Genomic DNA, 72089 nt, shown 5'->3' with positions numbered 1-72089 from the left:
TGAGTGGGAACACCATTGTTTTCTATTGACATGACCAGCTGACATCTATTCATATCAAACTGTTAACTCTGTATTATACTGGAAAGTCTTAGATGGAATACAGATGGAAGGAGAGAAGATAACCATTCATCCTTTAGCATATGCATTGAGTGGTAGACAGGGAGATGAATGTATGTGGCAGCAATTCTTGTGAAATAACGGGCCTTCTTGATTCAACTACTGACATTGTGAAAGAGGGGGTAGTGGGTCACCTGATATACAGTTATCTTTTATTCTTTTTTATAGTCCACTCACAGTGTTCCCATTTGCACTGTGTTCTTAAATGAAGCCCATTTGTCAGCATGGGAGCATACATACTGGGTGTTTTCTGTAGACCCTTATTTGTATCAATGTCCAATAAAGGCTGTGCCTGACTACCACAGAAATATAGTCTACTGTCAGTAGTACCATCAGCTACTAGTAATGTTCCTTAACAGTGAGATGTGGATGTGACATTTCTTCTTGCCTATGGACACTTTCACAGTCTTCTATCAGCTGATATTAATAATGATTGAATGATCATGTGGTCATTGCCATTTTGAAGGTTGTTTTTAGCTGCTGTGCCATTTCAATCAGAACTGTGTCAGAATCACTTTTTCACTAGCCATCCTCATTTTCATACAATATCTGTTCACTTTGCAATTACACACATACTTGTGTACAAAAATTGAATAAGAAACTTGTATGTAATATCCTGCTGTTCATATGAAAATGAATTGACAAACTTACATAATACAAAAGTGATATTTTGGTTATCTTATATAAAATGTATGGGGACTGCACACCTCACCCTCTCTCTCTATCTCTCTACTCCCCCTCTCCACCCTAAAGCCATTTCCATTATTAGTAAATGTTATTAAATGATATCATTAAGTGATACAGTCATTAACTATACGTCTTTCTTTGTTCCATCGTGAAAAGTTTGAGAGGAATGAGGAAGTAACTATAGTTCTGGGCAATGAAACTTGTGATATTGATTCTGCTGTGTGCTCACTAGTGTATGTGTAAGAGAGAGCCTTAGTGCTGTGTTGCAAGAAACCAAACACTATATGCTTGTGCTTAATATAAATGAAGAAGATAAAGTACTCAAAGCTGAAGTATTCTATTGCCTTGAAAAATATTGTGTACCAGTTGACTGCTTACAATTTAGGTAAGTACTAAATATTTAAAAAATGGAACAGTTGTGTCTTTTTGTGTGATACTTGGTGTATTAGCTACCTTGCACGGCCTATTTTTCTGGCCACATTATGATGGGTCTTTTAAATGAGCATGTTTCATGAAGTGTCATGCCTTGTGGTACTGATATCTTGTTAATATGACGTTTCTCAGCTATGCATTATTGGGAAAAATCTAAATATTTCACCTAAATGCACCTGAAGATAGAAGTTACCTTCTGAAACATGTAGTGTGAGGAAAATTCAGTTCACTGGTAAAGGTCAAACATTTTGCTACTGCATACTTAACGTATGTTGGCAAAAATGTACATACAGTATTGTAATACAAGAAGATGGAGAAGTATTTTTTTATGAATAAAATTTTTTTTGGAATTAAAGTAAACTCTCGATTATCCGCAATAATTGGGTACCTGAAAACCATGGATAATCAAATTCAACAGAAAATCCACAATTAATATACACCATAATATATCAGGGTTGTGTGAAAATAAAAATTAATTACATTATCATAATTAAATTCATTAATGTTTATAATAATTTCTAATTTAATCATCGTGGTATATGTGAAAATTCGGTACTTACAATGAATACTGTACAATCCAATTTCACATTGCCTTACACTACTTTGAAACAAAATATAGTCCAGGTCTTGCAGCGTTGAAGTAGCACGTTGTTTATTACACCCTTGTAATAATGTGAGATTACCGCTCACTCACAACAACTCCTGGGTTAAAGGAAAATTTTCAGCAGCAAAATAGTGAGAGAAATAGGCCAGAATAATCTGCAAAGTGTATAATCCACCCATGGATAATTGAGGGTTTACTGTAATAGGTGTACAATTGCATAGTCAGTATTTTTGTTTTATATTCTAGTACCCACAATAATGGCAATTCACACTTGGAAAACAGAATGAAGATGATACTGTTAATGTTTGCAGCCATTTCTCCTCAGCTGTTACTTCAATTATGCTTTATGATATAGATAATAAAAAATCCAACTTTTGCAAATAAATGTTTTATTTGTGTCCCAATGTGCATATCCACTGTACACAGCACATGCTGTAGGGCATACAGCAGACTGCCACAGCATGTGAGCCATACCATGTGTAGTGTACAACACTATATGGTATAGGCAGAGGAATGTTTAAATGTGACCTGTCCATTGTAATACTTATAATATAATAATAATAATAATATTTATTTAACATCGAATAATCAAATACAATCCCTAGAAATAATACAGTTTCAGGGCATCATACAGATTATTCTTCTGAATACGTTAGTTTATAAATTACAAACTAAAAGATTTTTGTATTAATAAATTTTACATTTTGATGGATTTTACGTCTGGTAGTATACAATCACGATATTACAAATATTGTTTTTATCAACATTATATTAGTTGTAGGTTACTTAAAACTATGAGCTTGACATACTTATGAAAGACTTTTCATACAGATATAATACTCGTCTAGGGAATAGAAAGGGTTTTCAATTAGAATTCTTTTTATCTGATTTTTTAATTTGTTAGCAGGAAAGGTTGTGAAACTTTTTGGTAGGGCATTGGCTAGCTTCAGCCCAGCGTGAAGTGCATTTTTTTCATATAAAGCTGTATCATATTGGTGCAGGTCACAGTTGAAATTTGGATTAATTGTTTTCACAAGCAATATAACTTTCAATATGTACACACCTATAATGGTAAGCACACCTAATTTTGAGAACAGTTTCCGACATGATTCTCGAGGTTTGACACCACAAATAATTCTGATAACTTTTTTCTGTAGTATTAATAATGTACTTAGGTTGGCTTGAGTTGTTGCACCCCATATTTCTACAGCATAGTTTAAGTTTGATGAGAATAGGGCATGATAAGCAGTTTTTAGTACACCCATGTCCTTACAATATTTGCTAATCATATTTATAGCAAACACATTCTTCGACAGCTTACATGCTAAGGAATCAATATGCATGTCCCATTTGAGGCTGTCCTGGATTGTAATTCCCAAGAACTTTGTCCATTTTTCCTTTTTTACAATGGCATTTCCTATGGATAATTTCATGTCAAATTCTATTTGTTTCCTTGTCTTAAATTCCATCATTGCAGTCTTTGAAGCACTTACATTTAGATGGCTTTCATTAAAATACTTGACTATTTCATTAGTTACACTGTTGCACTGTACCTCCAGACTCTCATAGTCTTTGTGTTTATACACTATTGATGTGTCATCTGCATACCATATTTTTGTACAGTTAGGAGAACAATACTGTATATCATTGACATAAATCAAGAAAAGAAGGGGTCCCAAGACAGAACCTTGAGACACTCCATATTTGATGTCTGTAATTTTAGATTTGTAAGACCCACTGTTTGTTTTAAGCAAGACAAATTGTTTTCTATTGCTGATATACGATTTTATTAGCTCATAGCCAGTTCCTCTGATACCCAGGTTCCGCAGCTTGTCAAGTAATATGGTGATGTTGACACAATCAAAAGCTTTTTCTAGATCAAGGAACACTCCAGTTACATACTCCTTGTTCTCTATGGCCGTTATTATTTTGTCTATTAATTGTGCTGCTGCTACTGATGTTGACTTGTTTTTCATAAAGCCATTTTGATTTTCAAATATTAAATTGTGTTGACTCAGGAATGTTATTAGTCTAGTATAAATAACTTTCTCAACTACCTTAGAAAATGCAGGTAAGATTGAGATGGGGCGGTAGTTTTCAATTTTAGATTTATCACCTTTCTGGTGAATCGGGGTTATTTGTGCTGTCTTTAGACTATCTGGGAAACAACCTGATGCAATTACATCATTTACTGCTGTGGCCATGGCATCAGATATGTTGTCTATGCATCTTTTCAGTGTACTGATAGACAATCAATCACAGCCTGCTGATTTTGTATTTTTTAATGACATTACTATGTTTTTGACTTCCTTGTTATTGGTTGGTGCCAAGTATATGCTTTGTTTGTTTGGAATGCCCCTATATCTATGCTGAACATTCTTAAAATGGTCATTGACAGATTTTCCAACAGAAGAAAAGTACTCATTAAAAACATTTGCAATCTGACATTGACATTTCATGATATGCCCTTTATGGTTTATAGTAAAATCACTTGTTGATCTGTCCTTGCAATCCCTAAAGCTATTTATTACTTTCCAAACAGCTAAACCTGTGTTAGTAGAGTTTCTTAACATTGTGGCTAAATATTTACTTTTAGTTTCTAGCAGAAGATCTTCATAGTAATCCTGATAGTTCTTAAATTCTACCTTTAGTCTATTAATATTGTTATTATTTATTATTGTATACTGGAAAAGTCTAAGTTTCTCTCTCGCTGTTTTTACTTCATGATTTATCCAGTTATTTTTTTGTATCTTTTTGCAGTCATTTACTGTAAAAGTCATTTCTGGACATGATACATTGAAGCAATAATAAAAATCTGATGAAAATTCACTGAAAGTAATGCTGTTTTTTTTTTCACCCCATTGTAAGCTTTTTAGCAAACTGTTGAAATCTTTAACATTGCAGTCATTGGTCATTCTCAATGTCAACAAGCAGGTCATTAAGAACATCAAAGAAACTATCTAGGCTACCAGGTGGAGGTCTGTATAGACCTATAATAATTAAGTTCTCTTTCCCCCACTTATAATTAATTGCTACTAGTTCTATTACACCCTCAATGCTGAAAGCACTTACATATATTACACTATAATTACTACCACTGGCTGCAAAGATAGCTACCCCACCACTACGTTTCTCTTTTCTACTGAAGGCAGAGCAAAAGTTCATGGAAAGTGGCTTACATACACTAATTAACTCATCTGTGTACCAGTGTTCACTTATAACTAAAACATCAGGGTTATCAATTGCTGCAATGGTATCCAACTCGTTGTGCTTATTGCCAAGACTTTGAAAGTTCTGCTGAATTAATTTGAAAGTGAGTTTGGATTGTTGAACGCTTGATGGACGTGTCACCCTGCCAGAACCAATTATACATTTATCCCTAAAAAAGAAATATCAGTTGACAGAGTGGGTTTGGTAGTTTTCACTATCCATTTATTCAAGTTGGTCTGTTTCCATGTACTGGGAGCCTGGGAAGAATCAGCTTTACCTGGTGTTTTCAGCAGCCATTTGTCCAATGTCATCGGTCTATACTCATTCCTGCAGTCTTCTTGTGTTGTGGAGCACTCATTTTTCGAATGTGTGTGTTTTGAGTATTCGTTGTTCCTAGCATTTACAACGATTTCACAAATAATGGACGCTAAGTGACTTTTTCCGTGCCGATTGAGGTGAAGGCCGTGAGTGGTGTAAAGATCTCTACTAAAATGTTGCACGTTGACCATTTGTACATTTGCGTAACGGTTGCAAATTTCTGCATATTGACTGTTTGTATATGCTACTGCCCTGTTTACACACGAGAATTGAGGCAAGTCATACCTGTGTGGAATATCGAGAACAATGACATTTGAGTCATTTAGATGGTTTAGGGCAGATTTTAGTGCATTAACAGCATGCAAACCATCGTTGTGTGCGACGTCATTTGCACCACCACATATTGCAATGAAGTCTTCATTCATTGCCTTTCGAGAGATATTGTTTACAGTTGAAAGCACTTGGTCAAGACGAGCACCAGGTTTAATAAAACCTGAGGCATTTACTTCACTGTTTACGCTTTTTATTTCGTGTGCAAGGCCTCTAAGATGACTATCACCCATCAAACATATGTTTATTCTTCTTGCTGCATTTGTGGTGTTAGTTAAATTAACTGTCGTCTTGAATGTTGAATTTACCTTGCGTGTGTGTCTAGTACATACCTATAGAACAACAACAACAAATGTGCGTGCACACACACACACACACACACACACACACACACACACACACACACACACAAGCAGAGAGAGAGAGAGAGAGAGAGAGAGAGAGAGAGAGAGAGATTGACCAACTGACCAACCAACGACTGACCGACCTAGTCAGGCTAGTAGTTGAAATGCTCTTGTGACCCAGAGCTCAATATCGAGATGACTACTTCAGCAAGAATGTGAGTAACTGCATTCCAGTCTTATCCATGTTAATCTGTTCCTCCTATTGCAGTTGTTTTCCTGTTTACAAAAATGGGAAGAAAAGTGGTGATGCTTACACTTGTGGTGACTACCGTTGTTACATCTAGCGTATGGCAATTACTGTAGGTGAGAAGTAGTAAGGGACACCATCATCATCATGCCTTTGCCCCATGTAATATGCGTTGTACAAAATATTTCTTACACCATTAGCATTGTCTATCCATATGAAATTTTATGGTACTTACTGCATTTATATAACTATATTTGTTATTACTCTTAATTTACAACAAAATTTGATAAATGCAACACAAACACATACATACAGATTAGCTCAGAAATTCATCTACAATGGGTTTTTCCTGTTCATGTGCTAGCTGGGGAGTAGCCAGATACTCATAGGCACAGATGGGCAAATAGTTGACACTCTGGCAGTAAGGGTGTTGGGTCATAGCTTGTGTGACATTTCTGCACCAGCTGAGGCCCCCGTGCTGTGTTGGCCAAGTCGTTTATGTTCGCTCAGAAAGTGTGCAATAGGACCCCTCAGTGGGTAGCCTATACCAGCTGCACCTGCCGATGATTGAGCTGAGGGGTGGCTCGTGGTGCCTGTGCCCTATGGGGAAACATTGGGACAACTTGATCCATGGGATAGGAGTTGTGAAGTAATAAGGATTTAAATTTGGTCTTAAAACTTTCATCATCTGCCAGCATGCTTAATTCCCGAGAGAGGAAATAAAATATTTTTATGGTTGCATTCTTTGCAAGAGTAAGGCCCATCTCACACCAAGTATGATTTGCTGTATGTTTTTTTGCTGCCTCACATATTGGCTGTCAAGTAAGCTCTGTTGTCTGCTAGCCTGATACTTTGCAGGGAACTGTGCATGTTTTCTATGACAGACGCAGTGCTATTTTGCTTGTAAAATGCTTTGAGTGCTGCCTGCCATGGGCAATCGTGGGATGTTTCTGCTTCTGACATCACATCTTGAAACCGTGACCAGGATGCTTTTGTCGCTACTCACTTTCATCCTGTTGTCTTTCATTGTGTACACATTGTATATAAATCAATGGCACCACAGTGGACCAAGGAAGTGACCAGCACTTTGATATGTGTGTATAGGGAGGAACTATGTCTATACGTAGTACATAGAACAAAATAATATAGTAAACACTATTGCACAGAACCACTCACAAGGATTGCAAATTGTGTGTCCCTGATTCATCCAAATGCTACAAGCAAGGATTGCTACATAGAAATGCATGGTTTGTGGCGTCAGTACAGTGTTGAACACATGAAAGTGAGGTCATCAAAGATGAGTGCCAGTGAGCTGAACGATGTAAGTACAAAATCATATATTTTCTAATATGTTATTTTTCAAAATTATAGCACAGCCTTGTGATAATGTTGTGTTTAATAGTACTTTGATGCATATACAGCAAATAGGTAATATTATAGTGGATTTTCTCTTCTGATTATTTTGAAAATACATAATCTTCGGTGAACAATGGATTGAAATGTAGTTTCCCCACCAGAATTTTATTGCAGTTAATATGAACTTGCAATTTCGTAGATGTACATACTAGCACTATGATACTATGATAAATTACTCATCTTGGAAGTCCATTTTCTACCAATGCCTAGGTGGACAGTCCGTTGCAGTGAACAATGATGAAAGTAAATAGGTAAGTTATCCAACTATTTACTTAAGGCAAAAACTGTATTTTATAGGCCTTTCACACAGTGCATGTCCAATTAAAATTCTGTGACAAAAAGTATGATTTAAATCTTATAAATTGTCATAGAAACTACCCCTGATGTGGGAATTATTGCTTACATTCTTTACAAAACCTCAGTATACTTAGCTGATTTATTACAATGCTAAGCATTTCATTCAGTTATAGTACTGCAATAAATTTCAGTATGTTCTGCAATTTGCAGGCAAGCAGTGAGTCTTTGCATTCACAAAGTAGAGAAATGCAGCAGTCTCCACAGCACTTTGTGGAGGGGTGCTGTAGTCTGGATTTACATATACTGAATCCAGTGTGCATTGTTAAACAAATTGTAGAACCAGCAGACTCCTGAGTAGAAGGAGAAACAGGAAGAGGTTTCGTGATAGTTACATGGCTGCAATCAAATTGATTGCACAAAGAATATATTTGAAACAGGCACACCAACAAGCTGCTGCCGAATCTGCCATTGACAATCACGTGAATTTCATTGGCTCGATAGCCGAAGAAATTAGAACTGAAACAATAAGATTTCAATTAATGATTGCCATGGATGAAAAGACAAAAGGCATGAGGAGAACTTATAAATATATCATTTGATTTTCCTGTTTTCAGTATTGAATTAGTTCAGCAAACCATTCATTTTTGTGCAGCGGTCATTGCTTGTGGTGTGTGGACACATGAGGCACTGCATTTGCAGTCCTCATGAATGGTTCTGCATGAAAGTGTTTGTTATAATAATTTGTGATTTTTCAATGTACAGATGTGCATCCTCTGTATATGCACATATCAAAGCATCAAAGTATAATTTACAATAAATGAAATTTCCAATATTTTCCACACTATTTATGTATTTATATATTCCTTTCTTAAATAGTGTAACAAAAATACAGTCATTGCATGATAGTTTATATATAATTAATCAATATCATATCAGGTGTCTGCTGTGGAAAAGTGCACATTTTACAAGATGCAGTAATGTACCGACTATTTTTTTTTCCACACTTTGTACTAATTGAGTATTTGGTGGTTTAAGGGTCCACAGGTTCTGCAAACATGTATGTTTGTGGTTGATCAGTGATATTCAAGATAAATTTATGTTGTACCACATGATATTGGATGTACGTGGACAGAGGCTAAAGCTCAGGACATTGTGGATATTAAATAAGTTTTCATCTCCTTTTGTTTGCTAAGTATATTTCTATGTAGGAGTGTGACACACTTCTTCCACAGAAAGGGGCTAGAAAAAACAATGCTTTGGCTGTGTTGTACGTGCACTTTCTTGGGAAGTGAATAGTACTCTAATTGGTAAGAGGTACTGGATGTGATAGCCAGATCTGTGTTTATAGATTGTAAATATTTGATTCCAATAACTTAATCATGAGGAAAGAAGTTTAAGAACATTTTTAAATGTGAAGACCCGCATTTCACATAATTTGAAAACCACAACTTTCATTTACAAAGAAAGTGCTTCAGGGCCGTATTTCCGCCAATGCAAGCATCAGGTGTGCATTGGCTCTAACCATTATTTTATCTGATGCAAATCAGTTAATGGGTGAGGATTTTTCTTTTCTTTTCTTTTTTTACTAGAGTTATTCCAATTCCCAAGATATAGTGCAAATTTGTTAAGACTACCTTCTTGAGTGGGTGCTGTCTCTTGTTAAAATTTTGCAATGACATTACACTGTACATATAATATACTGGTATGTATGATGTGTTGACTGGAATACTCTCTTTCAAATTCTGAAGGTGGCAGGGGTCCAATACAGGAAGCACAAGGCTATTTACAATTTATACAGAAACCAGGTGGCTGTTACAAGAGTCGAGAGGCATGAGAGGGAAGCAGTGGTTGGGAAGGGAGTGAGACGGAGTTGTAGCCTATCCCCAATGTTATTTGATCTATATATTGAGAAAGCAGTAACGAAAACACAAGAAAAATTAGGAGTAGGAATTAAAATCCATGGAGAAGAAACAAAAACTTTGAGGTTTGCCAATGATATTGCAATTATGTCAGAGACAGCAAAGGACTTGGAAGAGCAGTTGAGTGGAATGGACTGTGTCTTGAAAGGAGGATATAAGATGAACATCAACAAAAGCAAAACACGGATAATAGAATGTAGTCTAATTAAATCAGGTGATGCTGAGAGAATTAGATTAGGAAATGAGCAAAGGAGTTCCAGTCAACAAAGGAGTTTTGCTATTTGGGGAGCAAAATAACTGATGATGGTCGAAGTAGAGAGGATATGAAATGTAGATTGGCAATGGCATGGAAAGCGCTTGTGAAGAAGAGAAATTTGTTAACATTGAGTATAGATCTAAGTGTCAGGAAGTCTTTTCTGAAAGTATTTGTATGGAGTATAGCCATGTATGGAAGTGAAACATGGATGATAAATAGTTTAGACAAGAAGAGAATAGAAGCTTTCGAAATGTGGTGCTACAGAAGAATGCTGAAGATTAGATGGGTAGATCGCGTTACTAATGAGGAGGTATTGAATAGAATTAGGGAGAACAGGAATTTGTGGCACAACTTGACTAGAACAAGGGATCGGTTGGTAGGACATGTTCTGAGGCATCAAGGGATCACCAATTTAGTATTGGAGGGCAGCATGTAGGGTAAAAATCATTGAGGGAGACCAAGAGATGAATACACTAAACAGATTCGGCAGGATGTAGGGTGCAGTAGGTACTTGGAAATGAAGAAGCTTGTATAGGATAGAGTGGAATGGAGAGCTGCATCAAACCAGTCTCTGGACTGAACACCACAACAAGAACATGTATGATGTAGGAAATTCAGCTCGTAATCACTTAAAAATTTTCACTTTAAGTGAGAGATTGCAGTACTTCATTTCATTTACATGGGTGGTGTCTTAAATCCTGTTTTAGTAGACATGTAAAATTTTAACAAATAACCAGTACGAATTAAACAACGTTAGGCTTCAGGTAATTTAATGTTGCTATTCTGTCTGACTGACTAGTTGACAGTGTAAAAATACAGGTTACTGGTGGGACTGCAGTAGGACAGCATAGGTTATCTTCAATCAGAAAGATTCCCAGCAATTTTATTAAAGTTGAAGAATTACTCATCTTAATGATGCTGATTTTTGTGAAAAGTCCAGTGCAATTAGACATTTGAAATTATTACAAGTCCTCTAAAATATTAAAGTCCTGTCACTGTGCCTCTGAGTGATGCCAACGTAGAGTTCAGAGCTGGACTATGATGCCTACGGAACCTAAGTCTCGAAGACGATGGATGAACACTGCAGCGTGTAGATTCTGTAGTAACTGGAGGTTGTACATGACTCGGGGCACTAAACACAACTGTCTGCCGTAGCTCAGTGCTCCGGTATTTAACAAGGCACTACACACGTGATGCCCATGGGTAGGCAGCTGTGGCCCCCTGGCGGACCTCGGTATGGTTTGTACTGCCAACCCGTACAGCTACTGTGTTATGAGTGTGGCTTATTGATTGTGGTGCAGTACTCTTTGGAGTTGTCACCACAGTTATTTCTTATAAGAAATAACTTCTGAGCACACTGACAACATTGAAAAATAACGCCAGGAAATATTGTTAAAGGAAAATAAAGAACTATAAGCTATGAAAATTTTTTAAAAAAAGGGAAACTTCACTGCTAGCAAATCACCTAACAGCCTAGATTAAAGTCATGAAAGTTATTAACACCAGTTTTTTGAAAGATAATTAAATGCAGTACTAGAAAGTTATCAAAGAAACCTTGGTTCACAATGGAACAGTGATATGTACAAAATAGTCAGACCAAGAACTGATCCAGAAAAATTTTCATGTCAAATATGGAATATTTTTAACATCTCGACTGCCACAAAACCACCACTGCCCACATGGCAGTCAATGTGTTAACAGGGAGACTTGAAAAGAAAGTGAAGATATTATTCAGTTTAGAGAGAATGAGAGTATTGTAAAAAAATAATCCATGTGTAACGCACATTTTTAATAATTGCCTTTTAAGAATAGTGTAGAAAATTGGCACAAATACCATATTTGCCCAAGTATATGACAACCTTGAATATAAGACGACCCCCCTTTTTTAAGGGACTCTTTGAGAAAAACTATTTTTAACGTGTTTATGACTGATCAAAACTACAGACTATCCGTGTAAAAAGTCAACATTATACCTATTACAAACTTATGCAGTTTGTTGATTGCCTATATTTTGTTAATACCAGGAGAAATAAAACAAACAAAAAGAAATGGGAGAGGTTGAAAATACCGCTTCAGTTGTAAATTTTCTTTATTTTCACACGACCGGTTTTGGACCATTATGAGCCCAACTTCATGTATCGTGGTACTGGAAAAACCAAAAGAGGGGAGATAATTTTCACACGCCGCAACACACATAAAAAACAAAAAAAATTGTACTATTGCTGCTGGTTATTAATTGGCATATTACTTTCTGAAAGTATAGACTGTAAGGTTTCCCTACTTCTCTTGTTGATCAGTAACGAGAGCTTGCAAATAGGAGCGGCACATGTACATGTTCTTTTAACTTATGGCTGTGGCGCGGTGTTCCACGGTGCCATTTATATATCCCCACTAAATTTAAAACTTGTTTGCCACTTATGTAAAAGAAAAGTTTCATTGCGCTTTACGGCATATATAATAATTTTATTTCCACCTTACACTCAATTTTACTAAAGTTCTGTACCGAAATGATCAAGACGCTCATTTACTACGCATAATGCACTTTTCACTTTTTTCGTGTATTTTTTATGTATTTTTTGTTTTTTTCTTCATTTTAAATGTAAACCACTAAATTCAAATTGTGAGCGGCCGGGCTAGTGGCCACGCGCTCTTCTCTCCGTCAATAGATGGCGCACTTTCGCCACTGTGGTTTACCAATTTGCCTCCGCATCGGCTACTCCCTCATAGGTAGCACACCGCGCCTGGAACACGCGGCGCTCGGGGACCACAGTACAGCGTAAGTGTCGTGAAAGCATTGTATATTTCCCTACCCAGGCAGTCGTCCGTAGTACTGCCTGGTGATACTTTCGCATTGACATAGGTTTCACAGCACCTAGCCCGACCGGCGGTTTCGAAATGTTTTTTGAAAGTTTATAAAAATAATGTTCTATGTTTTTTATGTGTGTTGCGGCGTGTGAAAATTATCTCCCGTCATTTGCTATTTCCAGTATGATACCGGAAGTTGGGCCCATAACAGTCCGAAACCGGTCGTGTGAAAGTAAAGAAATTTACAACTGAAGCGGTATTTTCAACCTCTGCAATAATGCTCGGTTGCGGATTTTCTCCCAACGAGATTGTTTGCAAAAAGAAATGGTTACATTGATTTTTGTCTTTGCTACCTTTTTTGCTTACTAAGCCTGCCATCTGTGGTATCATTATTTATAATAATCCTCAGCGTAATAGTGCAGTTGCGAAATTTATATCTTCGTTGTCACAAATATTTGGCTGTTTCTTAAGAATACAGTATGTTGCAAGTTTTGAGGTTGTTGTTACAGTGGGACCTGAAGACGCATCTGCGTTATCCAAATACATAGCGTATTTCACTTTTATACTGACGTGAGAATGTCAGATCTCTCACTAGCTGTGTACAACCAGCTCATGACAGAAACTGTTTCATTTCCATCATGCTTTATGGTGAGCAACGACAGCATTTCGGCATGAAATTTGTAAGTATGCTATGGCCCAATCTAGATTTTAACAGTCTTCAGCATAAATGTATACTATTGTTGAGTATTTGTCCAATTTTAGTCACTTTAATTCTGACCACAAATGGATTCAGGAAAACTGCATTTTAAACGTAGTAAATGTTCGTAAAAGCCAAAGCACAGAGCATGGATTACCATGGTTGGTAGCATGATGAAATTTGTTACCCACTCACCACTCCCCTCCCTGCACTCATCCTAGTTCTCAGCCAAGCATGTATCACTGTTCCATTTCCAACACTTTCGTAGTGCTGGGCTTGAGCAACTGTGAATCACGGACTGCAATATCTTCTAGGATTCATTTCATATATAACAGCTGCAACTAATATAAATAGAAATGTCCATTTGTTCAAAATTTTAAATCTCCCAAATTTCAACAACTGTTTTAGAATTTTGACAAAGCATTGCATTCAAATACATGTTAGTTTTTATGTACCTACTGGACCACCTTCTTATACAAACACGTATTTAATATAGAAAGGGGAAACATTGCCAGAAATCTCGAAAAGTAGGCCTACTTGTCTGATTTATGAGGGTCATTCAATAAGTAATGCCCCACATTTTAGTAAAAAGTCGTTAATATACATAGACAAATGTTCTTGTTGGTAATTCACATTTGATGTTTGTTTTGTGTGCAAGTGAAGTATCGAACCGTTCTTCAGATGGCAGAGCCATAGTATAGCGTCAAAATGGCGTCTACATGCGACTCGCATTTTAAGCAGCCTGCTGTTATTGTATTCTTGTGTGCAGAAAAAGAAATCAAGGTGACCATTCATAAATGTTTGTGTGCGGTGTATGGCGTCGCTGCAGTTGAAATGAGTGCAGTTGGGTGATGGATAAAGAAAGTTACAGCCTCAGAAAGTGCAGAAACAGAGCTCCATGATCAGCCATGCTCTGGACGTTTTGTCCCAGCCACTGCTCCAGACATGCTGAATCGTGCGGATGCCATTGTTCATGCTGGCCGGCACATCACAACTCGACAGTTGGCTTTACAGTTGTCAGTCAGCATTGGAAGTGCAGCTTCAATTATCGAGACTGTCGGATATTCAAAAAGGTGCTCACGATGGGTTCCATGAGTGCACACAGCAGACCACAAGATTCAAAGAAAGGCCATTTCATCTGAATTGTTGGTGCTTAAAGATTCTCTTTGGGGAACACACTTTGAAGATGATGAGAGTGTCAGTCATGCAGTGAAAACATGGCTATGCCTACGGGACAAGAGCGTTAACCGGCATGGAATACATGCCCTTCCACAACGTTGGTGTATTGCCATAGAAGTGATGGAGACGACATAGAAAAATAGGACATGGACAAGACCTGTTGATGCATATTATCACCAGATTCTGACTCTTAACAATAAATATGTTCTGAGAAAGAAAAATGTGGGGCATTACTCATTGAACGACCCTTGTAATTCAGATTTTTACTTGACACTCTATTGAACGTTTGGTCATACATTCCAGCTACCTCTCTAAATAATTGCCGCCCTGATGTAGACATTTGTTGTGGCGTTGGATGAACTTTCCAGGAACCTCTTCACAGAAAGCAGCTACTTGTCTTTTCCACCAATTCTCTAAGCTGGTCTGCCTTTTGTTGTTTGTGCCAAAATGTTGTCTTCGTAACCTGAGGTTCATGCGGGCAGAGATGAACATTGGAGCGAGCTAATTATGGGCTGTATTGTGGGTGATTAAAAACTTCCCATTGGAAATGCTGCAGGAGCGTCTTCATTGATGCAGAATTTGGCTGAGAATTGTCTTGAAGGAAGAAGCACATGACATTTATGTTATATGGGCAGCACAGCTTCAGGCAAAATCTTTCACCAGATCCACGTACTTTTGTGGGAGACACTATTGTTTTAGGCATTTGTAAGTGATCACTTTGTGCTCTGAACTGAAAAGAGCTATTTGAAGTGATCGGCACACACATGAAAGACACTGCCCAACTCATCTGTGTAAAACTACGTTGAATTTTTACTGTGGTTTCCATATCGCACCAAATCGTACCCTCCTTTCTGAATTCGCCTTGTAGTATACATAAAGGGAAACATTATCAACAATGTATAAAATTTCTTGACCAAATTACTTGATATTTTTACATGATACTCAAATGAACATTCAGATGGACATAGGCCGTATACTTTTTTAAACAACAAGTAACATGTTTTCTGTTAAAACCAACTAAGAGGAAGAAAATGCTGCACTTTGCTCTGCTGTGAATATCGGCGGTTTTCTTTCCTTTCTCACACTGTTTCATCTACCACAGTAGAACATTTAAACTGTTAGCATAATTGTTTCTACCATACATTTTCTTTCTCATTATACATATTTTTAAACAAAAATTGTATACACAACAGTGTGCTGTTTTGTTTTCTTCCTCGCAGGCAGTTTTCACAGAAAATAGAAAAATTGTATTTTTGGCTTATCAACTTACGTTTACAATGCTACTACAGAATCTAAATTTGCAATAACAATAAAGAAGGCTCAATATCAGAGAGGAGTAAATGAACAAAGAAGGGATGGAGGAAATGGACAGAGAAAGAGTGAGGGGAGAGGACAGAGAATGGAGGGGTGATGGACAGAAGGAGGACGAGGAGAAGGAGGAGATTATGACACATATCCCATTCCCATATATAGTTAGTAATTGCAAAGCATTGTGGATTTGCTAGTACGTAAATAAAAGAGCAGAGTCACGATTCAGTTCAATTCTCAAACTTTCACTCATCCTGTGATCTAATGACGTATGTTGGTACTATCTCCTTGATGATTCTTGCCACTGTAATTTATTCTCATGATAACAGTTACAGTCAGTTTATTGCGCTCAAATTCATTTGTTACACATTTAATTCTATATTAATTTTCTTTCTTGCTTCACCTGAACGTCACCATCTTCTAAAGTGTATTAAAAGCTAGTAACATTTTTACCGTGTATTTTGCTTTGTAGATAGTGGCCTAATTTCTCATTTGCAAACTCACTTAGTAAATCATTACAGTCTAGCATAACCAAATAAAATATTGAGTTGGGTTCACACTCGAGTAATGGTTTTTGAAGCAAACATTTTTGCCTGTGAATGTTACCTTTACTTATAAAACAGCAAACATGTTTGTATGCAGTATCCATACATGTATGAGAACTCTTATTTCAAACCCATTCAGATACAACAAGAGTTTGTAAGACAACAGTATTTAACACTGTTTCCTCCTGTGTTTCACAAAATTGTCAACATTTAAGCGGAGCAGTAGATTGTTGTAGTACTTACTTCATAGTTCCTTGCGTATCCCTTTCACATGTGATACATGTGTCAAATGTTGCTACTGTTCTAGCAAGGCCAATATTGTATTGAGCACTTCGGTGTATTGGGAAATCTCGAGCCTGTTCGAATGCAAGTATCTTTTGCCCAGCCCTACCCTTCTACCTTCTTCAAAATAAATATGCACATGACCTTTACCTGAAAATGTATGGTGTCCCCTACACTCATCTATTAAGTAATGTAAAAATGTTGACCCCAGCAGCAATAGTTTAATCTGTGATTGTAAGATGACCTCATATTTTTTGAATGATGAATTTTGGAAAGAAAAGTCCTATAATTGGGTAAAAATAGTAGTTCAGAAGAGAAAGTAAACAGTACACTGAGGAAACAGGACAGAGGACATGTAGTGACATAAAACTTGATATCTCATCCAAATCTGAAAGAAATATCATCGTGACCATATAAGTAAAGGCCCTCTAATATTGTATACATATTGCATAAAAGTTTTACTCTCTAAAATGTCATGTTCGTGGTTACTTCTGTGAAGCATTATTAAATCAGGATATTTTACCAGAAAAAAATAAAATATGCCATTGTTAAGCCTCTCTATAAGACGAGTGACTACACAGGTAACAATAACAACCATCCAGTGCCACTTTTTACATAATTTCCCAAAGTTTTGAGGAGTGTACTTCAGGGATGACACCCACAAGTGTAGGAGTGGGATATTTATCCAATCATAGTTTGGGTTGCAAAAGGGCCACTACTGAGGCAGATAATATATACATTTACCGAGCACAAAAAATCCGTAAGGGATGACATGATACTAGTTGGAATCTTCTGTGACTTATTGGTCTGTCATAATACTTCATTAGAGAAGTTAAGTTTTTATGGAATATGTAGTTCAGCACATGTATGGTTAATATTTTTTTTTTTTAGGAAATGAAACACAGGAGGTTAGTTAGGTGCTCTGACTGTGTGGAACTGTTTGAAAAACTGGATATCCTTACTGCACGAGGTGGGTACATTTATCCATCTATGGTGTGCATATCATGAAAAACAACAGGAAACAGAAAAACAATGACAGAACAAGGGCCAGCATGTATTTATGTTTACCAAGGAAAAACAGAAAACAGAATATTGGATAAAATTGTAAAAGAAATTGCCCAAAGAGATTAAAAAGATTACTAAAACACATCTATTTAAAATGGAGCTAAAATGTTCTCTATAAGTAATGCATACTACAGAAAGATTACCTAGAGGATTCAGAATTATGGTTAATAAAGGAAGGGGCTATTTACAATACTCACATTTTAAAACTGTAATGCTTTTCCAAGAAAAGCATGTGCCAAGATCTATAGTGCAGATATTGATGTCTTGTCATTCTCCTGACACCAACACCTCACTCATCATGTTGGGATACTGACTCAGGACATAGAGACAAGCTTGGGGAATAGCAGTGTGTTTACCGGTCTGGAGACAGTTGTACAAACTCATGGCAGTTAGTGCAAGGGTTATAACAATGAGTTTTTGGTTCTGGAGTCACCTGCGGGTGTGTTTGATGTCTTCAGTAATGAAGAACAAAACTGTGTTTTTATTGTAAGTTATCTGGAACAGATTGTGTGTAAATCAAAATAACATTGTACAATAGGAACCAACCATATGAGGCAGTACAGCTAGTAAGACACAGCCCCATATTCGGGTGGATGATTCGTGCCCTGTCTGGCCATTCTGGTTTAGATTTGCACTCATTTTCCTAAAACGTGGTTCCTTCATCAAGGCCACAGCTGAGTATCTGTTGTAACCTCAAGGCACACATCATATTTATGTGTATATATACTGGGTGTACAAAATCTAGGGATTGATCAATGAGAGGATACGGAACAAAAATGTCTAATGAACTTATGTCCGGAAATGCAGGCTTTCCATGCTAGAGACCATTTATTCAGTCATACATTGTTACAGAGACTGCAGTCCAATATGTGCTGTACCATGCAGACACTGTTACAGTATGTGTTGAAAGTGGTTTCCATGTACCTTAATGTGTGCTTCTACTTGCTGAAGCATGTTCTGTCTCACACATTCACATCGGCCAGGCTGCAAAGTGCCAAGGCAGCAGGAATACTCTACTCCAGTGTCTCCACATCTGGAATGGACTCTGCCTACATGGTACTTTTGAGATGGCCCCATAACCAGAAATTGCACAGGTTGAGATCCGGCGATTGAGCAGACCGTGCAACTGGACCCCCTTGCCCGATCCATCGACCAGGAAAGACACGACTGAGATGTGTCCAGATATTAAAGGCAAAGTGCAGCCACATAACCTTTCGAATCATCAATGCCACTTCTTCCAACAGGGGAGGCAATGTTACTTGCAAGAAACACCAGTAGTTCCGGCCTTATCTATTAATAAGAATGGTACAGTACCTTACTACCTATTATATGTTCAGAGCAAAATAATCTTCCCAAACTGTTAATTTGGGATACATATAAATGTTTAGTATTTATATTTTTCTGATAACTATCATAAAGACAAAAGATTATCTCATAATAGTGGCTCTCAACATCTCTCTCTCTCTCTCTCATGAGCGCGCGCGCACACACACACACACACACACACACACACACACACACACACACACACAGAGAGAGAGAGAGAGAGAGAGAGAGAGAGAAAGAGAGAGAGAGAGAGAGAGGAAAAGGGGAGGGGGGTGGTGAGTGAAATGTTCATCTCATTTGGAAATCAGAAGACAAATGAAGCTGCCAAATTAATCTCTGTCAGTGTGGTGAAGGACTGAAACTAGCAAGCAGAAAATTATGTAGCAAGGAACATACTTTTGTAATGAGCTCAGCTTTGGAAAACAGTTAGCGAGATGTTCTGCAGCAGAATTCAGAATTTGTTTGACAATATGCCAAATGCATGTTCTTGAGTGCTCTACAAATTCTGGAGTTCTTTTTTCAGGTGTCATGTCCCATTCAGGATATGGTTCCTGTACACTCCCTTTTAATGTCAAAGCATTGCCTGCCACAAACATTTAGGGACATAATGTTCACTACTTAGGAGTGAAGACTTTTTTGGCAAATTTAGTGAGCTATCCATAGCCTCTTGGAAGAGACAATCTCTGAATATTGTACCATCATACATTCTGCTATTTCTGCCAATATTCATAAACAAAAATTTATAACTATCATCTACTAACGCTAAAAGACCAATGATGCCATTGTCTTTGTAGTTTCTGAATGATGAACACTCGGTATGCATGGGCCTGAACTTGATATGTATCTCATCAAGTGCTCCAATGCGATTAGGGAATTGCCAGAGTCTGTGGAACATATCTTTAAATATCTTCCATTCAGCAGGATAATGTGGACACTATCACATTTTATTTCACTGTTGTACCATAACAAGTAGAAACTCCAAGCAAAAATGTATTAGCAGTTATCTTGGACTTACGTTTATAGCCATATCTTCTATCACACTTGTTACATCCATCAAAGTCTCTAGTGTCATCCATGAAAGTGTACTGTTTGCTATTTGTGTAGAATGAGCTAGATCTTTGTGTTTCTCATTGCTCAAAAAGCAGTGTGACAGCAGGCTTAGAGATGCTTATTAAACATGTCTCAGACTTACACTCTAATAGAACTAAATTAGATGATAAATGAAAATTAAGTTTGTATTTTGATTATGTGTGTTACCAATAATTCACTTACCTTCTTGAGAAGCATAATTGCCTGACATGTCACTATATCTTTCTTTTGAATTAGAGGCATAACCATAAGAAGCAATTCTTCAACTATTGGCAAATCCGTTTCTATAACATTTGCGAAGGATGAAGGACCTTGCACCCTATTAACATGAAATCATGTGTAACAGTCATTATTGGTATACTTTTAATGTCAAATTGTAATAAAACCATGATACTTTCCAAATTGAAATAAGGTTTATGCAAATAAGCCCCAATTCTCTATGAAGCATAGAGAGCCCACCTACTCCTATATTTCTCCTCGTAATCCAAGATTCTGCCCATTCTTTCTTTCTTTGCTCATTAGCATGGGCTTAGCACCAAAACAACTAATAACTGTAGTTTGCACTGAATAAGTGCACTTGAAGTGGACATGTTTGTTCTGTACAACCGGCAGCAAGTCACGATACAATTTGCAGCTGACCTTACACTGTGTGAGAGGTTTAGCATCGGAGGTAACTGTCACTCCTTTCTGTTAACTGGCAGCCAAGTGCGCCATCTAGCAGACTTATGGCAAATCTTAACTCCCAGTAAGATGGGCTTAAGGTAAAGTTGTTCAAAATGCAGGCTATTTCTGTTGTTGATGTTATATTTAAAATGCTGATAACATTTTCAAATAATGCTTGATTATTCACAATATACACGCTGTTGCTAGTAGGCTTAGTTTTTAAAACATTTGTCTACAGGAATTTGTTGATAGAGACCTAGTATAATCCATTTTCCAACTTTTCATCACCAAAGTCAGAAATTAGAGCAAAGAATGCTGTGTTTGCCAGCAGTGTTACCTGTCCTCGCTGACTGTGCCAGCAGTGTCACCTGCCCTCGCCTTGTGTGCCAGCAGTGTCGTTGCCTGCCCTCGCTGAGTGTGCCAGCAGTGTCGTTGCCTGCCCTCGCCGAGTGTACCAGCAGTGTTACCTGTCCTCGCTGACTGTACCAGCAGTGTCGCGTGCCCTCACCGAGTGTGCCAGCAATGTCGTCGCCTGCCCTCGCTGAGTGTGCCAGCAGTGTCGTCGCCTGCCCTTGCCGAGTGTACCAGCAGTGTCGCCTGCCCTCACCGAGTGTGCCAGCAGTGTCGTCGCCTGCCCTCGCTGAGTGTGCCAGCAGTGTCGTCGCCTGCCATCGCCGAGTGTACCAGCAGTGTAACCTGTCCTCGCTGACTGTGCCAGCAGTGTCGCCTGCCCTCGCCAAGTGTGCCAGCAGTGTCGTCGCCTGCCCTCGCCGAGTGTACCAGCAGTGTTACCTGTCCTCGCTGAGTGTGCCAGCAGTGTCGTCGTCTGCCCTCGCCGAGTGTACCAGCAGTGTTACCTGTCCTCGCTGACTGTGCCAGCAGTGTCGCCTGCCCTCACCGAGTGTGCCAGTAGTGTCGTCGCCTGCCCTCGCTGAGTGTGCCAGCAGTGTCGTCGCCTGCCCTCGCTGAGTGTGCCAGCAGTGTCGTCGCCTGCCCTCGCCGAGTGTACCAGCAGTGTAACCTGTCCTCGCTGACTCAGCCAGCAGTGTCGCCTGCCCTCGCCGAGTGTGCCAGCAGTGTCGTCGCCTGCCCTCGCCGAGTGTACCAGCAGTGTTACCTGTCCTCGCTGATTGTGCCAGCAGTGTCGTCGCCTGCCCTCGCCGAGTGTACCAGCAGTGTTACCTGTCCTCGCTGATTGTGCCAGCAGTGTCGTCGCCTGCCCTCGCCGAGTGTACCAGCAGTGTTACCTGTCCTCGCTGACTGTGCCAGCAGTGTCGCCTGCCCTCACCGAGTGTGCCAGTAGTGTCGTCGCCTGCCCTCGCTGAGTGTGCCAGCAGTGTCGTCGCCTGCCCTCGCCGAGTGTACCAGCAGTGTAACCTGTCCTCGCTGACTCAGCCAGCAGTGTCGCCTGCCCTCGCCGAGTGTGCCAGCAGTGTCGTCGCCTGCCCTCGCCGAGTGTACCAGCAGTGTTACCTGTCCTCGCTGATTGTGCCAGCAGTGTCGTCGCCTGCCCTCGCTGAGTGTACCAGCAGTGTTACCTGTCCTCGCTGATTGTGCCAGCAGTGTCGTCGTCTGCCCTCGCCGAGTGTACCAGCAGTGTTACCTGTCCTCGCTGACTGTGCCAGCAGTGTCGCCTGCCCTCACCGAGTGTGCCAGTAGTGTCGTCGCCTGCCCTCGCTGAGTGTGCCAGCAGTGTCGTCGCCTGCCCTCGCTGAGTGTGCCAGCAGTGTCGTCGCCTGCCCTTGCCGAGTGTACCAGCAGTGTAACCTGTCCTCGCTGACTCAGCCAGCAGTGTCGCCTGCCCTCGCCGAGTGTGCCAGCAGTGTCGTCGCCTGCCCTCGCCGAGTGTACCAGCAGTGTTACCTGTCCTCGCTGACTGTGCCAGCAGTGTCGCCTGCCCTCATTGAGTGTGCCAGCAATGTCGTCGCCTGCCCTCGCTGAGTGTGCCAGCAGTGTCGTCGCCTGCCCTTGCCGAGTGTACCAGCAGTGTTACCTATCCTCGCTGACTGTGCCAGCAGTGTCGCCTGCCCTCATCGAGTGTGCCAGCAATGTCGTCACCTGCCCTCGCTGAGTGTGCCAGCAGTGTCGTCGCCTGCCCTCGCTGAGTGTACCAGCAGTGTAACCTGTCCTCGCTGACTCAGCCAGCAGTGTCGCCTGCCCTCGCCGAGTGTGCCAGCAGTGTCGTCGCCTGCCCTCGCCGAGTGTACCAGCAGTGTTACCTGTCCTCGCTGATTGTGCCAGCAGTGTCGTCGCCTGCCCTTGCCGAGTGTACCAGCAGTGTCGCCTGCCCTCACCGAGTGTGCCAGCAGTGTCGTCGCCTGCCCTCGCTGAGTGTGCCAGCAGTGTCGTCACCTGCCATCGCCGAGTGTACCAGCAGTGTAACCTGTCCTCGCTGACTGTGCCAGCAGTGTCGCCTGCCCTCGCCGAGTGTGCCAGCAGTGTCGTCGCCTGCCCTCGCCGAGTGTACCAGCAGTGTTACCTGTCCTCGCTGACTGTGCCAGCAGTGTCGCCTGCCCTCACCGAGTGTGCCAGTAGTGTCGTCGCCTGCCCTCGCTGAGTGTGCCAGCAGTGTCGTCGCCTGCCCTCGCTGAGTGTGCCAGCAGTGTCGTCGCCTGCCCTCGCCGAGTGTACCAGCAGTGTAACCTGTCCTCCCTGACTCAGCCAGCAGTGTCGCCTGCCCTCGCCGAGTGTGCCAGCAGTGTCGTCGCCTGCCCTCGCCGAGTGTACCAGCAGTGTTACCTGTCCTCGCTGATTGTGCCAGCAGTGTCGTCGCCTGCCATCGCCGAGTGTACCAGCAGTGTAACCTGTCCTCGCTGACTGTGCCAGCAGTGTCGCCTGCCCTCGCCGAGTGTGCCAGCAGTGTCGTCGCCTGCCCTCGCCGAGTGTACCAGCAGTGTTACCTGTCCTCGCTGACTGTGCCAGCAGTGTCGCCTGCCCTCACCGAGTGTGCCAGCAGTGTCGTCGCCTGCCCTCGCTGAGTGTGCCAGCAGTGTCGTCGCCTGCCCTCGCCGAGTGTACCAGCAGTGTAACCTGTCCTCGCTGACTCAGCCAGCAGTGTCGCCTGCCCTCGCCGAGTGTGCCAGCAGTGTCGTCGCCTGCCCTCGCCGAGTGTACCAGCAGTGTTACCTGTCCTCGCTGACTGTGCCAGCAGTGTCGCCTGCCCTCATCGAGTGTGCCAGCAGTGTCGTCGCCTGCCCTCGCTGAGTGTGCCAGCAGTGTCGTCGCCTGCCCTCGCCGAGTGTACCAGCAGTGTTACCTGTCCTCGCTGACTCAGCCAGCAGTGTCGCCTGCCCTCGCCGAGTGTGCCAGCAGTGTCGTCGCCTGCCCTCGCCGAGTGTACCAGCAGTGTTACCTGTCCTCGCTGACTGTGCCAGCAGTGTCGCCTGCCCTCATCGAGTGTGCCATCAGTGTCGCCCGCCCCTGCTGAGTGTGCGAGCACTGTCGCCCACCCACATAGAGGGCAGCAACAGTGTTGCATGCGCGAGTACTGTCACCCGTGGAGTGCATACCAACACTGTCACCTGTACTGCATGCTACAACTTGTCTACTGGGCCCAGTGCACCAAAACTGTGTGCTAAAAATGTCATCTGCGCCGAGTGTGCCAATGCAGTCACCCACGCCAATGCAGTCACCCGTGCCAAGTGCTCTACCGCAGTCGCTTGCACCGCACTCGCCAGCACAGTCACCCGCTCCAAGCATGCCTACTGAGTTGCCCCCGCTGAGCATGCCAACAGAGTCACCCGTGCCAAGTGCTCCACCACAGTCGCTTGCACTACACTCGCCAGCACAGTCACCTGCTCCAAGCATGCCTCCTGAGTTGCCCCTGCTGAGCATGCCAACGGAGTCACCCGTGCCAAGTGCTCCACCGCAGTTGCATGCACCGCACTCGCCAGCACAGTCGCTGGCTCCAAGCATGCCTACTGAGTTGCCCCCACTGAGCATGCCAACGGAGTCACCCGTGCCAAGTGCTCCACCGCAGTCGCATGCACCGCACTCGCCAGCACAGTCGCCGGCTCCAAGCATGCCTACTGAGTTGCCCCCGCTGAGCATGCCAACGGAGTCACACGTGTCAAGTGCTCCACCACAGTCGCTTGCACCGCACTCGCCAGCACAGTCGCCCGCTCCAAGCATGCCTACTAAGTTGCCCCCACTGAGCATGCCAACGGAGTCACCCATGCCAAGTGCTCTACCACAGTCGCTTGCACCACACTCGCCAGCACAGTCACCCACTCCAAGCATGCCTACTGAGTTGCCCCTGCTGAGCGTGCAAACGGAGTCACCCATGCCAAGTGCTCCACCGCAGTCACTTGCACTGCACTCGCTAGCACAGTCGCCCGCTCCAAGCATGCCTACTGAGTTGTCCCCACTGAGCATGCAAACGGAGTCGCCCGTGCCGAGCATGCCAACAGAGTTGCCTGTGCCGACCATGCCAACAGAGTCGCCAGCGCCGAGTGTGCCGACGGAGTTGCCTGCACTGAGCATGCCAATAGAGCTGTCCACACCGAGCACGCTAACAGAGTCGCCCCCACCGAGCATGCGAACAGAGTCGCCCGCGCCAAGCATGCCAACAGAGTCGCCAGCGCCGAGCATGCCGACGGAGTTGCCCGCACCGAGCATGCCAATAGAGCTGTCCACACCGAGCACGCTAACAGAGTCGCCCCCACCAAGCATGCCAACAGATTCGCCCGCGCCAACCATGCCAACAGAGTTGCCAGCGCCGAGCATGCCGACGGAGTTGCCCGCACCGAGCATGCCAATAGAGTTGTCCACACCGAGCACGCCAACAGAGTCATCCGCACCGAGCACGCCAACGCATTCACCCGTGCCGAGCACACTGATGCTGTCATCCTTGTCAATGTTATCACCCTTGCCAAGTGTGACAAAGCTTTCTCCAGTGCCATCGCTGTCTCCAGTGCCGTCGCTGTCTCCAGAGCCATCGGTGTATCCAGAACCGTCGCTGTCTCCAGTGCCGTCGCTGTCTGCAGAGCCATCGCTGTCTCCAGAGCCGTCGCTGTCTCCAGTGCCGTCGCTGTCTACAGAGCCATCACTGTCTCCAGAGCCGTCGCTGTCTCCAGTGCCGTCACTGTCTCCAGAGCCATCGCTGTCTCCGGAGCCATCACTGTCTCCAGTGCCGTCACTGTCTTCAGAGCCATCGCTGTCTCCAGAGCCGTCACTGTCTCCAGTGCCAAGGCTGTCGCCTGCACCGTCACTTCCGTTCATGCTGAGCGCACCATCATTGTCGCCCACGCTGAGGGCCCTGCCACTGTCGCCCTCAGTGAGTGCGTCACCTCAGTCATCCACTTTAAGTGCACCGACACTGTCACCCATGGTGAGCCCACCGACCCTGTCACCTGCACTGAGCATGCCAAGACTGTCGCCCATGATGAGTGTGTCAATGCTGTCACATTCACCGAGCATGCCATCACTGTCACCCGTGCTGAGTGCACCAGCACTGTCACCCGCACTGGGACTGTCTCCCCTGCCATGTGCGCCAATGAAGTCACCTGCATTGTCCGCTAGCACTGTTGCCTGCACCGAGTACGCCAAGTGTGACAATGGTGTCACCCATGCCAATACTGTCACCCATGTGTCTCCAGTGCCAAGGCTGTTGCCTGCACCATCACTTCCGCTCATGCTGAGCGCACCGTCATTGTCGCCCATGCTGAGGGCCCTGCCACTGTCGCCCTCAGTGAGTGCATCACCTCAGTCATCCACTTTAAGTGCACCGACACTGTCACCCATGGTGAGCGCACCGACACTGTCACCTGCACTGAGCATGCCAAGACTGTCACCCGTGATGAGTGTGTCAATGCTGTCACATTCACCGAGCATGCCATCACTGTCACCCGTGCTGAGTGCACCAGCACTGTCACCCGCACTGGGACTGTCTCCCCTGCCGTGTGCGCCAATGAAGTCACCTGCATTGTCCGCTAACACTGTTGCCTGCACTGAGCACGCCAAGTGTGACAATGGTGTCACCCATGCCAATACTGTCACCCATACCGACGCTGTCGCATGTGCCGAGCGTGACAGTGCTGTCGCCTGTGCAGAGTGGGTCAACGCAATCGCCCGCAGTAGGCATATCAATGCTGTCGGCCGTGCTAAGCGTGCCGACACTGTTGTCCGCACCAAGCGCACCAAAACTGTCGCTCGCACTAAGCGCACCAACACTGTCATCCGCTCTGAGCCCGCCAGCACAGTTGCCCACGCAGAGAGCACCTGCACTGTCACTCGCGCCGAGCGTGACAGCACTGTCACTCGGGCCAAGTGCACCAACACTGTCGCCCGTGCCAGGTGGGTCAACTCTGTTGTCCGTGCTAGTTGTGTCAACAGTGTTGCCAGCGCCAAGCACACCAACAGTGTCACCCGTGCTGAGTGGATGAACATTGCCCACAGATTGTTGAATTGCAGAATGTACTACCTTCTGCTGGTCCTCCTCTGCCTTCTTGTTCTCCTTCTTTTTCTTTTCTGCAGTGGACAGTTCTGATGCTTTGTTGACCAGCATACAAACAGCATGTGGGAAGATTCCCAAGAAATGTAACCAGCCACACTTTGACTTCATGCCACAGCATTTGGATGCTGTAAGTAGTCAGGATGAGTGCTTCAGCTCATACTGAGTCCACAAAGCCACATCGTGTACAGCTCTTTATTTAAATCTAATTGTTTGTATTGGCATGCACGTAATATGTGACATTAAATTCATTTCAGTTGCATTTGCCCTTCTTGGTGCTGTGATTCTGACAGATATATGGGTATCTATCTTCAGATGTGAAGGCTGTAAATTATTAATTAGTATTTTCTGTTCTGAATTGTCCATGGAAGTATAAGATTTGGTGCTTGTTATGAACGATCTCACAGATGATTAATCATTGTACTTGTAAATGGTGTAGGATGGAGAAAACCAGTGTGTAACATGGTCGATTAGAAGTTTGATCCAAATAAGATTAATTAATTGAAATAGTTTGTTGCAGAACTTTCTGGATTTAATTGATTACCAAATTCACTTTTGTTTTTGTGTGTTTTCATTCATGCACACAGAGGGTGGTCAGAATCAGTATGAAAAGCTGGTAAGGTTGTTACAAGGTAGGTTGTTCCGAGAAGTAATTGTTAAAGTAAAAGTTCTATACCTTGTACTGTGTCTGAGTCAATTAGCATTGAAGTTTGGGAATCAGGCTGTTGCATGCATAAATTCAAGTGGCTCTCCAGTTACAATTGTATCAGTTGTCCTCGTAGTGCGGATGATTGCTTATGAGACTACCGTTCCATGTCCAATTTTTGTTTCACTCTCTTGTTCACTTTTAGGAAACCAAACAAAGAACACATTTGGTGACACCATCTGTGGCAGGCTGCACTGCATTTATAATGGCCTGATTGGCTAACTTCAGTGCTATTTAACTCAGAAATGGCACAGTTTTTCTTAATTATTATTTCCCAGCACAACCTACACCCCGTCTCTAATGACCTCGTTGTCGACGGGACGTTAAACACTAACCACCACCACCACCAACCTACACTGCAACATTTACAAGTTTTTCAGACTCTTTTTGACCAGCCTGTATAATGATTTTGTTTCATACATATATTCTTTGCATTATTTTTTTAAGAAAATCTTTAGTGTCATGATATTTACTAAACTTCATTATAAAAGAATTTTCCTGCATATTGTTACGAGTTGTCTGATAATCAGTAGTTTTAATTAAATATTTTCCATCAATAATGTTGATGTTTCATTTATCAATCATAGTTGTATGTACTTGATTACTTGTCAGTTTGTGTTTGTTCATGTGTGGCATCCAACAATGATTTTATTACCAGAGGTCAAGATATTTTTGTTCAATCTTTTCACCTCCACTTAACCTCTCATGTTGCTTGTGATTTTATGTTTGCATTCATTTTTCTGTGGTAATTTGTGCTATCATGACGTATTTTAATATACTCTTCTTCAGAGTGAACTAACGGAAAAGTCTGACCTCATGTTAAAACCTTGTTAAAATTTTTATTTATTAATTTATTTCATTTAGTTGCAGGGAAACTTTGTGTTGCCCAGGTATTTACTTACAGCTGTGTGTTTGTACCTTGAATTCTCTCATCAGTGAAGCTACACTTTTTTGTCATTATGTTACAGTGTTTTGCAAGGCAAAGCACTAGATTGGTAATTATTTTATACATAACATGTCAACATTTATGCCTTGCTCCTGCTGCTCTGGACTCAGATCATGTAAGATTTTAAATGTCAAACAGACATTCCTGCACTGAAAGTTGTTTTCAATCCAACACTGAGTTTGCAGTCTGCTTTGCCGATATGAGCTCTCAAAAACAATTACACTGGTGTCCCTAAGGTAACTAAATATTGTGATCATAAATTATGGGTCATGATAAATTATCCTTCATATCACCCAAACAAAACATTATCATCAAATATGGAAAGACCAACTAAAAACTACATAAAAAGTAAAAATGTCAATCTCTATAGGATCTTCTTGTCCTCAAGAAAAAATTAAACTTTTGAGTTAACAGTTAAATTACAAAATTAATCAGGGTCATTTCTCGTCAAGCCTTTTATTTCAACCACTAATTAAGAGATTACTGATTATGCTGCCTTTGCACATTGAAAACACTATAGCTCTTTAAAATTTTCTCTGTGAGCAGGCCAGACATCAAAATATTCTCAAGATCACATGTTTCTGATAAACATGCAGAAATCAAATTTGCCATTTCCTTTAACAAATTAACAATGACAAATACTACAAACAAAATATACTAATTTCAATATTATTACAAAAATTTAAGTCTAACACCTGGATAAAGCCAATTAAGTTTAAAAATATTTTTTCCTTAAGAAACTAGGTACCTTAGGAAACAATTAACATAACAATAATTGTGATACATTAACTGTAAATTTATTGTAAATCTACCTAAGTTGAGAAAGTAAATAAATACTAAAATTTTGATAAACTGTGAAACAAGAGGAACAATAAACCAAATCCACTTTAATAAATTTAACCTAATATTTCATAACCCACCTCCATTACAATTAAACTATAATGTGCATATACTCAGACAAAAAATTGAATAAAATTATTTCTGTTAAATAATATCCTGATTTGCACTGAAAAATTTTCAGTTCTTACAACATACACGCTTAATCTAGCATGACATAAAAAATAACTATCCATAGAAAAAAAACATATGTAAGTTAAATAAGGAAAAATTACCCAGATAGCTAAAGAAGTTATTAAAGCAAAACAGGAGAAAAATAATAAAGCAAATAATTTGACATAACTGGAATCTGCAAAATGCCACAGCAGATATAATTGCATCACAATAATGTTGAGGAATACCAACAAGACCTACCTCATTAGGATCTTTTTGAATTCTAACATAACCTAAAATCTTTTCATTGTAATAAAGTTAAAAAAGGCTACACTAATTAAAACACAAATAACTAGAAGATGATAATTCAAAATAAATATGAATAAATCATAAAGTATGAATGTGACCTGTAGATGATAAACTTTCTTGTCATTTGTTTCAGTGGTTTGCAAGGCAGAGTACTAGATCAGTTATTATTTTATGCATAGTATTCTTTCTAAATATGTAGGAAATGCACACAATAAGTACTAGAGGTGTAAAATCTCAATATTCATGCCTTGAACCTATTGAAAGAAAAACTGTAAAATATTTTGAGACACTATTCCAAACATGTACATTTTGTGCATCATTATCATGCAATTAGGCCAACATGTGACAGTATTATATATTGTGGAGTGACCTCAACTAGGCCAGAGTTAGAGGTACACTGTCCTAATAGCCATATATTTTGACAAATGTTCCACATAAAAATTAGAATTTTTAAACTTACAATAGAAAACCTGAAAGTTTACTAGTGACTGCAATGTAAAAAAGAATGTACAGAACATTTTTGTGATTTGTCAGTAATAATTTTCTCTGCCAGCGATCTGCAAAATGCCACAGCTGAAGTACATTTGTTGTACTAAATGCAATCTGAAGTGACTGTACTTTTTGCACAGTGTGAATTTAAACTGTGGCTGTAAGTGTTACAAGATTTTTATGTCATGGCCAAGAATTCCAGAAGACAGAGTGCTTTGCCCAAACTGGAAGAAAATTGTCAAGTATTAAAAGTTAACATTTTCCTTTCCCATTTTTACATATGTTGATGAATCTACCACAACATATTTCTGCACAGAACATAGACTTCTGAACACATGGTCAAATTTTTATGGCTGATTCTTAAAGCAAACCGTATCAAATAGTTAAAAATATACCACCAGACTTATCATAGAGCATGAATGTATGCAGCAGGGTTCTGAAGTTTTTTCTGAATATAATCAGGATTTTTTTTGTGAGGTCTAGATAAAACACACATAGGCATACAAATCAGAATACAGTGTAAGAATGCACTGCACTTTCCCTTATTGATAATTCTGCTTGCTTTTCAACCTCCTTAGTAGGATTTTCCCTTCTTCCCCATCAATAAAATGCCTAACTGTAGGTAAACAAATGAGTAAGTCATCTTCACCATTAATTCAGCTTCTAATGTAGCCATTGACAAACAGTTTCTCTCAGCTTGCCAAGTGTTCATCAAGAGGCTGAAAATTCTTTCTGGAGCAGCATTGAAATGAAGTACAGAAAATACAAAACAGACAGCTTCGTACAGGTTTTCACAGTTTTCATAATGATGAAAGAATTTCATCCACTTCTCAGACTTCAGCTCAGAAAAGTTCTCCCCTTCTTCTTTGAGAAAGGTGTTTAATTGCACATGTCATTAGAACATCAAATCCTCGTCTATATGAGGTTCAGATCGAGAAATCGCTTCTCTGACTTCTGAAAGTGAACACTGTGTCCCTGTTAATGAAAATGGTTTGAAACCTTTGTAAACACTCTCTTCAAAGTTAAATCATTTGACAAGACAGTGAGTACTATGCTGCAAGTAATCAGCCACTTCTCTTTTGAATGTTTTGACATGATCATCATTTGTAGACTTCAAGATGACTGAGGGTGTGACAGAGCCAAAATGATCTTCCTTTCTTTGTTTCAGAGAAGTTACAAAGTGGGTCATAGTCAGATTTGTCTGTCATAAGTGCGTCATCAGATTGAAGCTTTGCATTTAATGGTGCAAAATAACCATCAATGTTCATTGTAAAGCCCTGATATGCCAAAAATAATGTGAGGCCTGAGTTTCTCCTGGTGTATACAATGTTCAAATAACTTATGAAAATGCAGCCTTGTGACATCAACAACAACTGATGATATTTCAACAGGAGCACACCCTACCATTTTCAAGGCAAAACTTCAGCAAGTAAGTGCTATGTAAGGGAATTTAAAACCTCTGTTCTCAGAGAAACTCTGGAAAGATAACACTCACACACACTGTAAACACTAGTGGCATTACAAACCAAAGATGTCAGATTGTAAGAAAATGAAACACTTGCAGCCATCCTTAGGATGTCATTTGTTGTGTAGCTGCCAGTTTTGGCATTTTAATGCACCATCTTCAGGCCTTAGTTGATGCTGAAGGGTTTATACAGTTGATGGTTGGAGAGGTGACATTACAGTTGTAGGTAGTCTGCATAAACCAGTTACACTGGCCACTGATGCATCATATATATGGATCATGATAACCCCTTCAGCATCGACTAAGGCCTGAAGATGGCACATTGAAGTGCCGAAACTGGTAGCTACACAATAAATGGCACCTTATGGACAGCTGTATGTGTTTCATTTTCTTACAATAGCGAACGGCCGTAGTTCTCCAGACCTACACCCACAAGGATGGACATACAAGAAGATGACTGACGTCAGAAGTTATCGATAGTAAAATTAATTATGAACAGATGAGGTAGCATAAACTCTGTCTCTCTGTTTTTTGACAAGGGAGAGAGGAGGATTTCATGCAGAATTCAAACAAAACTACCATCACTATTTATAAGGTTATTTGCCAATTTAATTTCAACAGTTTCCTTAATAACAATATCCCAATAGTTGGACATGCAAGCAAGAATCTCCATGTCATTATATACCATGGGATGGCCAGTGCCAAGACAAGATGTGCCAAGACAAGATTCTACAATGACAGATTTCCTCGGCTGTTGTACACATGTGTGCTGCTTATGCTCAGTGCACCGGTCCTCCACAGTCCTGATAATGTGACTAATGTATGACACGCCACAACTGCAAGGAATATGGTAGACACTTGCCCTATGCAAACTGAAATCATCCTTTTGGAATCAAAAGGGACGCTGATCTTAGATGGTGGTTGAAAAACATACTTCACATATTTCCCCAAAATGTGACAAATAATGTTTGACATGCCTCATATCTGTGCAGGACTGGTGTACTGAGCATAAACATCACACCTGCTTACAACTGCTGAGGAAATGTGTCATTGCAGAACCTTATCTTGGCACAGGCTATCCCATGGAATATAACAAAATGGGGATTCTGGCATGCACATCCAACTACTGGGATATTGTTATTAAGGAAGCTGTTGAAATTAAATTGGCAAATAACTTTTTAATTAGAGATGGTGGTTTTGTTTAAATTCTGCATGAAGTCCTCCACTCTCCCTTGTCAAAAAACAGAGGGACAGAGTTTATGTTACCACATCTGTTTGTTATTGGGCGTGAGTCGTCTCTGGTTTGTGATGATGCTAGTTTTCACGCACACACGCACACACACACACACACACACACACACACACACACACACACACACACACACACACACAGAGAGAGAGAGAGAGAGAGAGAGAGAGAGAGTGACAGAGAGAGCCTGTCTCCCCAGATTTGCACTGAGAACTGGGATTTTAAATTCCTTTGCACAGCACTTACTTGCTGCAGTTTTGCCTTGAAAATGACAGAGTGTGTGCCTGTCGAAATATCAGCAGCTGTCGGTGACGTCACCCTGCATGGCAAAAATAATTCATCTTCAAGGAAATCTCTGAGTATCTTTAGTATGTACTCTTCCGAGAGGAAGTAAGATTTGATTGATTTAACGTTTATCATTATTCACTGTAGGGCCAGAGCGAGAGAGCCAGCTATGCTATGTGGTTTAAAATCTCCTACCATTCAATGTCCATCCAAGCAAAAAAGTCCTTTAGTTCACCAAATCCTTTAGTAGAATAGTGGAATCCATTATATATCTTAATAAGTACTTAATAAGTAATTGCTGCTTGGTTTTTGATGTTATTCAAGGGAGGACAGTTACATACCTCTGCAGTTGAGTTTGGATTTACTTTGCATAGCTTGACTTGTATACTTTTATTCTTTCCAAAATTAGCGGCTGCATTATCAGCAAAAAAACTGCTGGCATTCTTCAGTGGTTAAGATGCTTTGGTAAGCTCACTTTTTATTTCTGCTGCAACTGAGTCAGACATACAGGCATGTACTTCACAAGAAAAGTAACATACCACAAGTGCAAAGATTTTACTGTGTTATTTGTTGGATGCATCCAAAGAAACAGAATAATAAACAGAATTGTCCAACTGCTTAATTGTTTGCTCTATTGAATATGGATCCAGTACTGTCAAAAGCATTTTCATTGCTTCTGTTTCCACTTTTATATTTTTTCAGATATTTTTCAGTTTAGAAACAAATGTGGGAGAAAACTGTCGCAACAGCCCCAGAAATTGAGTGCAACACAAAGGATGCTTCTGCAGCTATTACTTTTTCTTTTTCTGTGTTTCTGGTTACCATGGGAGGTAAAAAGAGAACTTACCTTCATTTGCATTTTCAAGGCTGACTGTTGAATAGAAATTCTGTGTGTTGCAGTGTTTGCATGTTTTTACGTCATTTTCCCCTCCATGAGAAACACAGAAATATGAGGAGCACACAGTACAGTGAACATTACAATAATCTTTACCTTTTCAAAACCATGAGTAAACTTTTCACCCTGCACTAGGGAACTTAGTTTTCAATTTTTGTTTCTTTTTCAGCACTGACACTTTGCTGTCTAATGTCGAATCCGTATTTGTAAAAATGGTTCACACAGGAAACTACACAACACTACTTAGTTGTTTTTGCAGAGAATCACTAAGAACTATTATGATCATTTTCTGACTTGCTACTCAAAAATGTTGGCTGTTGAGTCAATTTTGCAAATGTAGCTCTCCGACTAAACCTAAAAGCATAATTTTAAGTTCCGGTAACTTTTACAAGATTGCATCTCAGTTTTAATCCTATGCTGAACAATTTAAAGTGGAGACCATAATATATGGATTATTGTCCATTTTTGTGTGATTGTGATTTTTTCCTTTCCTGACAAGGTTTAATCAAGAGTTTGACTGGAAACTGGAAATTCGGAATAATCCTGCGTAATCCAATATACCTGACAGCCTTTATATGCAGGGGGATGTATGTATGTATATTGAACGATTCATTCTGTACCTTATAGCCCTTGCAGGACATTGGTCTGGTGCACATTTATTTTTCAAAATTAGTCTGATGTGCTTTGTCTACATAAGATTCAGGAAAACCAGTGATCACTTTAGTTTCAATAATTTCTTTTTCAAATACTTTTCTCTGTAAATATTTTATTTTCCTAGACACAGACTTGCGTGATATCTTAAAGTGTGTTATCAGACCTGGAGAAGGTGGAGTATCTCTTGGACTTTTATTGTTCACTGCATCTAGAGCCCAGTCATACAGGACAACATCAGTAACACTAAATGATTTTTGTCTGTCTGTAGAAAAAAATGTCACGTATCTCAAATTTAGCATTGCAGCTTTGTTTTTCTCGGAACACTGTTTGCATTTACACGGCCCAAAATGAAATCGTTTTGACAAATACTGACATGTGAACATTTGTCTCCTTTGTTTAACCAATATGCAGTCATTTTTTTTTCCAACTGATAGGATATCATTAGTTTCTAACTTTTCTTTTGGATATAATTGATTGTTAGATTTAGCATATCAGTTGAAGTTCCTTCAGGAATATAATTCTCTTGTGTTGCTTTTTCATTGAAAGATTTGCACTAAGTAAGTTAAACTGTTTTCTCACTTGTTTATTAATTATTTAAAATGTCACCTAAAAGTTCAACCATTGTTTCATAGTTCAGATAATCTTTGCATGTGTTTTCTGTTGACTGCTTTAGTTAGTAATTGTTGTAGCCCTCTGCAGTATGCAGCTAAACATTTTCTGAGTTCTCCATCACCTGCACAGGGAGATTCAAAATACAAAATATTTTTAAGCTTTATCTTTTGTGGGGAATGATATATTACAGCAATTAAAAGAAAATTGCAAAAAGTGTTAGCTCCTGTTTATAACTCAGCCTTGAATAATTTTCTTTTTAATTGCCCAGTAAGACTGCAGAATATTTTCATTCATGTTCATCATGCTATCTGCGGTATTAGCTGCCTAATATCATCTAAAGCTATCATCTGCATCTACCCATTTCGTACTTTTACTTACTCCACAAGGAGTGGGGGTCGGAATTATCCCCAACCTCCTTGTGCTGGTCCTTTCTGGTATGAATTGGCAGTTAAAAATTTGGCATGCTGCTTTTTACATTATGTTAATTGCAAGAGACAAAAAAGTAGAACATGTTTGAATTTGGCACATCAGACAGTTACCTTGTTTGATTAGTGTTATTGTAGAAATTCTCCCCTTTTTACTTTTTTTCTCCTGAGTACTTATCAAGTTGTTGTTTTCTACTTACATGTCTCCAGGTCAACACTTCTATTTAGTGAGCAATGATCTTGCCTCATATACATAAATGTTTCCATATTATTCACACAAAATTTCCTAGAACGATTTTCTCCTATCAGCCATGTAGTCCTTTTGCAGAGCAAAAGAACGTTGTTCAAGTACCATTTAATATTAATTATTAATTTGAAGTAAAGTCTCTGGTTGTGAGTATCATGGCATCAGCTGTGTTAGTTATAGATATACTACGTATTAGTGAATTGTGAAAATTTGTGCCTGACTGGGACTCAAACCAGGATTTCCCACTTATCGCAAGCGGTCGCCTTAACCATGTCATCTATCATGTAGATGTATATAATGTGACGTGGAATTTTGGGCCAGTCTGGGAGGTGTGCATGGATAGTGGAAATGGTTAGGGCTACCACTCACTCTAAGTGGGAAATCTGGATGCAAGCCATGGTGCCACACAAATTTTCACCTGTCATTGATAGATAGTATATCCACACCTAACACAGCTGGTACCAAGATATATGTTGTCAGCGAATTTATTTAGAATTAATTTTGGATGGCTGCCAATTGTCATTAATGTCTGATCATCCAGACATGCAAGTATATGTTAGTTATACTTTAAAGCAGAAGGTTTTGGCAACACACTATAAAAAAGAAAAGTACCAAACTTAAGTATCAAGAAAGATCAAAAGGAAACTAATGAAAACAACAGGAAGTCATTCTTTTTATGAAAGCCTTAAATAGCATATGGAAGACAAATGTGACAGGTAATAAATCCATACTTATACTGCTCTGGGCTTGCAGCTACAGGGTGACCCAAAAGTCTTTTAACATTTCAAAATTCACTTCACAGAATAATATCGGTAGTGAGGTAAGCCAGCCGCAGTTCTAGGTGCTTCAGTCTGGAACTGAGTGACCGCTATGGTCGCAGGTTCGAATCCTGCTTCAGGCATGGATGTGTGTGATGTCCTTAGGTTACTTAGGTTGAAGTAGTTCTAAGTTCTAGGGGACTGATGACCTCAGATGTTAAGTCCCATAGTGCTCAGAGCCATTTGAACCATTTATCAGTGAGGTAAAAATTAAGATACACATAGTTGAAATGACGTGAAGTTTTACTGAAGCAAAACAAAAAAAAAATTACCCAAAATAACCAACAGACAGTGCTTCATGTGGTACAAAAGCAATAATTAGAGTAATTATTCATGTTTAGCAAAGATGATGTTCTTTATAACAAATGTTCACCATGTTGGCTGTCGGTCATCAACAGTACTGAAGTCAAGGGACAATGTTGTGAATAGCACTGTACAGCATATCGGTAGGTATAGTGAGAGATTTCAGTTGGATATTGCCTTTTAGCATCCCTAATGAAGTTGTATGTTTGCAGTAGACTTGTGATCTCAGGTAACCCCACAACTAGTAATTACACTGATTGAGGTCTCGAGAACTTGGTAGCTAAGCATGATGGATGTAGCGGCTCAGCACGCAATCCTCACCAAATGATGTGTGCAAGAGGTCTTTCACATGTGTAGCAATATTGGGTGGAGCACCATCCTGCATAAAAGTTGTGCCTTCCAGCAGGTGTTTTATCAGCCAGGCTAGGGTGTTCTGACTTCCTCTCCAACTAAAGCTCATATTATACACAATTCTCTTGCAGAATCACTGATGCGTTGTTGTCCAGCACTATCTGTTATCCAGTTTTTGCAATCTTTTTTGGTTCCAATGAAACCCACATAATTTCAGGCATGTGTGTCAATTTCTGCCTCTCTACCTAGATTATTCTATGAATTAATGCATTTGCAAATGTTGACGGACTTTTGGGTTACCCTATAAATTGAATGTGGGGTTGGAGCCTGATGAATTTACAACAAAACATTGTTCATAATTTTTGCAGATGCTTGCTATATGACAAAAGAGATTCTGGTGTTAAATGTTAACATTTTGATTCATTAAGGGCAAATCTATTCAACAGAATAACAAACAACCTAGACAAACTGACAGACTTTAGCATGAAAGGTGGCTTAAATATTCTTCCTAAAGGAAGATTTTCAAGTGAGTTGTCAAATTAAAATCAGCATACTTATTGTCCTGCTTTGTAAGTATAATTGTCAAATGCATTATTTTTTATATTACAACAGTTGTATTACATGGATTCCAGTGAGAATGGTCTCTGGGATATGGCAAGAAGTTGAGGATGTACATTTCATTTAAGTGCAATACAGTGAAATGATTTTACATTACAGTATTGCAGTGCTATTTCTAATTATACAGTAACCTAAAACATTGAATTTAAATTCTGCCTTTGAAGGTACCAATGGGGTAGGAGGACTTTCATGATAAAAAGTTCTTTAATACAATCATGAACTCTACTACAATGTCTAAATGACATTTAATGTGCTCTGGTAGGTTGCTGAATACATGTGTACACATTGCACACATGTATATGGTTCCTTTCTGTGCTAATGATAAAACTTTTTGACTTCTTTGTAGAGATTGTTTTTGGTCCTAGTGTTATGTTCACTGCATTTCACTGCTTTTTGTGACTAGAGAGATGTGGCTAATGACAGAGGAGATTAACATTTTAGAGGCGAGTGACATAGCTCCTATGTTCCACAGATTTACTCCAAAAAGATGAGCAACGCAGGACCCACACGGCCCATTTCTTACATTTGTAAATGTATCCCATTTGTTTTATGTCTCTTGTCTGTATAAGGATAGTCTATGATGCTTGTAATACCATGGAAAAAATACAGTTGGCAGCTCCTGTCACTCGTACTGGTGGGAAAGGAATGTTACTTACTTTGGAGCATTCCGATTCATCTCGTTACCAAGTGGAACACCTCACTAGGTCACACACAGAGTACAGGGTCTTGATTGTTGTCTATGTTGTCGGTTTCACACTTTGTATTTGTCTTCAAGATGGTTTTATTTAATGATGTGAGAGAGTTTTTGTTGAATGATAGTGACTCAGAGCTTGATGAACAAATTTCTTGTTTCGAAAGCAGTGATGGTAAGCTATTGATTTGTCGCATTTTTTCAATAAGTGTATTGTACACCTGAAAGCTAATTTGTATGATTTATGCTGTAGAAGAAGAAGAAGAAGGTATTTCTAATGATGAAGTGTCAGGGAGACCTCAAGATAAAACTGCTGCTGCTGATAATATATCAGACACACCTCTCTCTGAACCTGTCAGTCTGCTTCTTTCAGATGGTCAGTGGGCAGATGATGGCATTACTGCTTCACAGCTTCTAGTTCTTAGAAAATTGCATGGAATTCAAATTTAGATTGACCAGAACTCTTCTATGTTTGTTTGTTAACCTACTTTTCGGATGAACTGTTGAAGTCGCAAAAACGAGAGACAAACAGGTATGCTAGAACAATTACTGAAAACCTAAATGCTACAGGCAACCTGAAGCAGCTCTCAGTTTGGCATATGTGGAGTACTGTGACACTCAGTATAAGTTTTTGGTGTGGTTTTACATGTGTGCCTTGTTAAAAAATGGAAATTGACCAACCATTCTTCTACAAATTCTGTTCTGCAGACTTCCTTTGTAGGAAAGTATTTATCAAGAGATTGTTTTCAGCCAATTCTGTGAATTTTATGTCTCATAGATAATGGAACTTTAATTTTTAAAAATCGAGAACATTTTACTTGTAAATAGATTCTTTGGAAGACAGCTCCCTAAATTAATTCCAGCTTTGCAAAAGTAATAATGGCCTCAGATGAGATGTGAAGTTAGTGCAGAAAGAAGCAAGGCAAGATGGGGAAAAGTGGGAAGGAAAGATGTTGTTGTTGTTCTGGTCTTCAGTCGAGAGACTGGTTTGACGCAGCTCTCCATGCTACTCTACCCTGTGCAAACTTCTTCATCTCCCAGTACCTACTGCAACCTACATCCTTCTGAATCTGCTTAGTGTATTCACCTCTTGGTCTACCTCTATGATTTTTACCCTCCACGCTATCCTCCAATGCTAAATTGGTGATCCCTTGATGCCTCAGAACATGTCCTACCAACTGACCCCTTCTTCTAGTCGAGGTGTGCCACAAATTTCTCTTCTCCCTAATTCTATTCAATACCTCCTCATTATTTATGTGATAAATCCATCTAATCTTTGGCATTCTTCTGTAGCATCACATTTCGAAAGCTTCTATTCTCTTCTTGTCCTAACTATGTATCGTCCACGTTTCTCTTCCATACATGGCCACACACCATACAAATACTTTCAGAAACGACTTCCTGACACTTAAATCTATACTCAATGTTAACAAATTTCTCTTCTTCAGAAACACTTTCCTTGCCATTGCCAGTCTACATTTTATATCCTCTCTACTTCGGCCATCATCAGTTATTTTGCTCCCCAAATAGCAAAACTCATTTAGTACTTTAAGCACCACATTTCCTAATCTAATTCTTTCAGCATCACCCAATTTAATTCGACTACATTCCATTATCCTTGCTTTGCTTTTGTTGATGTTCATCTTATATCCTCCTTTCAAGACACTGTCCATTCTGTTCAGCTGCTCGTCCAGGTCCTTTCCTGTCTCTGACAGAATTACAATGTCATCAGCAAACCTCAAAGTTTTTATTTCTTCTCCATGGATTTTAATTCGTACTCCAAATTTTTCTTTTGTTTCCTTTACTGCTTGCTCAATACACAGATTGAATAACATCGGGGATAGGATACAATCCTGTCTCACTCCCTTCACAACCACTGCTTCCCTTTCATGCCCCACTCTTATAACTGCCATCTGGTTTCTGTACAAATTGTAAATAGCCTTCCGCTCCCTGTATTTTACCCCTGCCACCTTCATAATTTGAAAGAGAGTGTTCGAGTAAACATTGTCAAAAGCTTTCTCTAAGTCTACAAATACTAGAAACATAGGTTTGCCTTTCCTTAATCTATTTTCTAAGATAAGTCGTAGGGTCAGTATTGCCTCACTTGTTCCAACATTTCTACAGAATCTAATCTGATCTTCCCTGGGGTCAGCTTCTAACAGTTTTTCCATTCATCTGTAAAGAATTCATGTTAGTGTTTTGCAGCTGTGGCTTATTAAACTGATAGTTTAGTAATTTTCACATCTGTCAACACCTGCTTTCTTTGGGATTGGAATTATTATATTCTTCTTCAAGTCTGAGGGTATTTTGCCTGTCTCATACGTCTTGCTCACAGATGGTAGAGTTTTGTCTGGGCTGGCTCTCCCAAGGCTGTCAGTAGTTGTAATGGAATGTTGTCTACTCCTGGGGCCTTGTTTTGCTATGGTTGCAGGTTTGAATCCTGCCTCAGGCATGGATGAGTGTGATGTCCTTAGGTTAGTTAGGTCCAAGTAGTTCTAAGTTCTAAGGGACTGATTACTGCAGCAGTTAAGTCCCATAGTGCTGAGAGCCATTTGAGCCTTGTTTCGGCTTAGGTCTTTCAGTGCTGTGTCAAACTCTTCACACAGTATCGTATCTCCCATTTCATCCTCATCTACATCCTCTGCCATTTCCATAACATTTTCCTCAAGTACATCACCCTTGTACAGACCCTCTATATACTCCTTCCACCTTTCTGCTTTCTCTTCTTTGCTTAGAACTGGGTTTCCATCTGAGCTCTTGATATTCATACAAGCGGTTCTCTTTTCTCCAAATGCCTCTTTAATTTTCCTGTAGGCAGTATCTATCATACCCCTAGTAATATATGACTCTACATCCTTACGTTTGTCCTCTAGCCATCCTTGCTTAGCCATTTTGCACTTCCTGTCAATCTCATTTTTGAGACATTAGTATTCCTTTTTACCTGCTTCATTTACTGCATTTTTATATTTTGTCCTTTCATCAACTAAATTCAATATATCTTCTGTTACCCAAGGATTTCTACTAGCCCTCGTCTTTTTACCTACTTGATCCTCTGCTGCCTTCACTATTTCATTATTTCATCCCTCAAAGCTATCCATTCTTCTTCTACTATGTCTCTTTCCCCCATTCCTGTCAGTCGTTCCCTGATGTTCGCCCTGAAACTCTCTACAACCTCTGGTTCTCTCAGTTTATCCAGATCCCATCTCCTTAAATTCCCACCTTTTTGCAGTTTCTTCAGTTTTAATCTACAGTTCATAACCAATAGATTGTGGTCAGAGTCCACATCTGCCCCTGGAAATGTCTTACAATTTAAAACCTGGTCTGTAAACCTCTGTCTTACCATTATATAATCTATCTGAAACCTTCGAGTATCTCCAGGCCTCTTCGATGTACACAACCTTCTTTCATGCTTCTTGAACCAAGTGTTAGCTATGATTAAGTTATGCTGTGTGTAAAATTCTACCAGGCAGCTTCCTCTTTCATTTCTTACCCCCATTCCATATTCACCTACTTCATTTCCTTCTCTTCCTTTTCCTAATACCAAATTCCAATCATCCATGATTATTAAACTTTCATCTCCCTTCACTATGTGAATAATTTCTTTTATTTCATCACACATTTCATCAATTTCTTCTTCATCTGCTGAGCTAGTTGGCATATAAACTTGTACTACTGTGGTGGGTGTGGGCTTTGTGTCTATCTTGGCCACAATAATGGGTTCACTATGCTGGCTGTAGCAGCTTACCCGCACTCCTATTTTTTTATTCATTATTACACCTACTCCTGCATTGCCCCTGTTTGATTTTGTATTTATAACCCTGTATTCACCTTACCAGAAGTCTTGTTCCTCCTGCCACTGAACTTCACTAATTCCCACTATATCTAACTTTAACCTATCCATTTCCCTTTTCAAATTTTCTAATCTACCTGCCACTTTCTCCTGATAACGATGTCCTCCTGAGTAGTTCCCGCCCGAAGATCCGAATGGGGGACTATTTTACCTCCGGAATATTTTACCCAAAATGGTGCCATCATCATTTAACCATACAGTAAAGCTGCATGCCCTCGGGAAAAATTACGGCTGTAGTTTCCCCTTGCTTTCAGCCTTTCCCCCTGCTTTCAGCCGTTCGCAGTACCACCACAGAAAGGCCGTTTTGGTTAGTGTTACAAGGCCAAATCAGTCAATCATCCAGACTGCCCCTGCCACTGCAACTACTGAAAAGGCTGCTGCCCCTCTTCAGGAACCACATGTTTGTCTGGCCTCTCAACAGATACCCCTCTGTTGTGGTTGCACCTATGGTACGGCTATCTTTATTGCTGAGGCATGCGAGCCTCCCCACCAATGGCAAGGTCCATGGTTCATGGGGGGAAAGGAAAGATACAAGGTACTATTGTGAAGAGTGTTTGTTTTCCAGAATGCTTTGAAATTTTTCACACCAAAGCAAATGTAAATAAGTAGTTTTCAATAAAGAAAACCACATTTTTAAACAGTTTTAGTACCACCAAATTTTATTCTTACCCCATCCAGAAAATTAAAGAAAAACATTGTTGTGAAAAGAATGCATTTTTATTTCAATATAAAAAAATTGTTACTGATATAAGCAGCATTTCATAGAAGAAAAGTCTGTTTTTGAAGTGCAATAAATTGCTCTAAGTTCTGTACAGTAGAACCAGCTACACAACATTCAGAAAAAAACTGCGAAAATGCGCATTATCAACCTGTTAAATGACACACTAGTTACTCAGTCATCAAAGTGTCAATGAATATGTGTATGTAAAGTAGTTGTTAAATTGCCTAGTTTTTGAAAATGTCTCTGTAAGATGTTCGTGAATTAACACCAGATATAATTCTCATAAAATACTTCTGTGTTCAGAAAATACTATCCCTGTTATTTGATATCTCGAGAAAATGATTCCATAACACATTAACTACTGGAAATATACAGAATAAGCTGGTTTCTTCATTTACAAATTACCTATAGCAGTAATCGCGCATGCCGCTTACATAACTGAACCAAAAACTACAACTAAACTCCTCCTGAACGCCGCGGTGGCCTAGCGGTTCTAGGCGCTCAGTCCGGAACCGCGCGATTGCTACGGTCGCAGGCTCGAATCCTGCCTTGGGCATAGATATGTGTGGTGTCCTTAGTTTAGTTAGGTTTAAGTAGTTCTAAGTTCTAGGGGACTGATGACCACAGATGTTAAGTCCCATAGTTCTCAGAGCCATATGAACCTCCCGAACAGGCCCAACAGTACCAACCAGCTGCTGCATCATCCTCAGCCCTTAGGCATCACTGGATGTGGATATGGAGGGGCATGTGGTCAACACACTGCTCTCCCAGCTGTACAGTAGTTTCCGAGACCAGAAAATAACTGAACCAAAGTACTCCATTAATTATAAATAGTTGGTTTTTTCAATTGAGGTTGCAATCTGTCTGTACTCCCAAAACGTTTAACACTTTCTACTTCTTACTGAGAAAGGTGGTGCAGTGGTTACCACACTGGACTCATGTTCGAGGGGATAACAGTTCAAATCCCTGCCTGATCATCCAGATTTATGTTTCCTGAGACTTCCTTAAATTGCCCAGGCAAATGTTGAAATGCTACATTTGAAAAGGGCATGAACAATTTCCTTCCCCATCCTTTCATATTCCAAGCTTGTGCTCTGCCTCTAATGACTTTTTGTTGATGGCATGTTAAACTCTAATCTTTCTTTTTTCTTTTTCCTTTCTACTACTTGCAATTTCCTTGTTTGAGAACTTATTTTTATAGCTTGTGAAGTTCGGAACTGTATGTATTGTGTCTTCTCAAATTTTTATGATAATCCATTTAGCTTATCCATTTGTAGATGATTTTGAATACTTCATTAACTGGCTTTTCAGTTAGAAGACTGCTACAACTTTTTTTCATATACTTGTATCACCTGCAAAAACAAAAGTTAAACCATCACTTCAGAGTTATCAACATACTTATAACAGAACCAAAGAGAATGTAAACAGAATGAAAGTCCTGCAGCAAGAACAAAACAGTAAATAACATCTTACAATAAACTCCATTGTCATTCAACAGACCAAGAGAAATTATTATACCTCCCATGTGTGTTATAGCCATGTGATAATGTATTACACAACTTGTTATTGGGGCTGTCAGATACTTATGGAGCCCACGTGAAGATAAAAAACTATCTACAGATACCTTCAGGTATTTGCACAACGAAAATATACCTATTGACAGAATCCTGAACTGCCACAACATGCGAATTCATAGATGATTCCAAGTAGACTGTATCAATCTTAATGAGCAATGGTATAAAACTCAGCTAGTACAAATGCTGTAAGTGATAATTTTTCACTTATTGGACAACTTAGAACTGTAGACTACTTTCAGAGATTTTTGTGCTGGGAATGAAGACATTTGGACAAGTAAAAAAAGATTTCTAGTCCTCTAGAAATCCCATTTGAAGAGAAAAGTCTGATAACTGTTACTAATACATTTGCTGTCCAGTATTGTTAGATTGTATCCTGATCTTAGAAAGTAGAATTTGCAGTATCTCAAAAGAGAAACTGTGATAAAATAAATGGCATATCATTCCATATCCTAAATGATAAGAATCATTTTGCAAATAAATAGTGATGCAGTCACCAAACACATTGTTTGTTTACATCTAATTGAGTTACTTTGGAATTGCTTTGTGTGAAAGACACAACCATCAAACTTATGAAATAAAAAGCCAACACATATTCATTCATGTAAACATCACTTCCAATACTTCACTGTGTGTTGAAAATAGCTGTAAATTTAATGATAGGCTTTGAAACAACTAAATGGGAAATTGTACCATGTGCTGCATGAACCCCATGTTGACAGGTGACTGATTAAACATGTGAGATTATGTTTGAGATTTACAGGCAGATTTTTTAAATTAGGAATGTGATGGAGTATCATTGATAGTCACTTATTACAAAACAACTTTATGTTGTGTCTGTTGCAAACAACTCTTATAACTATTACTTATTTTTACACTTAAACAATCTTTAGATAGCCCTACTGTGGTTTTTAATCTAGCCTGAAACCTAAAAGTTGTGAATTTTCAAAATGGCAACCATATAAGGTGTAGAATGTCACCTGAAATACTAGACATCACAACTAATGGATGAATTTTATTTGTCTAAGCTGACTATCTTGATACACACACATTGTGAACACACCATACCAGTAGATTATGAAAAATGCATTGTAATAAGGAAACTGCACTATTATGAATCAGTGCTTAATGTTGAAAGTCAAAAACTTCAAATCGTATAGTTCCTATGTGTAGGGCAATTGAACTGGTTGATGATAAATCACAGTTGTTAAGAGAAACAAACAGTATTATTTACCCTTCCTTTATATGAAATAATCGCGTACATGACTCAAAGATGGTCCTAATAATTGAACGGACTGTCGGTAAATAAATAAATACATACATATTACAGGAACTATCAGTGGTCTTGAGATGTCATTCTGTAAGTACATAAAGAGTTGGTTTGAACTGTATTTTGTTGAAATCCTTCCATATACCATTCCAGTCACTGTAATAATCCACAGGAATATTTCAAAAATTGCAGTGATGATCCTCAAGAAAATCATAAGACTTAAACTGTCCGAAACCGACAGGATGTCTGTTAGTCCTTGCTCTACAACAGCGCAGACTCTCAAGTGTATACTTATGCAGAAGTAGGAGAAAAGCTGGGTGACCGACAAATAGCTATGATGGATGGTTCACAATACCTGGGCTTATATATTGATAGCAAATTCAACTGGTCAACTCACACCCTTGATCTGTGCAAAAGACTGAATTCTGCAACTGATGTGTTATGCATTGTTTGCTCTAATAGAAATATGGAAGCCATTAAATCTGCTTATTATGGTTTTTTCCATGCTGTTACGGCATATTGATTCAATTTTTGTGGAAATCAGCCACTAGATAGAAATGTGCTGTATGCACAGAATACAGCCATAAGAATTATGGATGGAGTCCACCCTAGAGCCACACACAGAAATCTTTTTAAGGCACTTGAAATCCTCCCATCCACTTCACAATGTATATTCTCCCTAATTTTTTTCATAGGAGAAAATAGCTCCATTTAAAAACCTAATAGTGTGTATCATGGTCATGATACTAGAAGAAAAGAAGACATCCAGTATGAAACCTGAGCATGATAAAGAAGGACTGTAAGAGTTTTTAATGTCCCGCCTTCACAAATTAAGTATTTAGTAGATAATGAGGTCTTGATAAAAGCCACTTAAGCTCCTATTGCAAGGGTAATTTCACGCAACAGTAGAGTTTCTGAACTGTAATGTACAGCAGCCATGTACCTGTAACTCTCAGATACATTCCCAGATCCTTATTTTTGATCCTGTCTATTTATTATTGGAAACATATTTACTTTCCTGTAATAAATTTTCTGTAGTATTTATTTGTCTGCAGAATTTATTTATAATCTAACCTGCAGATACTGTAATATGAAACTCTTTAGTACTATTTATATAAACCCATAGCTTGTGGCCACAATGAACTTTTAAAACTGACACATTTCATGTGCTGTAACATAGTCACAACATGGATCAACAATACATGAAATAAATAATGCTCCCTTTTTTCCTTGAAACTGAAATTGCCATAACAGTCAGAAGGTGAAATAACAATAATGGTAACTGCAAGTATTATTTAAAGTGAAATATGAAAATTTTTGTTGCAGAATATCATTTTGTGTTAGCTTTATGTCATTCCCTTTTTAGACATTGTGAACATTGGTTGAACTGGAAGTTTGATGCTGAATATACTCATTGATGACAGACTGACAGCACAAAAATCATTAGATTCCTAGAATGAAGACTTTGCTTTTGATATTTTTTCAGTGAAGGAAACCATACTACTGTTTCTGTGAACAGGGTGCATCCATAAAGTAACTTTTCCGCTCACCCACAGCTAGTGAACCAAATGTTGCTTGAAGCAACTCTGTGTAGTAATGATGCACGTAGTGTATGCTGCCAGAGACCTCACAGACTTGTATTCCAGCTCCTGCTATGTGTAATGTGTGGTCATTGATAAAGTTTTTAATGCAAGAGATCAAAGCACTAATTGAAATTCGTCAACTGTGCCAGGTCTATGGGCCTAATCTCATGAGCAAGTGGATGGTATGTCACTAGTGCAGAGACTTTGCAGCAGGTTGCCAAAATTTTCATAACGAGGTGTGCAGTGGTAGGCCATCCATAATTACAGGTGACCATGGAGCTTGTGCAGCAACCCATTATGGAGAATCATCACTTCACAACCACAGAACTTACCAGTCAGTTTCCATGGATGCAGAACTCCCTGTGGCATGAAATTATCATGGAGCACATCTTGTTCATGTAATTGGGTGCTAGGTGGATGCCAAAGCAAATGACTACAGAACACAAAGCAAAGCACATGGGGTCAGCTTTGACTTTTGTGCAGCGATATACTGATGACAGTGGTGAGTTTCCGGACATGATTATCACAGGTGATGAGACATGGGTTGCACTCAGTACCTCAGAAAAAAAGCAGCAGTCAGTTCATTGGTGTCACAGTGGTTTTCCTTTCAAAAGAAAATTCAAGCAGACTGTGTCGGCAGGGAAAGGGCTGTCTTCAGTGTCCTGGGACAGACGGGGAGTTCTCATTAAATTCTTGACCAAATGTGAAACGGTGAATGCTGATCATTACTGCGAAACAATGTGGCAATTAAGAGAGGCTGTTCAGAACAAGCAGTGCAGGATGCTTAGTGTTGGTGTTGTCCTGCTGCATGGTAACATTTGGCCACACACGGCTTTATGACTAACAGAGCTCCTGTGAATGTTTGACCATCCACACTACAGTCTACACCTTGCTCCAAGTGGTTTCCATCTGTTCCAGGGCCTCAAGAAATTCCTGTCTGATCAGAGTCAGTGTTTTCAGACTGACAGGGAGTTGGAGATGGGTGCTACAATGTGGTTCAAATCCCAGGTGGCAGACTCCTGATACACAGGGGTACAGAATTTGGTCCCACTATGATGACCCACCCAGTCTCTTTCTACTTCAGCAATATCCTAAAATGAAATTGTTAAAAAACTGTAAAATTTACTTTTATACCACAGTGGATAATTGTGCCGATGTCATGGACTTCAAACTAGTAAAGTCTTAGAAAATCACCTATTTTATAAATCCATACAATCATTCCCCAATTCACCATTAGGAAATGCATATGAAACCTAAGTTTGAGTTCTTATATACAAAATGAATGACTTATTAACAAAAATCAGTTGGGTTTTGAAAGAAAATACCTTGTACACTAAGGATATATCTTTGTTCACATCAAATTACCCCTCTATGAGCTAATGACACCATTAAAACACCACTACAATTAGCAGTTCTTTCAGGGGACCGAAACATGTTGACGTTATGGAAACCGAGAGTCTGAAGTGTAAATGTAATTCAGCAGTGATCAAACATGCTATTGAAGTCTGGAGTTATGAGTACAATTTATTGGAAAAAATACACAGATAAATCATAGAGGCACAAAGGTAATACAAGCACTTGCAAGTTCTGCATAACACAAATACAATGCAGCCAGCCAGAAACAGTGTCCATACAGTGTCCAGAATCAAAGCTAAAGTTGTCACAAATAATGGCTGGCTAGTTGAATGTTCCATATGAGCAATCACAGGAGAGGATGCTCACTGAGACCTGTGGGAGGACAGTTATAAACAGTCGGTGGTCATGGGATCCCACCGAGTTACCCAACTTGTGCTGCGGGTTGGTTTCTTCTTCTGAGAGTGCCACTAGCAGTGACTGCTTGCAAATTGTGACACCACTTGTGGTGAGGACTGGAGCTAGAGGCTGATACTGGACAGCCGTGATAGCTCAATGTCTCTGTTGGAGCTGGTTACATCACATTTGTCACTTTGACAAAGTACTAATTGCTTCAGTTTTATCTCACTGATACCTTCCAACTCTGTTTGCAGCAGTAATAGCTCCACTGTAATTATTTAGTGATTGAACAGTCCTGTCTAGGTTCGCCGCACATTTCTCTTTCTCTCTCTCTCTCTCTCTCTCTCTCTCTCTCTCTCTCTCTCTCTCTCACTCACACACACACACACACACACACACACACACACACACATACACACACTCTCTCTCTTCCTGTGCTTCCTGACTGAATAATTAAAGTACGTAAATAGCATCTCTTACTATATGTGAATCAGCAGGTAAGCTGAAAATGGCCTATTTTACTAGGTCAGTGCATAAGTTTGTGGCATCTTTCTATAAGTTTAATAAACACAACAGATACCGATAACAGAGAATTTAGTCCTCAGTAATATATTCGTGTTCTCTATTTACAACAGTCTGCCGATGATGAGGTAACATTTAGATTCTGCAAATGTAGAAATCACATAGTTTTGAGGTAAAGAACTCATTGAGCCATGGTTAGAGCGCATTTTTGGCCTGAAACGAAGTTCACTGAAAGCTCTTTGATAGAGAATGGAAATGTTGAAAATCTGACAGTGCAATGTTAGATGAATAAGATGGGTGTGGAAAGAGTTTCCAACCCAACTCCTGTAAAGTGTTTTTTTCTTTTTTTCAGTCTAGCAGAATGTAGGAAGGTGTTATTGTGAAGTAGCATCACTTCATGCAGTCCTCCTGGTCGTTGTTCTTTTATTGCACCTGCAAGGCATCTCAGATGTTGACAATAAATGTCAGCAGTGATGGTTCAATTTCAGGAAAGCTGTTTGTAGTATACCACACATTTGTTGTTCAGCCAGATGCATAACATGTTTTTTGTGAATACACCCAGGCCTTTTTATGGGGAGTTGCTGCTTTTTTAAGAGTCAACTATTACTTTCTTTTCCTTATGTTTGTATACAGACACCATTTCATGTCACCAGCAGTTATACAGGAGAGGAATGGTCAGTGTTGTTCATGAGCCAATTGATGACAAGCAAGCAGAGATGCACGTATGGCCACTCACTGATGTTTGCCATTTTGTCTTAGAGCATGTGATACCCGTACACCCAATTTTTGAACCTTCCCAATTGCCTGCAATTGTTGTATCATGGTGGAATGATCACAGTTCACATTTTCTAGTTCTTGAGAACACTGACATAGATCATTGTGAATTAAAGTATTTAAATAATCATTATCAAACCCTGAAGGTCTTCCTGAACATGGAGAGTCATTAATGTCAAAATGATTCTCCTTAAAAGGAAAAAACCATTTTCTTGCCATGCTCTGTCCAATGGTATTATCCCCATACATGGCGCAAGTGTTTCTGGCTACCTCCACTGATGTCACCCCTCCAACAGAAAACAGAAGGATATGTTGTAAATGTTTGTATTTTTCCACATAGCTCTTCATTTTCTAGCAGCCACAGCTCAACTCACTTTCTCCAAATGACAATATGTAATCTCAAGTAGGAACAGTGAACCACAAATAAAAAATGTAATCAATAAATCAACCCATATCAACTGGAATACTAACACACAAATCAAAAATGTGACAATAAAAGAATACTGTCTAAGTGCAATGTCAAATAGTTATTACTCAGTTCTTAAGCACTGCTGAAAGGGAGTTGCAATGAATATATTAAACAGTGCTTAATCATGTTTACCAAACAGTATGCAACTGGCTTATATCTAGTTCAATAATAAATGTACAATGCATACTGTTACATTTTTGGTGTTGGAACCAACATTGCTTAACAAGTGGTTAAGATCCTTGGACCTTTCTTCTTGATCGTGTTGTTGTGATCAGGTTATTTCTCTCCAGTGGCAAATTATTAATTCCTGAGCACTAACTTCATTTCAGGTTCATCTGTTATGTATCTCTCAAAACAACTATGCCAGTAGAAAAATTCTTCATGCCATTTATTCATTGCACACACCACTCAACAATACATATATACCAAAACATCCAAAATATGTGTGTCAATATACGAATGGTACCAATTGCCACACATTTGTTTCAACATATTGTCCACAAAGTAATAATTATTTCTTACAAAATAATGGAACGAAAATACTTTCACCTCTGAATATCATTGAGATACCTCGCCTTTACAAAATACAAGTAGATCAATCTAGCTCATTTTTCCCATAGTTTCAGCACTACCCTAATTCCCAGCCACTACAGCTCTCATTCAAGTGTTTGATATCCCAATATGTCACATGTGCCACTAATTTACTATGTGTTCCTCAACATGGCAAAAAATTTAATTCATTGATTAATCTATGACATTTATATCAAGAATCACATATTTGTACCTCAAATCTAAACAAACTTCTCATCCCCTCACAGTCCACAACAGGAATAGAGTTATTACATAGTCAAACATCAGAGGCATAGAGAGAATTTTAAAAAAAAATATAGAAATTACATTACATAGAAGTACAACATTATTCTTATTAGCACCCTAAAATGTCTCATTAGCATGTCAGGTTTTTTTTTTCAATTTTAGATTAACTTCAAGTTTTTTATTTTATTTTGTAAATACAAAGAACAAGTAGAACCTCTACCAGCTATCCATACTATTAATACCAAATGCCTAATTGAGTGTGTAAACCATTTAAACTTTTCAAAATATTTTGAGTACAAATAAAATCCTTTACACAGTAATGGAAAACATTTTTCAAAACTTACCAAAAAGTGCAGTAGTCAGTTCTAAACTAATACACAATACCAGTATTTTTCAAAGAAAATTTTATGACCTTAACCTTAGATTATCTTCTGTAAATACTGCTACCAAAAATTAAAAGAAATTATTTATTTAACTCAACAGGCACATACTGCTTTATTGTTCAACAGAAGGTACAATGCACTAACAAGTTGACTGCAATAAAAATAATTCTACTCTTCACAATAGTACACATCTGCTCATTCAACTCATCTTTATCTTCTAAGAACTAAATTATTTGTATTCATTTAATTAATTCTGAAAAATCACTAATTTTGTCACTTGTTTTCGTTGTGTTAAAACCTATGACAGAATCTTTTGCCTTCCTTTATTAGTCTTTTCAGTCACACACTTATAATTTTCCATGGTCTCACTTCATGTTTGCATGTTTCACAGGCCTCAGAGAAATGCCCCATGTCACTTAAGCTTTAAATGCATAATTTAGTAACTGACAATGTGTCTTCCACTTCTCAGTGGTAAGAAGTAGATCACTCACATATACAATTAATTTAGTGCTCAGTTCTGCCCCCTGTATATCTAAAGCCCATATGAATACTACGACTGAAACATTCAACCCAAAGGGTACTCCTTTGTACTGGTGACATTTACCTTGAAAAAGAAAACCTGTGTATTTAACATACTCCTTAGCTAATGGAATCTCTCAGTAACCCATAGCTGCATCAAGGCTGTACATATATTGAACATGAAGAAATATGAGTAATTTGTCTATATTTTCATGTCTATCAGTTTTCTCTTTGACTGTGCTGTTCAACATCTGAGCATCTATGACCCCCTTGTCCCATCACTTTTCTTCTTCACTGTTATGAGAGTGTTTTTGCAATGACTCTCATTCCTTACAGTAACATCCCATTGTTTTATCCCATCAAGTTCCATTGCTACTGCCTTTCTACAGGCAACTGGTATTAGGTAGGGTTTGATGAAAAATGTTTCATTTGGTTTGCCAGCCAATTTGCATCCTAAATTCAGAACCCTTCCCAGTTTTTCTGAAAATACTCTTCTGTTTGTCTACAACACTTGTGCCAACTGATGTTGTTGCTGCTCTGTTACCACTTGTACTTCCTTTATTTTATTTAAAATAGTCTTAGCATTGTTTTCCTCCTCCTTTTGTTGACCCCAATCATACCCTACGTGTAGATTGACATTACTTCTCCAGCAAGAATGACTGTCATCAGGTGACCTACTAAAGGCTCATCTTGAAGCAACAGTTTTACTTTTACAGTTCTCTCTCCAATCTTCAGTTTCAAAAATCATCCCTCAAAATTTATTTTTTGTCCATATTCATTTAACCAGTTCAAACCAAGGATAATTTTCGTACACATATTAGGGATCATCAGCAACCAGTGTTCCAGTGGTATTCCGTCTAAGGTAGCTGTGCAACCATATGCTCCCTAATGGGCTTACTCAGTGTCCTGATAGTTCCAACTATCTTCAAGCCTGATACCAGTACTTGAGCCATATCCTCGATATCCTTCAATGGTTCAATGGAATGTTCGTGAAATGCACTGATCTCAGACACATTATCTACTAAAGCTTTTAATTTTATCCTGTACATTTCCACCTATACTAATGTTTGCCCTAGAATCTCATTTTTTTCACCATCCTTTTTCTGCAGTAAATGCTTTTCTATATCTTCTTGGGTCACCAATCACTTTTCCAACCTTGTATAAGTGAATCTTCAACCCTTTTCTTGTAACATTCTGTTCTTTTATTTCCATTTTACAATGTTCCACTTATATCCCCACTTATCACATCCTTTCTTTTACAAACCATGAAAACGCAAACTTCTTCTTCTCATCTTCAGAGTTATTTGTTTACGGACTGAATAGTTCTGCAACACCCAAGCTCTCATCTGCCACTTCATCACCTATCCACCTTCAGCCACAACCTGTTGCATCACAGACTCATCCCAAACATATAGTTCAGGCCCTCCTTCAGTACTTTCATCACTACTTTCTTCATCATCATCAATGCTGTCATTACCTCTATCTCCCCTATTGCCTTCATTATCTACTATATTCTCGTTTTCTTCTTCCCTACTCCAGTGGAATATTATTGAATTTTAAACAGCCTGGCATGCCTGTCCTTGGTGGCTATCAGCACTATGGAAAAGGTGACCTTAGTTGTGTCAGGGTTAAAGGTGGTGTAGCAATGTTCATCACTGATGCATTCCACTTCTCAATTGTGCCCATAACCACAACACTACAAGTGGTTGCTGTTCAGATAGTGGCCCATATTGCTGTCACAGTGTGATCTGTGTACCTACTGCCCCATTACCAGTGATGTCCTAACACATCATCTTGATGAACTATCTTGTCCCTTGCTGCTTTTAGGGGACTTTAACGCACCTTATGTGCTGTGGCGTTCCTCTATTATTGGATAGTATATAACACCTCTTGCTCACAGGTAAATGTTCCATCAAATTGTCTTTCAAATCAGTATCATCCAATGATTGATCTGAATACTTCAATCCATTAGGCAAATGTTAACAATATTCTTTCAGAGATTTAACAGTGTCTTAGTAAATGTCCTTTTTACATCCTTTGACTTCTGATGACTACTTTCCAAGGAACTCTTTTGGAAATTTGTGAAAATTTTCATAGCTTTCTGATAGGTCTCAACCCCATTTAATACTATCCACCTTTAATAAAGCCCTTGATAGGCAAAGCTTATCTTTTTCTGACCATTCTACCACTCCTTGCCCATTTATAAATGCCATGAGTATAAACTGCCCTTAGGTTCAAAGACTAGATTGGAAAGATATGTTTCTCTTACAGGTACAACTTTTGGGTTCATTACTATACCATTTCCTTCTGCTTTCCTCTCTAAATTATCCACAGGTCCCAGCACTTCTAATGTGACTTCCCCAAACTCCTTAACTTTTATCTCCTTTTATCTCCGTTTTCATTTGTGTCATCAAGGATCGTATGACCATAAATATTTTATTTAATTTTTTCCTTTCTGACATTTGTTTGCTTGGTACCCAAACTTGATGTATAACACACATACATAGGGGTGAGGAACAGATATGCCATTCATGAACAGAGAATTCAGATATTAATTTATGCTACATCTAATATCAAATAGTAAAAATAATATATATGTTTGTTGCTGTGGTTGCGTGTCAGATGCTAACAGTAGATTTGAATGTAAAAATATATACAGATACAAAAGATGTATTAATCTGTCACTCCTCATTACACTGTCTATTCAGAAGATGTCGAGTTCTTGCCACTTTAAAAGTTTGTAGATGGCAAATACACAAAAATGGGTCACTCCCTTAATGTTCAAAGCTAAGTACACCCGCCACTGGAGCTCTGGAGAGGGGTACTTGCATCCATTGGCAGCAGCATAATCATTCATGGCAGCTGTAGAAAATGCAGAGGTGTAACTGATGGCATGCGTATTTGAAAGTGCGTCGATTGGATAATGACCGATATTGCACCATCTGATTCTCTTTTTAATTTTCTTATATTTTCATCTACCCCTTTTTTGAATTCTAACATCACTTTTTTCTAATTTTGATTCCAGATCGTTTTTTGTATCATCATGGCTCTCTTTTGACATCCCCCATCTAATCAGTAAGATCATTTCTTTAACCTTCCACTGCCCCTAGCAAGTGACTCCATCAGTTCAGTGTATTACTTGACTTTACTTTTGTTTCCATTGATATCCGATGTCCCATTATGCTCTGCTACAGTCCATTTCTGCACCTTCTATGATAGAACCCTGAAAACTGTCATCAATTTCTTGTTTTGTTTCAGTTCCTAATTCCAGTTCTGATATAATTCTGCAAAATGGTACTAAAATTTCCAACATTTCTCTAAACTTTACACCCAGAACTGCAAGTTCAGTAATATATCGAAATTCTCAGTATAGCGTACTTATTACATGTACAGTCAACAATCATATTATGCTGAGACTAAAGTCTTGTCATGGCATAATCGTCACGTGTAATGTTCCACCCAGTCTCTTTCTGCCTTAACAGTAATTTAAAATGAAAATGTTCCAAAGTATTTAAATATTTAAACATTCAATAATATTCAACCACTTTAAACATTTACGTGAGTATGGTATTAATGACCTGTGTAAAACCTAGATGAAAGACAGTCAGACAGTAACTAGGTTAAGTAGTTTTATGTTACAATTATTCATAGTTGATTAATCATCTTCATTATAATCTTAAATAATTATAATCAGTGTCAATAATTGATATAATAATAAAATCTGTATACCACAATGTATAATTGTATCAAAGTCAGTGACCTCAAACTTGTAAAATCTTCACAAATCACCAATTTTGTAAGTGCACACAACTGGTTCCTAGTTCACCATTAGGAAGCATATATGAATCCAGTTTCTGCATATCATACAAAAAACATATTAACAAAAAGCAGTTCTGTTTCAAAAGAAAAAAAATAGTTTTGTATAGTAAAGGTATATCTTTGTTCCTATCAACTGACCATTCTATGAGCTAATGACATCATTTAACACCACAACAATAACCAGCTCTCTCAGCAGACCAAATTGACATGTTGACATTCTTGAAAGTGAATGTGTGAAGTGTAGATATAATTCAGCAGCATTGGAACATTCTACAGTCACTTTTACAAAGTACTAATTACTTCAACTTTAAACTCACTGATACCTTCCAGTGATATCTGCACAGTACCATTTTATGTTCTGAAAATGCTCTATTCTAGTTTGTGACAAAAAGAAAACAAAGTCTGCATGCAAGGACAAATAGTTATTATTCAGTTTTTAGCATCATTAAGAGAGAGATTGCAATGAATATATAAAACAAAACTGAGTCCTGTTTATCAAACAATACACGATTTGTGGATATCTGGTCCAATAACAAATGTACAATGTATACAGTTAAATCTGTGGTGTGGGAGTCGATTTTGTTTTACACAGTAGTTAAGATCATAAGACCTTTCTCCTTGATTGTAGCATTGTGATCAGGCTATTCTTCTCCAAAAACAAATTACAAGGACGTGCTGGAAAGTAATTCCTCCAGTTTTTTACAATTCTTAAAGCATTGTAAATATAAAAAACGTTATTAACATTCTACATCTTTATTCTTTATGTCTACATACTGCAGCTCTCTGTTGCTAGAGGGCTCCAAATCGTAGCATGTAACATGGCAGCGTGTATCATCAACTATGTTGGTGCATGTGAAACAGTATGCTGTAATCGAGTTGCATATTCAAAGATTTCATACATGCATGGAGCACCCTCTCCATCAGACTGAAAATGCCAGACCACACACAAGCACTGTGAATTTGAAACAATCTGACTCCTTGCATTCACTGTCACCAATCATTCTTCATACAGTTCCAACTTGGCCCTATCTGATATTCAATCTGTTTCCAAAACTTGAAGAACACCTCCAAGGACTTCAATTTCATAGTGATGAAGCAATGCAGACAGAGTTGGGGTTGTGGCTTGGTCAGCAAAGTCCAACATTTCGCAGTGATGACATTAACAAACTGGTCTCTCAATGGGAGAAACATATTATTTGCCAGGGTGATTACAATGAGGAATAAATACATAAACATGAAGAATAAATATTTAGAATGTTAATAATATTATTTTAATTAAACAGATTTAAGAGTTTTCATGTAAAAATCAGAAGTATTATTTTTAGCATGCCCTTATGTAAAATCCTGATCATTAACATCATTTCAGGTTCATCTGTGTTTTATCCATCAAAATCACTATGCCAGTAAAACACTTTGTCATACCACAAAACATGTACATGCCGAAATGTTCAAAGTATCTGAGTTGAGAAGGACTTGGCATGAAACGCTACCAGTAAAAGCATAATGAATACACGTTTGTTTCAACATGTTGTATTAAACTCAAGACTTTCAATTCATTCCCTATGTTTAAAAAAAAATTACAATATTTTCACAAACTTTAACATTCAAACAGTAACTGTATTCAAAAATAATACAATGAATACAAAAACTGATATTAGTCTTGACCTCTGTATTTACTAATTTTCAGAAGGATGAAGGTTGCAGTAGGTACTGGGAGATGAAGAAGCTTGCACGGGATACAGTTGCATGGAGAGCTGCATCAAACCAGTCTCTGGTTTGAAGAACACAACAACAAACATACTGCCATACACATTTCATCTTTACTCCATTTTCTCAAAGACTCTACAAGAGAAAAACATGAATGGGTATTGGTAAAAGTACGTTGGTACAATTATGTAAAATTGAATTTCATGCAATTGGAAGAAGCAAACACTCAGTGAAAAACATTGATACATTACATGAAATGCACATTGTAAAAAAATGAGGTAGAACTCACAAAATATCTATAACACACTCACAGATAAAACAAAACTGAATTAACAAACTGCTTCTTGGCTTCTGTCTCGGGTTCTTTGGCCGACATTTGTTTGATGATTTTTCTGATGTTTTGCCAGCATGAGTGGCTTTCATTGTCAAAGTTTCACCCTCCATTTCTGGTGGTGGACTGGAGCGGAACTCACAGCCACAACCTATACATACCTGGCATGCCAACATGCAACGGCTTCTCCTCGGTCATTTTCAATGTGATTTTCTTGCTACCTGCAATGGTTGTTTGCTGCAGCATGGAAAGTCAGGATCCATTTACCTTGAGCCTTTCTTCTTCCTTGTACAAGCTGTTCTCATGTTTATGAATTTCTACAGCTTCTCTGAACAAGTGGGTGTGATAGTTCTTTTCTACAGCCAGAACTTCTGTGTCGGTGAATTTTACTATGTGGTTCATCTCACACAGCGTGTACTCTGCCACCTGCACCAACCTACAATGTCCCTTATGTTCCGTCATCCTGGTGTTGACTGATCGTCGAGTCATTCCAACATAAACTTTTCCACATGTGCATGATATGCGGTATATTCCCGACATTGCAAGTGGGTCCATTTTCTCCTTTGCCAATCTGAGACACTCTTTGATCTTCTTTGTCGATTTGTAAGTAGTTTTTACAGTGTGTTTGCATAACATATGGCCGATTCCATCTGTCACTCCCGAAATTTGTGGCAGACAGGCTGCAGACATCAGAAAAAATCTGCTGATGAAGAAGCACACTTTTGGAAAATCTTGTTTCTTTTTTAGCTTCTGAAAGCTGATCTTTTTAAAATCAACACATTTTCATTGCATTCAGTGGACAAAGATATGGCCTGCAGCTATTCAGTTATTAATGGACATAAAATATTAATTTCAAGGACATTTGTTGTTACATGGTGGTTGTAGGTTGCTGTGGAGGATCATGGTATGATATTCAAAAGTTTTCTGTGGCTAGATGAAACTTAGATTAATGCTAGCAAAGCTCAAACTGTACAGAAAAAACTTTTAAAATCAGATTATGACAGCAATGTGAACTGAGTTTTTCCATTGCTGTACGTGCAGCACTCTCTGTAATTGATGAGGAGAGCTTGCTGTTGACTGATTATCACATTGTGAATACTTCCTTCATATTATAATTATTAATATATTGGTAAATTATTCTGTTGCTCATTGTCAAAGAAGTTAAAAATGCAAACATGGAACAACAAAAAGGAAAACAGTGAATGTGTGACAGTATTGAAAAAAATAATTTTCATTTCTGTTGTCAAGTATATCAAATGACTAGGATATGTCAGCATATTACATATGTAATAGCTTTTCTCAGTTTTTCAAGTTCATGTATTAAAGCAATTACTGTAAATAAATTTAAGTGTACTGTCAGAAACGTCATAAAGTTGCATTTTTTATGTTTGCCGCCAGGAAATGTGAGTCACAGCAACTGGGGTGCAATATGCCACATTGAGCAACATTACCACCTGCCACCATGAACTGTCAGTACCAACCATTTGTCTCATAGACCATAAGTTGAATACCAGTAAGCATTTTTGATCAAAAGGTGTCCATCACTGGCCCATCTTCTGCACTTGAGTTGAAAAGTCAAGCACAGCCCACGAGGCCAAACACCACTCAGCTTGATAAAGTTAGTGGGCAGTGGGATGAGGGGGGGGGGGGGGGGGGGGGGTAATGAATACCATTTTCAGGCTACTGGAACTTCTTGGAAGTACTAAACATTGGGCACATGTCAGCATTGATTGAAGATTTGAGGAATCTGTGATTTCGAATTTGGTTAATGGGAAACACTGTAAGTCTGCATTGCGTGCTGTGTAAAGTAAGAACTTTGGCTGAACTGCTTGACTTCTACGTTACAAGTCTCTGTTTGGTACACAGTATTATACAGTCATCAGAATGAAAATTTGATTGACTGGATGTAAGCTTTACTGTGAGACACCATTAGTTTCATGATCAAAGCTGGTCATTAATTTTCAAAATATTTGTATGTTTTAGAATATCATTGTAATCTGTTGTTAATTTGTCAGGTTTCTTTTGATTTTTCCATTCAGTGTGTTTGAATATACACACAAATTTTCCAAAGTAAATCACCACCTGAAATCACTAATACAGAAACATACACTGAAGAGCCAAAGAAACTGGAACACCTGCCTAACATCATGTAGGGCCCCCACGAGCACGCAGAAGTGCCGCAACAGGGTGTGGCACGGACTCGACTAATGTCTGAAGTAGTGCTGGAGGGAATTGATACCATGAATCCTACAGGGCTGTCCATAAATCCGTAAGAGTACGAGGGCGTGGAGATCTCTTCTGAACAGCACATTGCAAGGGATCCCAGATATGCTGAATAATGTTCATGTCTGGGGAGTTTGGTGGCCATCGGAAGTGTTTAAACTCAGAAGAGTGTTCCTGGAGCCACTCTGTAGCATTTCTGGGTGTGTAGGGTGTCTCATTGTCCTGCTGGAATTGCCCAATTTCATCGGAATGCACAATGGACATGAATGGATGAAGGTGATCAGGCAGGATGCTTATGTACATCACCTGTCTGAGTCATAACTAGATGTATCAGGAGTCCCATATCATTCCAGCTGCACATGCCACACTCCATTAGAGAGCCTCCACCAGCTTGAACAGTCCCCTGCTGACATGCAGTGTCCATCAATTCATGAGGTTGTCTCCATACCCATACACATCCATCTGCTCGATACAATTTGAAACAAGACTTGTCTGACCAGGTAACATGTTTCCAGTCATCTACACTCCAATGTTGGTGTTGATGGGTCCATGAGAGGCATAAAGCTTTGTGTCATACAGTCATCAAGGGTATACAAGTGGGCCTTCGGCTCCGAAAACCCATATTGATGATGTTTCTTTGAATGGTTTGCATGTTGGCACTTGTTGATGGCCCAGCATTGAAATCTGCAGCAATTTGTTGAAGGGTTGAAGTTCTGTCACACTGAACAATTTTCCTCAGTGGTGATTGGTCCATGATCTTGCAGGGCCTTTTTCTGGTGGCAACAATGTTGGAGATTCTGATGTTTCACCAGATTCCTGATATTCACAGTACACTCATGAAATAATCATATGGGAAAATATCCAGTGCATTGATACCTCAAAGTTGCTGTGTCCCATCACTCATGCACCAACTATAACACCATGTTCAATCTTACTTAAATCTTGACAACCTGCCACTGTTGCTGCAGTAACCTATCTTACAACTGTGCAAGACACTTGTTGTTTGTTTAGGCACTGCCAACTGCAGCACCATATTCTGTGTGTTTACATATCTCTGTCTTAGAAAATGTATGCCTATACAAGTTTCTTTGGTGTTTCAATGTAAATATGTAATGAAATTACAAAGGAAATGAGCACAATATTATTTTGATAGAGCACTGACACCACTGTAAATATTATTAATTGTGTATTATTAGAACTTAACGTTTAATTTAATTTGCATTTTTAACAATTTTATTTAATCATTCAACTTTTCACTACATTCCTAAACATATGAGACTACTTACAACTGAGATAACTTTTAAAGGAACATGTTACCAACAGTACAGTGCTGTTCATTTACTACCAAAAACTAGGTGTTTACCGAAATATTTATCATATTTTCTAATAACTGTTATGCCATTTATATCTTTACTGTTTTCTTCATTTCTTTGCTTGTTAGTTGTTAAGCACATTCGCAAAAATTACCTGTTACTACGACAGTGACTCAAACTTAAGTCCTAACAACAAATGAAAAGGACATTAACTACACACTTCGTATGCCAGATTGCAGTATAGAAATTTATATTGTTCCAGAATGACTGGCTTCAACATTCTTATGCTGCCCTCATCTAATCTGAGGGGAGAACATAAGTATAATGGGATATTTCACCTATTATAGGAAACACAATATTTCACTTACCTTATGGAACTTGTTATAAAAGTGGCATGTTACATTACATTAAGTGAAAGCACAAAATACACTCCACACACACACACACACACACACACACACACGCACACACACACACACACACACACACACACACACACACACACACACACATACACACACACACACATATGTTCATAAAAAACACATAGTTTATAAAATGAATACAGTTGATAACATCCTTGTACCATCCATGCACGTCAGTGTTGGACATGACTCTCCCAGGCTTATTGCACTGTGCTGCAGGGGAAGTGTTAACATACAGCTGGCAGATCAGCTACAAAGTTACCTATCTCACTGCTGGATGCTGTGAGTAATACACAATAAATTACCACATGCTGTGGCCATACAACAGTGAGATAGATAACTCTGTAGTGGATATGCTACCTCTGTGTTAACACACTGCCTGCAGCTCAGTACTGTGTGACAAGCTTGGGAGAGGCATGTCCAATGCCGATATGCATGAATGATATGAGGATGTGATTAGCTGTATGTGTTTTATCAACTATGTGTTACTTATCAAGATATGTATATGTGTGGAGTGTCTTTTTGTACCTCTACTTAATGTAATGTTACATGGCACTTTTTACAACAAGTTGCATAAGGTCGGTAAGATTTTATATTTTGTTTTATATTTTAAATAATATGTGAAATTAACTGTAATCTCCCCCCTCCCCCCCCCCCCCCCCCCCACTCATTATCTTCATGTTCTCCTATTAGGTCAGATGATGAAAGTGTTAAGACTGGTAATCATCAAAAAATAAAAGTTTCTATACTGTAATCATGGACTATGAAGTGTTTTCACATGTGTGTCTTACAAAATAAAATAAAAGCAGAATAATGTGTATGTTCTACAGGGTTATTTATTTAGTTAACCAGTTCTTTGTCTACTAGGCCATTCTAATTGTAAACTGTTGAAGCTGCGTTGGTAAAGTACCAGAACTTCAAGCGCTGATAGAAAGCACCAAAGCTGAAATTGTTATAGGTACAGAAAGCTGACTGAAGCCAGAGGTAAATTCTGCCGAAATTTTTACAAAGGCACAGACGGTGTTTAGAAAGGATAGATTGCATGCAACCGGTGGTGGCATGTTAGTCGCTGTTAGTAGTAGTTTATCCTGTAGTGAAGTAGAAGTGGATAGTTCCTGTGAATTATTATGGGTGGAGGTTACACTCAACAACCGAGCTAGGTTAATAATTGGCTCCTTTTACTGATCTCCCGACTCAGCAGCATTAGTGGCAGAAATACTGAGAGAAAATCTGGAATACATTTCACATAAATTTCCTCAGCATGTTATAGTCTTAGGTGGAGATTTCAGTTTACCAGACATAGACTAGGACACTCAGATGTTTAGGACAAGTGGTAGGGACAGAGCATCGAGTGACATTATACTGAGTGCACTATCCGAAAATTACCTCGAGCAATTAAACAGAGAACCGACTCGTGGAGATAACATGACCTACGGATAACAAACAGACCCGAACTTTTCGACTCTGTAAGCAGAGAACAGGGAATCAGTGATCATAAGGCCATTACAGTATCCCTGAATATGGAAGTAAATAGGAATATAAAAAAAAAGGGAGGAAGGTTTATCTGTTTAGCAAGAGTAATAGGAGGCAGATTTCAGACTACCTAACAGATCGAAACGAAAATTTCTGTTCCAACACTGACCATGTTAGTGTTTATGGAAAAAGTTCAAGGCAATCGTAAAATGCGTTTTAGACAGGTACGTGCCGAGTAAAACTGTGAGGGACAGGAAAAACCCACCGTGGTTCAACAAGAAAGTTAAGAAACTACTGCGAAAGTAAAGAGAGCTTCACTGCAAGTTTAAACGCAGCCAAACCCTTTCAGACAAACAGAAGCTAAACGATGCCAAAATTAGCATTAGGAGGGTTATGCATGAAGCATTTAGTGAATTTGAAAGTAAAGTTCTATGTACCGACTTGACAGAAAATCCTAGGAAGTTCTGGTCTTACGTTAAATCAGTAAGTGGATCGCAACAGCATATCCAGACACTCTGAGATGATAATGGCATTGAAACAGAGGATGACACGCATAAAGCTGAGATACTAAACACCTTTTTCCAAAGCTGTTTCACAGACGAAGGCTGCACTGCAGTTCCTTCTCTAAGTCACCGCTTGAACGAAAAAATGGCTGACATCGAAATAAGTTTCCAAGGAATAGAAAAGCAACTGAAATCATTCAGCAGAGGAAAGTCCACTAAACCTGATGGGATACCAATTCGATTCTACACAGAGTATGCAAAAGAACTTGCCCCCATTCTAACAGCCATGTACCGCAAGTCTCTACAGGAATGGAAGGTTCCAAATGATTGGAAAAGAGCACAGGTAGTCCCAGTTTTCAAGAAGGGTCGTCGAGCAAATGCGCAAAACTGTAGGCCTACATCTCTGACATTGATCTGTTGTAGAATTTTAGAACATGTTTTTTGCTTGCGTATCATGTCATTTCTGGAACCCAAGAATCTACTCTAGGAATCAACATGGATTCCGGAAACAGCAATCGTGTGAGACCCAACTCACTTCATTTGTTCACGAGACTCAGAAAATATTAGATACAGGCTCCCCGGTAGACGCCATTTTCCTTGACTTCCAGAAGGCATTCAATACGGTTCCACACTGTCACCTGATAAACAAAGTAAGAGCCTACAGAATATCAGACCAGCTGTGTGGCTGGATTGAAGAGTTTTTAGCAAACAGAACACAGCATGGTGTTCTCAATGGAGAGACGTCTACAGACGTTAAAGTAACCTCTGTCATACCACAGGGGAGTGTTATGGGACCATTGCTTTTCACAATATATATAAATGACCTAATAGATAGTGTCAGAAGTTCCATGTGGCTTTTCGCAGATAATGCTGTAGTATACGGAGAAGTTGCAGCATTAGAAAATGGCAGTGAAATGCAGGAAGATCTGCAGTGGATAGGCACTTGGTGCAGGGAGTGGCAACTGACCCATAACATAGACAAATATAATTTCTTGCGAATACATAGAAAGAAGGATCCTTTATTGTATGATTGTATGATAGCGGAGCAAACACTGGTAGCAGTTACTTCTGTAAAATATCTGGGAGTATCCGTACGGAACGATTTGAAGTGGAATGATCATATAAAATTAATTGTTGGTAAGGCGGGTGCCAGGTTGAGATTCATTGGGAGAGTCCTTAGAAAATGTAGTCCATCAACAAAGGAGATGGCTTACAAAAGATTCGTTTGGCCTATACTTGAGTATTGCTCATCAGTGTGGGATCCATACCAGGTCGGGTTGACAGAGGAGATAGAGAAGATCCAAAGAAGAGTGGCGCATTTCATCACAGGGTTATTTGGTAAGCGTGATTGCGTTACGGAGATGTATAGCAAACTCAAGTGGCAGACTCTTCAAGAGAGGCGCTGTGCATCGAAGTGTAGCTTGCTGTCCAGGTTTCGAGAGGGTGCGTTTCTGGATAAAGTATCGAATATATTGCTTCCCCCTACTTATACCTCCTGAGGAGATCACGCGTGTAAAATTAGAGAGATTCAAGCATGCATGGAGGCTTTCTGGCAGTTGTTCTTCCTGGAACTATATACGAGTGGAACAGGAAAGGGAGGTAATGGCAGTGACACGTAAAGTGCCCTCCGCGACACACCGTTGGGTGACTTGCGGAGTGTAAATGTAGATGTAGATCACATGTTAACTGATTATTGTAATCAAAAACCTTCCTATATTTGTAAACAATGTTGGAAAACCATGTTACTCATCTAGATTGAGGCACAAACATGTAGTACAAGGGGTGTTTGAAAAGTCTGTGCAAAAATAAAAACTACTTATGTGTTTGGGGTAAACCTTTTTTATTTTTCGACATAGCCTCTGTTTAGACTTATACACTTTGTCCAACACTGTTTGAAGCAGACCAAGTGCTGTATTATGTGTGAGATACAGAGGCAAGTGAGTGTGCCGGGACTTACCCCAGTTCACTGCTAGTAGCGCCACGTCACCTTAACGCGTCTTCATGTAGCGCACAAGTATTGCACCACAATTTAGTATGAAATTAAAATCAAAATTTATGTTTAAAACTTTGTTAAATTATAGTTTAGTGTAATAATGTTCCAAATACCAAGTCTTGATGTTCTAAACTTAGTAGTTTACAGAAAAATGCCGTTTTAAGAGAAAAATCAGAGGCGCTAAATAATGGACTTAGAAACTTGAAAATTTGTTTTATGCTTCAGTACACCCCAAAAATAATAACAGAGAGTCCACGTTAATCTACCTCTTATAGTTTTTGAGTAATTAAATAAAAACAAATTTTGTAACTAAAATGTACCTAAGTGTTGTAGATTAAGTATTTGAAATTTTAATGATAGAGGATTTTGGTTAAACCAGACGATTAAATATATCAAATAATAGAGCTTCACCAAGTTTAAGACTTGTAACATAAATAGCAACGGATATAAGTATTAGCAAAGGCATGGTTAAGAGGTAATAATCCACCGTTAGTTCCACTAAATAAATTCTATTAAGCAAAGTTTTCATTCTAGCAAGCTAAAACTTTCTACATGCTTTCAAACTGCTTATCTGCATATCAGCAAAAATTAAGAAGTTTCTGAAGTAATTGGTAACTATTTTATTAAAGATTATGTGCCCGAGATAGCGGTCATTTGTAGACTGCCGCTGTATGCAAATGGACAGAGACCACAGATGTTTTCTTGGCAGTCCACACTGTCACCTTATAAATACAGCCCCTGAAGCAGTAGAAAGGTTCACTTCGCTCTCAGACACTGTGTGGTTCATGTCAGTTAAACGTCTGGTCGTGCTCTGCCTCGGATAACATCAGAGCCGAGCTGTGACAAGTGCGTATTTGGCAGTGAAAACGGATAGTGAACTTGCGAGGACTGTACACCACCCTGGATCGTTTCGAATTTGGTAAAATAACTGTTAGTGTGCCGTCTGTGTGAAATTCAATTCCGCGTGTTAAGTGGTGAATTTATTTCCACTTTTACGGCGAGCATTAATTTTTTTGAACATTTATTGCGAACTTTCAATTGAGTGATGTTAGTCAGGGCAAAAAACAATCTGGTAGGAAGTTACCATAGAGGTCGCCTTTGAACTGCTAAAGGTGGTGTTAGATTAGAAAGACTTGTTTTCAATTGAACATAACGCAATTTTAAGTGTTGTTTGCGAGAAACTTTAATTAAATTAAATCTTGATTGGAACTTTAAACTTTTACTGAAGTCATAGTCCTGATCTCGCAAAGAAATGGGAAATACAAACTTTTCTTTCAGTGGGCTGGACCAGAATGTGGCCATGCAGACTGGAAACTAAGGTCAGTATGTTTCCCTTTGCTTTCTGGCTGACAACCAAATCAGTTGCCAGGCTCACGTGATTAAATATGGCATCAAAACTTTAAACCAGTGAAGAAACTTACTCGCCACCCCACATGTTATGATTTGTTGATCCCTTCTGAATAATAGGAAATGTCCAAGTCTGCAAAATAGCTATTAGTTGCTGCAATCACCTCCTCGTTTGAATAAAATCTTTGTCCCGCCAGCCATTTCTTCAAATTGGGGAACAAATAGTAGTCCAAGGGAGCCAAGTCTGGACAATAGGGGGGGATGTGAAATGAGTTGCAATCCTATTTCCATTAATTTTGCGCCCACAACTGCTGAGGTGTTCTTGCTGGTGTACTGTCGTGATGGAAAAGGACTTTTTTGCAGTGCAGTCACTGGCATTTTTCATGCAGCTCGGTTTTCAGATGGTCCAATAAAAATGAATAATATGCACCTGTAATAGTTTTACCCTTTTCCAGATAGTCAATGAGGATTACCCCTTGTGAATCCCAAAAGACAGTTGCCATAACCTTTCCGGCCAAAGGAATTGTCTTTGCCTTTTTTGGTGCAGATTCTTCCTTGGTAACCCATTGTTTAGATTGTTGTTTGGTCTCAGGAGTATAGTAATGTATCCATGTTTCATCCACAGTGATGAAACAATGCTTCAAGTCCTGCAGATTCTTTGTGAACAGCTGCAAACAATCCTTGCAACCCTTCACATGATTCCATTTTTGGTCAAGTGTGAGCAATTGTGGATCCCATCTTGCAGATAGCTTTCTCATGTCCAAATGTTAATGCAAAATATTATGTACTCATTCATTCAAGATGCCCACAGCACTAGCAATCTCACATATGTTAACTCTTTTATCATCCATCACCATATCATGGATTTTATCAATGATTTCTGGAGTCATAACCTCCACAGGGCGTCCAGAATGCCCACTCCGAAAATTTTGAAACAACTTATAAACTGTTCTAATCGAAGAAGCAGAGTCACCGTAATGTTTATCAAGCTTCTCTTTAGTCTCCTGAGGCGTTTTGTCTTTCATAAAGTAATGTTTAATCACCACATGAAATTCTTTTTTGTCCATTTTTTGACAATCACTCGACTTCCTTGATTCACACGAATGCCAAACACAAAGGAACAGACCAATATGGCTGAAACTTTGTGTACGTTCTTTCCAAAGATGCTGCTAACTAAACATGACCTCGATACACGCCATCTCTTGGACTCTTCAAACACCCCTCGTAAATGTTATCTTTGACAGTGCAGTGGTAATGCAATTAAAAAGGTAAAAATTGAACAATAAATAAAATATGAAGGGAATGAACTGCTCAAAACATTAACACTAAACTCAAGAAACAGCACCCATGTCATGATTTACATTAAATTAACGGTCCTAAGAAAGTAAAATTGGTGCTTGACAATAATACTAATGAGTAGCTTGGAAACAGGTATTACAAATGACAAGTGATACAGAAACAGTCTAAAAGATAGAATTGACAACTATAAAAACAGAAAAACATATATATTAAATAATTGAGCTTTTTTGTTATGGCATCTGTTTGAAATGTGTGGCCTGCTTGATGGTGGTTTACGTAAGCACTATTGCCAGATGCTATGCATTTAGTTCCATGAATGCCTTTGTTCAACAGCCATATGTGTCTTACTCTTACAGTTTCAGTGGACATTCATTGTAATTACTGGGTATGACTTCAGCTGGTTAGCTTGTAATTCATGTAAAATGTTTTAATTAATGTAACCAAGTAAGTAAATGTTTCACATTCCATTTTGAATTTTAATTATTTTACTGCATAATTGGCAGCTACAAATTATTGTTTGTTTTGTCATAATTTTTTTGGGTAACACTTTGTACTTCTAAAGAAAATACTCATTATAGTATCAAAATGTGACTCGAGTTTACATAAATAAACTTCTGGCAACTGTTTGGCTGTTTACTTTATCTATTAAAACACCAGAGTATATGGAGTACATAGGAAATCAGAGTAAAATTAAATAAATAAATACAGGAAAAGGAAGGAATAGAATGGAACAAATTATGTTCATTTTTTATTTATTTATTTATTCCATGTGATCTGATGGAACACAGTGTGTTGCAGATGTCGGAAAAAAATGTTAACATATATTAACATAGGCCTATAGTATCCTAATGTATTATATTGCTCAATTGTTTTCAATTTAACACAAAGAGCAAGACTACTATTCTAAGTATTCATTTACAGAGTAAAAACAGTGACACAACAAATATGACTTCACGGCTTTGCTAAATTTTATGTTGTCTTCGATGGACTTAATACTAGTTGATTGTTGAACAGTTGGAGGCCCATGTGGAAAGCTCCCTTTTTACACAGTTGAGTGTTTGTACGTATAACAAGCAGGTTTGTGTTTTTCCTGGTGTTGTGTTCATGTATTTCATTATTTTTTATGACTCTGGGGTCAGTTGGTACTATGTGGTTCCTGAAAAGTTTTAGAGTCTCAAGAATGTAGAGGTAAGGCAGTGTAAGGATTTCCAACTTTCTGAAGATGGGTTTCCAGGAGTCTCTGGGTTTGCTCCCAGTAATAATCCTCATTGCTCTCTTCTGGATTCTGAATGTGCTCAGAGCAGTTGGAGAATTTCCCCAGAATATTACACCATATTTTAGGTGGGCTTGTATGTAAGCGTAGTACGCAGTGGTTAATGTTTTCAGGCTAGCACATGTTTTCAATACACTCAATGCATAACAGCCAGTACAAATCCTGGCATTTACCTTTCCTGTATGTGTATTCCATTTCAGGTAGTCTTGAACCCACAGACCCAGGAATTTGAAAACAGTGTCGGTATCTATTGACTGGTTATCAAATGGCTGAGAGGAATTTGCATTTTGTGTTGTGTGAAAGTTCGTGGAAGCTGTCTTTTTGGTGTTGATAGTTAATCTGTTGATTTTAGCCCAGTTGCTGAGTTGTTCAGTGGCCAAGTTCACAGCTTTTTGCACAGCCTCTGTATTCTCCCCTTTGAGGAGTACAATTGTGTCATCAGCAAATATTATTGTTTTGTGTGCATCAACATTCAGGCTCAAGTCATTAATATAGAGGAGGAAGAGTAGG

The 72089-nt window shown here is 39.2% G+C and overlaps 2 protein-coding genes across 2 annotated transcripts; one reads left to right on the top strand and one right to left on the bottom strand.

The window, feature by feature from the left end:
• Positions 1-21658: 21658 nt before the first annotated feature.
• Positions 21659-24340, top strand: LOC126471051 (uncharacterized). Its single transcript, XM_050099119.1, has 7 exons — positions 21659-21977; positions 22084-22313; positions 22409-22658; positions 22830-23059; positions 23278-23514; positions 23672-23935; positions 24062-24340. Exons 1-7 carry the CDS (start codon positions 21659-21661, stop codon positions 24338-24340), a joined length of 1809 nt encoding a protein of 602 aa, XP_049955076.1.
• A 144-nt stretch (positions 24341-24484) lies between these two features.
• On the bottom strand, positions 24485-26356 carry LOC126471050 (uncharacterized PE-PGRS family protein PE_PGRS54-like). The gene has a single exon (XM_050099118.1). The coding sequence runs from the start codon at positions 26354-26356 to the stop codon at positions 24485-24487; it is 1872 nt and encodes a 623-aa protein (XP_049955075.1).
• Positions 26357-72089: the final 45733 nt, after the last annotated feature.

This window comes from Schistocerca serialis, chromosome 3 (assembly GCF_023864345.2).
Source record: "Schistocerca serialis cubense isolate TAMUIC-IGC-003099 chromosome 3, iqSchSeri2.2, whole genome shotgun sequence".
In the NCBI taxonomy this organism is placed as follows: domain Eukaryota; kingdom Metazoa; phylum Arthropoda; class Insecta; order Orthoptera; family Acrididae; genus Schistocerca; species Schistocerca serialis.
Note: the sequence above shows the minus strand (reverse complement) of the source record. Positions and strands in the feature narration are given on the sequence as shown.

Bases quoted from the DNA above. Each gene is read 5' to 3' on its own strand.
- LOC126471051 (XM_050099119.1), top strand. From the start codon at position 21,659: ATGTCGTCGCCTGCCCTCGCTGAGTGTGCCAGCAGTGTCGTCGCCTGC. The intron at 22,659-22,829 runs GTACCAGCAGTG...GTGTGCCAGCAG, and splicing joins GTCGCCTGCCCTCGCTGAGT to TGTCGTCGCCTGCCCTCGCT. The intron at 23,060-23,277 runs GTCGCCTGCCCT...TCGCTGACTCAG, and splicing joins TTGAGTGTGCCAGCAATGTC to CCAGCAGTGTCGCCTGCCCT.
- LOC126471050 (XM_050099118.1), bottom strand. From the start codon at position 26,356: ATGAACGGAAGTGACGGTGCAGGCGACAGCCTTGGCACTGGAGACAGT.